The 71,758-nt window shown below is 47.2% G+C and overlaps 2 long non-coding RNA genes across 2 annotated transcripts; both read right to left on the reverse strand.

Moving 5' to 3' along the window:
- Window positions 1–15,593: 15,593 nt before the first annotated feature.
- Window positions 15,594–19,650, reverse strand: LOC139186624 (uncharacterized). The gene is made up of 2 exons (XR_011570301.1): window positions 17,278–19,650; window positions 15,594–16,912 (listed from the first exon to the last, which is right to left on the reverse strand). It is a non-coding gene; the product is annotated as an uncharacterized lncRNA (long non-coding RNA).
- A 4,976-nt stretch (window positions 19,651–24,626) lies between these two features.
- Window positions 24,627–38,474, reverse strand: LOC139186625 (uncharacterized). Its single transcript, XR_011570302.1, has 3 exons — window positions 36,562–38,474; window positions 34,964–35,101; window positions 24,627–30,096 (listed from the first exon to the last, which is right to left on the reverse strand). It is a non-coding gene; the product is annotated as an uncharacterized lncRNA (long non-coding RNA).
- Between the last annotated feature and the right edge of the window lie 33,284 nt (window positions 38,475–71,758).

Consider the following 71,758-nt stretch of genomic DNA (forward strand, 5'->3'; position numbering starts at 1 on the left):
ATAGCATTTTTAAAAAGAGCTGACTCATTGGAAAAGACCCTGATGCTGGGGAAGATTGAAGGCGAAAGTAGAAAGGGGCAGGAGAAGGTGAGATGGTTGGATGGCATCACTGACTCAGTGGACATGAATCTGAGCAAACTCTGGGAGAATGTGGAGGGCAGAGGAGCCTGGCGTGCTACAGTCCATGGGGTCGCAAAGAGTCAGACACAACTTAGAGTCGGAACAAAACAACCAATCCCTTGATATTTGGGCAACACCTCCTTCTTTCTGTTCCTCCTGTCAAGTCCAGTAAATAAAACACCCCTTGGGCGCCTTCTTTGGGCCAGATGCCCCAGAAGTAGGCCGCGCACGTTCACCTCAGGGCCGAGTGGACACTGGTCCTGCCGGAGTTCCTTTTGGTCCGGGGTGGGGGACGTCACACAGTCCCTACAGTGATGACACAGAGTGTCATTCGGGAGGCTCTGGAAAAAGACAGGGTTCAAATCCTGGTGCTGACACTACCAGGCATCTGGGCTTGAGCTGGTCACAGTACAGCTCTGTGCCTTAGTTTTCTCATCTGTAAAATGGCGCTGATAGAAGTATGTACCACATAGTGTTGTTGGGAGGATTCAGTTATGTACAGGCAGGTGGGATTGAGAGAAAAAAATGATCCACAGGCCTGCCTGAACATGCGCTCAGTCATGTCCAGCTCTTTGCGACCCTGTGGACTGTAGCTCACCAGGCTCCTCTGTCCGTGGGGTTTCCCGGGTAAGAATACTAGAGTGGGTTGCCATTCCCTACTCCAGGGGATCTTCCCGGCCCAGGGATCGAACCTGGGTCGCCCGAGACTCCGTGCATGGGAAGGTGGATTCTTTACCAGAACTGCCTGGGAAGCCCTGTGTACAGGCGTGCCGCGTTTTACTGTGCTTTGCTGTCTGTACTTTACAGATTTGCATGCTGTACAGATTGAGGCTTGAGGAAGGCCAGCGTCAGAGTGTGTTGCTGTTGCTTTTCCAGCAGCATCTGCTCACTTCACGTCTGTGTGTCATGTTTGGTAATCCTCACGCTATGTCAAACTTTCTCATCACCATATCTGACACAGTAACCAGTCATCTATGACATTCCTACTATGATTCGCCGATGGCTCAGATGATGGTTAGATTTCATAGCAATCAAATATTTTTTAAGTATTTCAAAATTAGGGTATATACATTGTGTTTTAGACATACGGTATTGCACACTTGTGTAAACATAACTTCTACATGCGCTCGGAAACCAAAGGATTCACGTGACTCACTTATTGCCATGTTTGCCTTGTTCCAGTGATCTGGAGCTGAATTCGCAGCATTTCTGAGGCCCTGTGTATGTCTTCGTTGCATGATTATACTCTTGTAAAGAGAGGACCTAGGATCATTGCCAACTGCGGTTAAGAGACAGGCAGAGCTGATTTACTAGACTTACTAGAAGGGTATCTGGCATTAGCACATTTCTAAGTGTTGGATAGTATTGTCGTTGCCAGCGCTGGAAGATGTCCCTTCGGGGCGGTGCAGGGAGCACAGCAGCACAGACGGCAGAGGGTCAGGGGTCGTTCCCGGGAGGATACGGCATCGAAGTGCGGCCTGGTGACGGATTAAGGGGGCGGGAGGGACCGCACTCGTGAAGACCTGGAAGTAAGCATTCTTACGGCAGTTTGAGGAACTGAAAAAGTTTGAAATGCCTACGCCGAAAGCCCAAAGGCCTCTGAGGGCCAGGTGGAACACGTTAGGGTGAGCCGTGAAACTGCTGGTGTCGGCTCTTGCCAAACTGAAAATGGCAGTTACTTAGGGTTTAGCAGAACAGTACGGCTGCGGTGAAAAACGAGTTGCTCAGTCGTGTCCAGCTCTCTGTGACCCCATGGACTCGACAGTCCGTGGAATTATCCAGGCCGGGGCAAGGTAGCCATCCCTTCTCCAGGGGACCTCCCCAACCCAGGGCTCGAACCCAGGTCTCCCACACTGCAGGGGGATTCTTTACCAGCTGAGCCACCAGGGAAGCCCAAGAATACTGGTGTGGGTAGCCTATCCCTTCTCCAGAGGATCTTCCCATCCCCGGAATTGAACCAGGGTCTCCTGTGTTGCAGGCAGATTCTTTACCAACTGAGCTGTGAGGGAAGCTGTGTATAAACAGCAGAAACAAACCAGGACTTGAGCGAGCTCCTGACACACGGCATGTCTTGGGACCCTGGGTCTCACCGGCACATGGTGCCCCTGGGCTGGGGGGCTCGTGGCGGGGCACCGGGGCCCGGGGCTGGGGCGTGGCTGCTGCAGCTGCCCTGCAGGGTGACCTGTGCTCCTCGGCCGCGCTAGAGTCCAAAGACGCAATTTTGACAGGTTGCCTTTCGACTTTGAAAATGGTAGCTCAGATTTTTTCTAAAGATTTTTTTGATGTGGACCAATTAAAAGTCTTTGTTGAATTTGTTAACAGTCTTGCGTCTGTTTTATGGTTTGGTTTTTTTGGCTGAAAGGCATATGCGATCTTGGCTCCCAGACCAGGAATTGAACCTGCGCCCCCTGCATTTAAAGGAGGTCATAACCATTGGCCCACCAGGGAAGCCCCATTAGCTCCAACTCTGGGGAGGGACACAAGGTAGGGACCAAAGCATTTGTTGACTGAATGTGGCTCTGTAACTACTGCTGCTGATCTGTTGCCTGAGTTTAGACAGGGTGGGGGTGGGGCAGGAACGAGGCAGGACTTTTGAGCCCAAGATTTTCTTTTCAGTTTAGTCGCTCAGTCATGTCCCACTCTTTGTAGCCCCCTGGACTGCAGCACGCCAGGCTTCCCTGTCCATCACCAGCTCCCAGAGTCTGCTCAAACCCATGTCCATCGAGTCGGTGACACCATCCAACCATCTCATCCTCTGTCGTCCCTTCTCCTCCCACCTTCAATCTTTCCCAGCATCGGGGTCTTTTCAAATGCGTCAGTTCTTCGCATCAGGTGGCCAAAGTATTGGAGCTTCAGCTTCGACATCAGTCCTTCCAACAAATATTCAGGACTGATCTTTAGGACAGACTGGTTGGATCTCCTTGCAGTCCAAGGGACTCTCAAGAGTCTTCTCCAACACCACAGTTCAAAAGCACCAGTTCTTTGGCGCTCTGCCTTCTTTCTGGTCCAACTCTGACATCTATACATGACCACTGGAAAAACCATAGCTTTGACTAGAAGGACTTTGTTGGCAAAGTGATGTCTCTGCTTTTCTTTTAAGAAGTGAATTATTGAATGTTTCCCCCACTTTCTCTGGCCCTGCCTGCTGCCATCTCTATTCAAAATCGTTTCCTCTGAAGCCGTCCAGTGGCTTCCCCACTCTGTACTGAAAGTAAGGCCAGGGGTGCCAGGGCCAGCCACCTGAGGAACTAAAAGTAACACCTTTTTCCAGCTAAGAAACTTGGGCGAGCACAGCCGCGTCCCGCCGCGCTCAGCCGGCCTGAGTCCGGAGCTCAGTTTCTCTGCTGAGGGTGGTGCTCCCCAGGCTGTGTGCTGACCAGCTGTGCGGCTCTGTCCTGTGTCTCCTGCTTCCTTCAGGGGCTGCTCTAGAATTTGCGGTGCACACCTGTACACACACATTTTTACACACGCGTTTACATTGATCCAAGTCCACTTGCCTTTCCTTTTTTTTGTGGACCGTTTTAACAGTCTACATTGAACTTATTACAGTGTTGCTTCTATTGTTTCTGTTCTGGATTTTTTTGGCCATGAGGCCCATGGGATCTTAGCCCCCTGACCAGGGGTCGAGCCAGCACCCCCTGCACTGGAAATCAAAGTCTTTCCTGGGAAGTCCCCAAGTGCACTTTCAAATAACAGTAGGCCACTTCACAGGGAGTGCGGTACCTTTGCAGACGTAATCCAGATTCCTCCCTCATCTCTTGCGTCCCCATCACTGGCATCCTGTTCGCTTATCCATAAGTATGCATACACACACACACATACACGCAGGCGTATATAACTGAATACACGGCTGCTGTATATGACTGAATACATGGCTGCTGTTATTAGTTTAAATAAGCAGTTATCAGATCAGTAAAGAGTAAGAACAATAACATTCTTCTACCTTCACTTACCCCTCCTCTTTTGCGCTTCCTTCTTTATGTAGATCTGAGTTTCTGACCTGTTCTCCTTCTCCCCAGAGAAGCCGATTTTAACAGGTCTCGCAAGTCTGGTCTGCTGGCGACAAATCTCAATTTTTGTTTGTCTGAGAAAGTCTTCATTTTTCCTTCACTTTTGAAGGATCATTTTGCCCAGAACAGAATTCTCAGTTGGTCTTTTTTTCCTCTCTCTCTCAAGCTTTTAAGTATTTCCCTCCACTCTTTTTGAGTGTTGGTTTCTGAGAAGTCATAGATCATTACAGTCTCTGCCCATGAGTAAAGTGATTTTCCTTCTAACCTCTTTCAGTATTTTTTCCTTTATTTTTGATATTCTACCATTTAAGTATGACATGCCTAGGGCTTCCCAGGTGGCTTAGTGGTGAAAGAATCTGCCTGCCAGTGCAAGAAGATTTAGGAGACCGGGGTTCGATCCCTGGGTTGGGAAGATCCTCAGGAGAAGGAAGTGGCCACCCACCCCAGTATTCTTTGGAAAATCCCATGGACAGAGGAGCCTGGTGGGCTCCATGGGGTCGCAAAGAGTTGGGCATGATTGAGCACGTACATAAAGATGTAGTTACACTAAGTGAAGAAATAAGGTGTAGCCTGGACATAGGCATTTATCCTGCCCAATGTCTCTGAGCCTCCTGGATCTCTGCTTTAGTGTCTGACATTAATTTGGGGGAAATTCCCAGTTGTTTGTGCCTCAGGTATTTCTTCTGTCGCTTTCACTCTTTCTTCTCCTTCTGGGATTCCCCTTACACCTTGTCACACTTTTTCTAGTTCTCCCACAGCCGTTGGGCATTCCACTCTGGTTTTTAAATTATTTTTTGTTTTCAGTAACTGCTTTTTGGTTTATGAGTGTTCTGTTGATATATCCTCAAGGTTGGAGATGACTTTTCTCAGCCATGTCCAGTCTACTAGGATACCAATTAAAGACAGTCTTCCTTTCTGTTGCAGCATTTTCTATCTCTAGCGTTTCCTTTAATTCTTAGATTTTCTCTCTCTCTGCTCATATTTCCCATCTGTTCCTACATGCTGTCTCCCCAGGAGACTTCTCAGCGTCTTAATCCTTGTTGTTTTAAATTCCCGGTCTAAGAATTCCAACATCCCTGCCACATCTGAGTCTAGTTCTCATGCTTGCTCTCTCTCTCCAAACTGTGGGTTGTTTTTTTTTAATTTAGTATGCCTTGCGATTTTTTCTGATGGCCTGACGTGATGTACGCGGGAGAAGGAACTGCTGCAGGTTTGGCAGTGTGAGGGGAGGGGAGAGGAGCGCTGTATTCAGCTCCGAGCCTCTGGTGCCCCTGTGCGGTGAACCCCACAGTGCTTCTCACCTCATCATCCTTAGCTGCAGCAGGTGGCTCGAGTGGGCAGGAGCTGGGTATTTCCCTTCCTCCACGTGGAGAGCCACGGGGGCCTGGAGTTAGGTATTCTCCTTCTCCTAAGTCAGTGCAGTTCTCATAAAACCGCAGCGATGAAGTCCTGGTTGAGCAATCTCTCCTGAGGGTGGCGCGTGCTCTGAGGGACGGACGCTGTAGCCTGTTGCAGACTGCCTCTTCTTCCCCTCCCCTGCTTGGAGCACGAGGGGACTTTTCCCTGATACTCACTGTGAGAACCTGGTCAGGAAATCTCACAAGGTGGGGGCCCCCTCCCTGCGACTGGGTGTCCCTGGAGCTTTTCAATCTCAGATCTGCCCACAGGAGCCTCCAGCCATCATTCAGTTTCAGTCCTGGTTTCTCTAGCCCATCTCTGACTCCCACCAAGGCTGATGGTCCCCTAAGCACGGATTGTCTGTAAATGCTTGTCTCCCCAGTTTGGGGGCAGTGGTTTGCCCTGTGACCTCACTTTTCCTGTTGTTGCTCTTACTCAGTCACTCAATTGTGTCTGATTCTTTGTGACCCCATGGACTGCAGCAGGTCAGGCTTCCCTGTCTTCACTGTCTTCTGGCGCTTGCTCAAACTCATGTCCATTGAGTCAGTGATGTGATCCAACCATCTCGTCCTCTGTCATCCCCTTCTCCTGTCTTCAGTCTTTCCCAACATCAGGGTCTTTTCCAATAAGTTGGCTCTCTGAATCAGGTGGCTGAAGTATTGGAGCTTCAGCTTCAGTGTCAGTCCTTCCAAATGAATATTCGGGGTTAATTTCCTTTAGGATAGACTGGTTTGATCTCTCTTCACTTCTCTTACTGATCTAAGAAGAGCTGTTCATTTTTTCAGTTTGTTCAGCTTTTCGCCTGTTGCTGAGATGGAGTGGTGACTTCTAAGCTTCTTACATGATGGACCAGAAACCGGGAGTCTGTCCATGTTTTAAGAACCAAAAAGTGACTGAAAATATCAAGAACTGGGTGAAGGGGATTTGTCGGGTTAGAAGTGGAAATTTTGGGCTTCGACTACCTGCAAGGGAGAGTTTTGACACATGTGACGGCCACACGGGAAGCGGTAGCGCTGCGCCAGTGCTGGGACCAGCGAAAGCGGAGCTTGAAATCTGCTGCTGTCAGAGATCCACTGTGTGTCCCAGGCCAGCCACTTCCCTTTTCTGAGACTCCTTTTTTAAAACTGGGTGCTGGAACATTTACTGGAAGTTGTGGAAGGGATTAGAGCTAATTTGTATAAAGTGCATATCAGATGGTATATTCCAGTTCTTTTATACCTGATAGAATACACATTACAGATCATTATAGACATGATGTTTTTTCTTCCTTTTACTCTGCGGGAAAAAAAAAGGAATGAATATTGACTTAGTTCTCCAAGAACACAGGAAACGGTTCAAAGTTAACACAGTTCAAACCATGCTAAAGAATGATAGTTGGAAAAGCAAATTTGAGCAACGTAAAAAACACAGTTCATTATTCAGATCTGTCTGAAGATTCTGGAACATCTGGCAAAGTGTACGAGGGTGAGCTTTCCCCTCAGAGCCCTGTCTTCATTGTGAAGTCTCTCCCTTGAGGAAGTTTATTATACAGTAATTGAGTAGGAAGAGAGAAATCTCTTGCTGAAAGCAGTAAATGGCTGGGTAGCAAGTCTTAATCAGTTACCAGAAGTAAGTAAGTGTTATTTGCACAGTCGTGTCTGACTCTTTGCAACCCTATGGACTGTGGCCCACCAGGCTCCTCTGCGCATGGAATTCTCCAGGCAAGAACACTGGAGTGAGTTGCCACTCCCTTCTCCAGGGGATTTTCCCAACCCAGGGATTAAACCCTGGTCTCCTGTATTGCAGGCAGATTCTTTACCATCTGAGCCACCAGGGAAGCTTCCCCAATTATCAGAAGCATGACTTTAAAAAAAAAAGAAAAAGTCTATATACTACTCAGCACCAGCATGTTCTTTTGTGGCTGGGCAAGTAAACTTATATAAAGCACAAAGGTAGCCCCTCCCCCTTTGAAAAGTCTCCAACTTCTGTTTCCTCCCCACTTTGAGGGAAGTGATACACTAAAATTAAGTGGTGGCTTCTCATCGTGGTTAGCAGCATGCACTTGGAGCCAGTCTGTCCTAGATTTGTAGCTGGGCTGGCCACTGCGTGTCCTCATGTGACCTGGGGTGAATTCACCGATTTCTCTGAGCCTCCATTCCCCACCTGTAAGATGGTGGTGGTTGCAAAAATGAAATTTTGATAATCCCTGAAAAGAACCTAGCTCCATGCTTGTGAAGATGAGGCATCATGATTTCCAGAAAAGGGCCAGTTTAGGACATTTTCAGTCTAAATCCTTGTCTGCAAACAGTGACTCAGACCTTTGAAATGAAAGGAACAATTCACAACAAGTTTGAGAAGCTGGGAAAACATGGAATTGGGGGTGATCAAGAGCAATCTAACCGGAAGAGACACCAGTGTCCCCCGTGGTTTTCTTTCCTAGAATCACTTCTGCTTCCCTCCTGGAAAGGACAGCGACTGAGAGAGACTGAGGAGGGGCAAAATGAAAGTAAAGAGTGCTGTTTTCAGGAGATTGGGCTTTCCTGGCAGCTCAGTCTCTTGCAGGATTCGTTGCAGGTGTAAAGAATCCACTTGCAATGCAGGAGACCCAGGTTCGATCCCAGGGTTGGGAAGATCCCCTGGAGAAGGAAATGGCAACCCACTCCAGTATTCTTGCCCAGAGAATCGCAGTGACAGAGGAGCCTGGCTGGTTACAGTCCATAGGGCTGCAATAGTCAGACACGACTGAGCAACTCAACCACACCACACCACTGTTTTCAAGAAGAGGCCGCTGGAGTTAACGCAGCTTCCCAGCTCTGGGTGGAGCCTGGAACCTAGCATCTGAGCAGAGGGCTGGATGAGACGATGTCCGGGAAGCCCTTAACAGTGGTCTCGGGCACCAGCCCTGCCCGCTCTGCATGTACTGTGCTGCTGGCTCGCCGCCGCCCCTGACCCCCGTGTTCTGAGGGGCACAGAGCTGCTTGCCAGGGGCCCACACTGTTTATGTTTCTCAGAGCTCACCTGTCTCTAGATGAAGCCCACAGAGATGCACAGCACACGAATAGACGTGCCGTCCATCTGCGGTATTAACGTGGGGCAATTAGGAAAAAAGAGTCTAAAAATCTTCCTTATGCACATGCGCTCCACTGCTCAGCCATGTCCGACTCTTTGAACTCATGGACTGTAGCCTGCTCGGATCCTCTGTCTGTGGGATTTCCCAGGCAAGGATTCTGGTTACCATTTCCTTCTCCAAAAAATATTCCTTATGGAAAGAAAGTGAAAGTCGCTCAGTCGTGTCCGACTCTTAGTGACCTCATGGACCATACAGTCCATGGAATTCTCCAGGCCAGAATATTGGAGTGGGGAGGCGTTCCCTTCTCCAGGGGATCCTCCCAAATTAGGGATCAAACGCAGGTCTCCTGCACTGCTGGTGGATTCTTTACCAGCTGAGCTACCAGGGAAGCCCATTATGGGGGGATGCAAATGAAAGCCATGTTGAATAACACTGGCTTACACTGATGAGATGCGGTGGGGGTCGTGGACGGGGCAGGTACCAACATAAACCTAAAAACGGAGGGCCCTCCGAAGGCAGGAAGGTGGTGGTGGAGGGTAGGGGAGGGACTCTGTGTGTGCAGGAGGCACGTTAAAGTGAGAAGTTCCCCCCTGAGGGAACGTCACCCACTTGGCTGCCATGTTCCTTCCCCAGTAGGGAAGGCTGTGTTGTGGAAGGATGAGAAAAGGAACATCTTGGGAATTCTGGCTCCGCTGTTTATTTGCTGTGTGGCCTAGGGGCAAACTGCTGGCCTCTCTGGGCTGTGCCTATAATCTGGGGCCAGCACCCGGAGAGCCCTGAGTGGAGTGCCTGAGGAACAGCAGAGATTTAGTGGGTGTGGCGGCGTTTTTGCATCTTTCCCCATCTTGTAAAATGGCAGGTGGCCCAGTAGTGAAGTTTTCAGGAAGAGACATCAGTCTTTGAGGTAAAGTCCTGTCCATCGACATTTCATTCAAAGTTTAGTCCCTCTCTCTTCTTCTTACCCTCTCTTCCAAAGCTCTGGTTCTTAATTTTCTTTGGAAATTTCCCATATGGTGTGTATTCAGTTCAGTTCAGTCACTCAGTCGTGTCCGACTCTTTGCGACCCCATGAATTGCAGCACGCCAGGCCTCCCTGTCCACCACCAACTCCTGGAGTTCACTCAGACTCACGTCCATCGAGTCAGGGATGCCATCCAGCCATCTCATCCTCTGTCGTCCCCTTTTCCTCCTGCTCCAAGTCCCTCCCAGCATCAGGGTCTTTTCCAATGAGTCGGCTCTTCGAATGTGGTGACCAAAGTACTGGAGTTTCAGCTTCCCCATCAGTCCTTCCAAAGAAATCTCAGGGCTGATGTCCTTCAGAATGGACTGGTTGGATCTCCTTGCAGTCCAAGGGACTCTCAAGAGTCTTCTCCAACACCACAGTTCAAAACCATCAATTCTTCGGCGCTCAGCCTTCTTCACAGTCCAACTCTCACATTCATACATGACCACAGGAAAAACCATAGCCTTGACAAGACGGACCTTTGTTGGCAAAGTAAGGTCTCTGCTTTTCAACATGCTATCTAGGTTGGTCATAACTTTTCCTTCCAAGGAGTAAGCATCTTTTAATTTCATGGCTGCAGTCACCATCTGTGGTGATTTTGGAGCCCCCAAAAATGAAATCTGACACTGTTTCGCCATCTATTTCCCATGAAGTGATGGGACCGGATGCCATGATCTTCGTTTTCTGAATGTTGAGCTTTAAGCCAACTTTTTCACTCTCCTCTTTCACTTTCATCAAGAGGCTTTTTAGTTCCTCTTCACTTTCTTCCATAAGGGTGGTATCATCTGCATATCTGAGGTTATTGGTATTTCTCCCGGCAATCTTGACTCCAGCTTGTGTTTCTTCCAGTCCAGCGTTTCTCATGATGTACTCTGCATATAAGTTAAGTAAGCAGGGTGACAATATACAGCCTTGATGTACTTTCCCAGTTTGGAACCAGTCCGTTGTTCCATGTCCAGTTCTATCTGTTGCTTCCTGACCTGCATACAGATTATTTGCCCAGGATCAAATACACAAAGTCCTATGAAGCTAGCACTTGATAGATCAGGGTTTTTAAAATTTAGCTCTTCTAATAGGTTCATCTTTTTTGGGGGTGGGGTGTTAGTTCTAGAAGGTCTTGTAGGTCTTCAGAGAACCGTTCAGCTTCTTCAGCATTACTGGTCAGGGCATAGACTTGGATTACTGTGATATTGAATGGTTTGCCTTGGAAATGAACAGAGATCATTCTGTCTTTTTTGAGCTTGCATCCAAGTACTGCATTTCAGATTCTCTTGTTGACTATGATGGCTACTCAATTTCTTCTAAGGGATTCTTGCCCACAGTAGTAGATATACTGGTCATCTGAGTTAAATTCACCCATTCCAGTCCATCTTAGTTCGCTGATTCCTAGAATGTCGATGTTCACTCTTGTCATCTCCTGTTTGACCACTTCCAATTTGCCTTGATTCATGGACCTGACGTTGCAGGTTCCTAGTGGTCTCTCATCACTGTGACTAAAGACACTGAGCATTTTCTCATTTGCTTATTTGTCATCAATATATCTTCAAATCTTTTGCCACTTTAAAATATTGAGTGGTTTGTTTTCTTCTTCTTTGAAAACTTTCAAACACATATTCTGGATACAAATCCTTTGTCAGATATATGATTGCCCAACATTTTGCAAGGACAAAAAGACCTTCTTTTCTACACTGCCCTGCTTCCCCCCCCGCCCCTGGCACCCTCACCAGATTGTTTTCATTTTGTTCCCTGCCAGGCGGCACTAGTGGTAAAGAACCTGCCTGCCAGTGCAGGAGATGTAAGAGACACGGTTCAGTCCCTGGGTCAGGAAGATTGCCTGGAGGAGGGCATGGCTACCTACTCCAGTGTTCTTACCTGGAGAATCCTATGGACAGAAGAAGCTCATGGGCTACAGTCCACGGGGTCGCACAGAGTCCAACATGACTGAAGCGACTTAGCATACATGGATGGGCATGGAAAACATTGTTTTTAGCAAAGTCAGGTCTTCCTTTTGCAGAGACCATTTGCTCTCAGATTATTGCATATTCCTTCTAGTTTTGAGAGTGCTCTGCTGCTGCTGCTGCTGCTGCTAAGTTGCTTCAGTTGTGTCCGACTCTGTGCGACCCCAGAGATGGCAGCCCACCAAGCTCCCCCGTCCCTGGGATTCTCCAGGCAAGAACACTGGAGTGGGTTGCCATTTCCTTTTCAGAGTTTGTCAAAGAGAAATATCCAGATCAGAACAGAACTGCCTCATTTGCATCCGTAGGGAGGACATGTGGGACAGTAGTTAAATAACCGTGAACACTTGTCAAGGGTTGTTGGACAGTCTGGCTGGAACCTGGCAGCTTTGCCCACCTTGAGCCCTCAGGACTCTTCTATGAGGCTGTCCTCTCCTTTTCACAGAGGAAGAAGTGGAAGCTGAGAGATTGCGAGATTCACCGAATGTTACAGCTAGATGGGGCTGAGCAGGAATTGACTGGTTTATTTCACTTCAGTATCCGCCACTAGACTCTTGCCCAAGCTTTATTCATTTATGGATGAACTGTCAGAGCTGCTGCCATACGGAAGATCAGCCATTCATTTGGATTGGCCAGAAAGTTCATTTAGGTTTTTCTGTAATATCTTATGGAAAAACCAAAAGGAAGTTTTTGGCCAGTCCAGTCCTAACACGCACGGGACACACTTTACTACTGTCCGTCTTAGTTGCAATGAAGCCAGCCCTGGGCTGTAGCAGAGCTGAGTTTAATCCTGCTCTTACCACCCTGCACAGGCCACCTGAACTCTCTGAGCTACGGTCTTCTCATCTGTAAAATGGGGAGCTCGGGCTCAGCTTGACTGACAGAGAAATAGATAATGGGAATAAATTAGAGGTACAAGGACTTCCTGGTGGTCTAGTGGTTAAGACTTCACTTTCAAATGCAGGGCATGTGGGTTCGATCCCTGCTGAGGGAGCTGAGATCGCACATGCCTTGTGGCCTAAAACCAAAACATAGAACAGAAATAATATTGTAACAAATTCAATAGGACTTTAAAAGCGGCCCACATCCCCAAAAAAATCTTAAAAAAAAAGTTAGGCACATTTGTAGCATATTTTCAACATTATCAATATTAAGGGATTCCTTGGCACTTTCCATATCCTCCTAGAAATTTACAGTTAAAATTGGAATGTAGACTTAGTGTCCTAGAGTTTGAGGCAATATGACATGGTCTTATTACTCTGTTTGGAGCAAACACATTTGCTATGTGTTTTTGCTTACTTGCAGAAATCATAATGACAGTGTAACGTCATACTTAAGGGTACAGATTTTAAGGTCAAAGAGATCTGGTTTTCTTTCTGATCACTCCATTCACTGCTGTTGTGAGCTTGGTCATCTGATCATGCTCCACCTTGACTGCATTAAACCAGTTCGGGATGCTTTCAGCTGTAAGTAGCAACCACCATAGCAAAAAGCCAGCAGAGACTTAGGTTTTTTTCCTCTCACGTAAAAGGAAGTCCAGAGCCAGGAAGTTATTGTTTCAGAGGCCCTAGAATGTCGAAGCTCTGTGATTCTTCTTTGTGCTTGCAGGATGCCTGACTGCTTTCCTCTCAAGTCAGGGAAAAGGAAGACAAGTAGAACCAGGACCTCTTTTCCTTTTCAACACAACAGACCTGTCCAGGACTCTCCCAGAAACCTCCTGTTGCTGCTTCACTGGCCTGAACTATGTCACGTGGCCAGGGTGGAGGTGGGTAATTAAGTCAGATAATGCATATAACTGGATTTTTTTTTATTAACTACCTGACTTTTCCTATGATATATGCTTCCTATATATTTTGTCTACATATTCTTTTGTGTTCATTCAACCATGTCCAACTATTTGTGACCCCATGGACTGCAGCCTGCCCGGCTCCTATGTTTGTGGAATTTCTCCAGTAAGAATACTGGAGTAGGTTGCCATTTCCTCCTCCAGGGGATCTTCCTGGCCCAGGGATCGAACCTAATTTTCTTAGGTCTCCTGCATTGGCAGGCAGATTCTTTACTGCTAGCATCACCTAGGAAGCCCTGCATACTCTTGGACTACCTGTTAATGTGATGATAATCTTGGATTATCATTTTCTAGAGAGAGACTTCTGAGAAGAAGACTTAATCCTTCTGCCATCAGGATTAATTAAAATTTATTTTTAAATAAATTATTGTCAATTTAGAAGAGTTTCTTTTGGCTTCACAACACATTATTGTGATACAAATCTTTAGGATTTTTGTGTCAAATTTGGGAAAATATCTGTCAAGTTTTTTATATATGATCTCTAATGTGTGTTTCCTAGGGCAGGGATGAATCTTCCCAAGTGGCTCAGTGCTAAAGAATCTGCCTTTCAATTCAGGGAGATGCAGAAGACTGCGGGTTCGCTCCCCGGGTTGGGAAGATCCCCTGGAGGAGGAAATGGCAACCCACCCCAGTGTCTTGCCTGGAGAGTCCCGTGGACAGAGGAGCAGGTGGCGAGGAGTCATGCACGACTGAGCGTGCAGGCACGCGTCCTGGTCACCATCCCTTTGCGGAGATGGAGCATTTCTTTTATGTTATCTCTGTCAGTGTCAGTATTTCTTTTTCCTGGGTGGTCACATCATCTATTCCTCTTCAGCAGGTTGTGATGATGAATTTTGTGTGTCAGCAAGATCGCGGGTTGCCCAGATACTGGTTCCATGCTGTTTCTGGGAATGGCTGTGAAGGTGTTTCCAGATGAGATTAGCGTTGCACTGGTAGACTCAGGGAAGCAGCATGCCCTCCTCAGTCTGGGTGCACCTCATCCAGTCCCTTGAGTGACTGAACAGAACAGAACAGCAGAGGAGGAAGAGTTTGGCTCTTCCTGACTCCTGGCTTAAGCTGGGACATTGATCTTCCTGCCCTGAGTCCTCCTGTTTCTCAGGCCTTTGGACTCAGCCTGGAACCATACCCCTGGCTCTCCTGGGCTGCCAGTTTCTAGACAGAATCACGCAACCTTTCAGTCTCCATAACTGCATGAGTCAATTTCCTCATAATAAATCTCTTCCTATACACCCATATCCTATTGATTCTATTTTTCTGGAGAACTGTGATTAATAGAATGATTAAAAAACCAATAGCCTAGTGAATACTTTTATTCAGAATTCTCTCTTGCTTTCTCTGGTACCCCACTTATAGTTGGACAGAGCGTGCACCAGAATTCCAAGGTCAGGTTGCATCAAGTATAATAAGAGGTGAACTGATGAGTGGGAGACGCACCAACCGTTGCCCTCCTGTGTGTCTTCACACACACGGTTGCTATTTGTCGAGTGTGGGGGTTTACTTCCTTCTCACGTGGTGCTGGTGGTACAGAATTCACTTGGCAATGCAGGAGACTTGAGACACAGGTTCGATCCCTGGGTCTGGAAGATGCCCTGGAGGAGGAAATGGCAACCAACTCCAGTATTCTTGCCTGGAGAATCCCCATGGACAGAGGAGCCTGGCGGGCTTCAGTCCTCGGGGTCGCAAAGCATTGGACACGACTGACGTGACTACATGCGTAGGACTGGTACCAGGGGGCCTGCTCTTCTGGTCCTGCAAGTGTGTGTGTGTGTCTAGCCTTTACGAGGGACCAGCCAGCGCTGACGAGCACTGTTTGTATCCCAGCGCCCAGTACATGAGTCGTTGGATTTGGTAAATGTACGGCAGTTGCATCAGGGCATAGTAGCTCTATTTGCTTTATAGAAATTCTGGAGCACTGTAGGTATTGCATATTTCTACACCAAAGCTCTCAAAGTAGTTAGGGGTGTGGAGGCGGACACAGCCTCTAACACCGCCGCGCGCACCTCGGAGGCCTCCGAGCAGGGCACTGCCTCTGGGCGTGCTGTGTGCTTGCCCCCCCTGCGGTGGGAATGGAAGAGCTTTCTCATCTGATGTTGCTCAAGGGAGACTGCACGCCTGGAAAGTGATCAGCAGAGAAGAGAGTGTAGACAAGTAAATGAACAGTTTAATGAATATAAGATAAAACGTGAACTCAAGCCAGCTTTCAGAACCTTACATTTTCCGTTCATCCTCTCTTTATTCAATAATTGCACAGTTACAACTTGCATAACTGATTTTATGTACCTCTTGGTCTATAAGTAGCTACAGTATATAATGTAGATAAGGAGGGCAGGGACAGTCATGGTTAAACAAACATGTTCTGACATATTAATAGAAGTAACTTTGTAAATACAACCCAAATTCGGATTCTGCCGATGCTGGTTTTTCCTGACCCAGGCGAACTCAGGGCTGTGAATTTTAACAGCAACTGCCTTTCACTGAGAGCCCAACACACCACACGTTGGGGTGAGGTGTCGCTGTGCTCCTTGTAACCCCCATGACAGCACTGTACCGAAGGGAACACGGAGACGCAGGCAGGAGCGCGAGCCTGTGTGTGAACTTAACATGCTTCACTAGAAGATCAAGCTGTTCTGAAAGTTGACTACCTACCTGTGTACACGGAGCGCCAGCCAAGGATGAGCAGGAGTGGCATACAGATATCCACGTGATGTCAAATCTTACTTCTTGCACCAGGATTAACATGCCAGAACACCAGTGTGGGAAGCCCCCCTGCAGATACTTGTGCGCTCCCTACCGTCCTGCCTCCCTTCGCTCACGCGGCGCGGAGCTTCTTTCATCAGTTGACTAGGACGGGTGGTGAGCGTTCGCCCGGGGCTGTCAGGTACCTCTGGTTTGGAAATGGCCTCTCTCAGAACCAGGAGTGAGACCCAGAGATGCCATCTTCCAAGCTGGTGATAAGGCCTTCAAGTAGCTTCCACGGCGAGAAGGCCTTCTTACGTGTGATTTTTTCAAGCAGTATCTGCAGATTCTGCAGATAAGTCGTCTCGTTTCTCTCTGCGGTGTGCCTTGTACGGGCACCTGATTGAATCATGACTGTTTGCTCCCCTTGGCTGTAAATCAGGGCACCAAGGGCCTCTAATCAAGTCCAGCCATTGTCCACACAGAGCTCATTAATGCTCTTTTGGTTGAAACTTGAAGGAAAGAACAACCATTAGGTAACTGCAATGTCAAGGGAGACATTTGTTTTGAAAAGTCTCGAAAACAGCCTTATTAAAAAAAAAGAAAAACCAAACCTTCTAGGGCAATTCTTTTTTGAAAAAAGTAAGTTGAGTGTCTTGGTTTAAAAAAAGAGAGTTTCTGCCTTTCCAGTTAAGAGCAATCTTTAAAAGTCATCCAAAAAAAAAAAAGTTGGCTCTGTTTTCTGAATCGCTGGTTGGGAGAACAAAAGCAGCAAGGGAAAGTTTGACTTGACTTCCTCTACAATTTGTTTATATCATCGGAGCAGAAAGACTCTCAGAGCTCAGCTCGCCACTTCCTGAATCAAGAGAAAAAAATGCCCTGAGAGTTGGATTCATTGAGAAGTACAAAGAGATCAACAGAAATCCTGCCCGACTGGAGGGGCCCGGGGGGCACAGGAAGAACCTCTCTTGGTTCAGCGCTGGCCTGACAGGATAACTGCAGAGTCCCAAGTCACCACGCACCCCCCAGTCCCTCCCAGTGGCCGCACGGAGGCAGCCTGGTGGAAGGTGCAGGCTTCCTTGGCTGGTTGCTCTGGAGCCGGCTTCCTCCCAGACAGAACTGTCAGTCGATCCAGTTCAGAGACAGCAGTTGGCAGCAGTGGAAGAGCATTGAAATTAGAAATATTTAGTTGGGGAAAAAAAAATGTCCAAGTCAGATTACCTGAGAATGATAAGGTTCTGTTTACTTCTCCAGGTAGTAGCTGGGAAACAGTCAAACCAGTTAGGTAGGAGATTTTCTTTTTTTGGTCAGGTATGTACTGAATCCCTGGCAGCAAACTTCAGACAGTGTCAGGAGAGAGGATTTCTTTCTCTCTAGGTTCTCCTGGGCAGAGTGCCTGTGTTTTACACACACACACACACACACACACTTTAAAAGAACCAGTCGATTATGGCTGCGAGTTTCCTGCCGCCTTGTAGGCTGGAGTGAGGACTAAGGATTTAGATGAAAAACGTCAGGCTGCTCTCCTCTGGAAGAACTCTCCCCAGTGTGGTTTTCCAGCTGGCCTCTTCGTAACTGATTCGGTTGAGGTCTGCCATCGTTGGCCTCTTGAAAGAGAAATGTGAAATCAGTGGGTGAAAGGGCTGAGAAAGAGAAAAACACAGTTGAGCAGTGGATGTGCTTGGCTGAGTACCCCAACGGGAGACGATTGCGCTGGCCTTTGGAACACTGGAGGGGGTTGCAACACACGCAGACTGAGAGAGAGACACAGATAGAAGGAAGAGGCAGAATGGGAGGATAAAGAAGGCTTCCTGTCCCCTGAAAGGCTGGCTCAGCCGTCCTGAAGTGCATTTCTACAGGCAGCTCAGAAGCAGGAGAATATGCCAGGTAATGAGGCTGGAAGCCGTCTGAATAATGAATAGTAAAACGCGCAGTGATTTCAAACCTCACAGTTCGTTATTGGTAGTTTTTCTTCCCATTTGGAGGGCGGGTTTCAGTCAGTTCTCTTGTCTAATTCCTGCTTCCCGCCAAGCTGCTGCTGTTTAAAAAAAAAAAAAACTTGGGTCATCGTTTGAGAGCTTCAAAGACCTTAGGGTGCAGTTAGCTTCTTGAATTCCTCTGACGGTTGGTGAGCTGTTCGTCCAAGGCCCTTTCTGTAAGTAGGGCTGAGGGAACTAAATCTTCTGAGTGTTAAGAAACAGAAACCATGTTTTAACAGCACTGTTACTAGAAAATTTGAGAGTTGCATTCTTCTAGTCTGTTCTGTTCAATTCTGTCTTATTGGCCTCTGAACATTTCAAAGTATAAAGGGCTATTATATAAAGAGGACACTTGGATAGTCTTCTTAAAGGTTCCCTTGTACTTTCATAGAATGTTTACAAGGTTACTAAGTATGCTTTCTCATCACTGAATTTTAAATGGCTTGACTATTACTCCCACATTCATTTGAGAATCATTGAAACTGCTTGAATGGAATGAGGATATCCTTTGTTCCCCATTGATTTGGAAACAAAGAGGCAGAAAGAAGTTTACTTTGCTGCTGAATGCCATATGCAGATGAATGTATCATCCATTAAATTAAACCAAGGATCTGAAGACTTTTTCAAGTCTTAGAAAGAATGCTCATACAGCTCTAGTACATGTTAGAATTTGCCCTCCAGTTTTCATTTATTCCATTGTGTTTGGGTCTAACATGGCGTTACTGAAGTCACACACCCAAGTCTTCAGGAATAAGAAAGCGTAATCAGAAGAAGAATAAGTAAGTGTGTTCAGTTGTGTCCAACTTTTTGTGACCCCATGGACTGTAACCTGCCAGGCTCCTGTGTCCATGGGATTTCCCAGGTAAGAATACTGGAGTGGGTGGCCATTTCCTGCTCCAGGGATTGGACTGGCATCTCTGGGTCTCCTGCTTTGGCTGGCGGATTCTGGACCACTAACACCAGCTGGGAAGCCCAATCAAGAGCGGAGAGTCAACATCAAAAAAAACAGAAGTTGCTGTGCTGTTTCTTAGGTGGGAAACACCAGACAGGCATAAGTAGGCAGTGACCTCTGCTCATTTTCTCCCGTCTCCCTCTTTCCCAGTCTCTCTAGACCCAAGGTTCCCGTCTTTGGCGCTGCTGATGTTTGGACTGGATCATTCTGTTTTGGGGGCCTGTCCTGTGCATTGTTGGGTATTTACCAGCTCCCCAGGTCTGGACCCACTAGATGCTGGCAGCACCCCCTCCACAGTCATGACAGGGAGCCCCGTCTCCTGTAACGGCCACATGCCCCCAAGAAGGACGGGGTGGGGGGTGGATTTGGATGCCTCTGGTTGAGAACCGCTGTTCTAGAGCAACCCGCCCACAGATCCTGTTTGGAAGAGGAAGAGAAGATTAACCTAGTGCTTAGCCAGGGAGAGTGAAAAATCACGGATGCCAAAGCGGTGATTTTCATCAGAATTCGTCGAATTAGAACTGAGAATGCGAGAGAAGGGGCAGGAGAAGGAATCACAGGGCTTAGAGACAGCTTCACAGCAGCCCCTCACTTTAAGGGAAGGACCGCAGCAGGAAGTGCGTGCCAGCACACGCAGTCAGAGGCTGTGCTGAGACTCGTGACTGCCAGTTGTTCTCCTTGTTATTTTAAGTAGCTCAAGCACCCGCTGTCATTGTGCCCCTCCGACCGCTGAGCATCTCGCAGTGGACAGAAGACAGTGTGTCTCAGGGTCCTTTCACTTATGATCTTGAAGTAATTAATATTCACTAATTTAATTTTCGGTGGCCAAAAATGGGCTTGTACTATTCCAGTCTGCTTTAGGTGCACACGAGTACTCTCTAACTGCACTGTACGAGATGCCTAGAACAGACAAATCCATAGAGTCAGAAAGCACACCGGTGGCGGCCAGGGGGCGGGCGTGGGGAGTTCGTGCTTAACAGGGACAGAGTTTCGTTTGGAAAGGTGGAGAATTCAAGAGATGGCTGACGGTAAGAGTTGTGCAGCGGTGAGAATATACTTGGTGCCCCAGAACTGTGCAGTTAAATACGACCAAGATGCTGCTGTTTCCACTCAGTCGTGTCTGACTCTTCTGCAGCCCCGTGGACTGTAGCCCTCCAGGCCCCTCTGTCCATGGGATTTCTCAAGGGAGAACACTGGAGAGGGGCGCCATTCCCTCCTCCAGGGGCTCTTCCTCACTCCGGGATCCAGCCTGCATCTCCGGCACTGGCGGCGGGTTCTTCACCACTGAGCCTCCAGGGAAGCCCCACGGGTAAAAACTGTTTGTGTACATGACGCGCTTTTTACCACAATACAAGTTTTTTAAATTGTGTGTACTATAGTAATAAAGTACACATTTTATGAGGTACTGTAAGAATAATACAAATGTATCATAATGACATGAATATGGCTGAAGAATCTTAAACCTTGTCTTAATAAAGATATATCTGTTTTTTCTAGGATGTGTAGTCCACACTGACTTTTTTTTGTTAACTATTGAAAAAAGAGAAGCAGTGTCCAGAACCACACAGTCTGAGTCCTGTGTACACAGTAATAAAGCTGTCAGTGTTCACCTTTAGCTTTTTTTAAATTGTGAAGTGTTTGGAACACTGTGACAAGTGCATGGAATAAACAGTACAATGGTCCTGTACTTACTGGTTTCCAGCTCTCCCATTTCAGACCCTTTACCGGTCCGTCCTTCTGGCAGAGAACACTCTTGCGTCATTTATCTGCACAGCTCATTCCTCCCTTCTCTCCATCCGGGCTGGAATGGCGTCTCCTCAGACAGGCTTCCCGACCTTTCTCTGCAGCGATGCAGCTACAGAATGGACTCTGAATGATGAGCGAAAAGCACCCTCGGTTTCCCCGGGACGCTTGCCAGCCAGCCCTGCTGCCATTTTTTTTCTAGCACTTATTGTATGTAAATATGTATTTGGTTTACTTGTCTGTTTCCTCCAACTAGAATCTCGGGTAACTCCCTGAGGGCTTTGTTTTATCTACTGGTCAGTGCTCAGAACTGTGGCTCGTGCCCAGTAAGCACTCAGTAAACAGCTGCTGAACCAAAGTGCCATCTGGGCAGACTGTGGGCACAAGCAGGCTGGTGATGATTTGGTGTGGGTTGATGAATTCTTGTACTCTGGTAAATGACCTTTGTCTTTTCAAGTGTAATATTTAATATTTAATTAGTTTGGCATGACAAGTATTTCAAGGCAGTTAATCATTTATTATTTAAAATAAAAGGTTGTTTTTAGATAGAAGTCTAAGGAAGAAAATAAAAATGGACTCTCAGCCTATTGACCAAAGAAGCCTACTGATAGGCTTAATAAAGATATATCTATTTTTTTTTCTAGGATAATAAATGATAAAAGTACATGCTTATAGTTAGAAACTTGAAGTTGTATAGAAAAGTAGAAGACATACAGAATAAAAAGTAGAAGACATTCCCCTCTGTACTTTGCTGGTTTCTGTCACAAAAAGAGACCCTTATAACCAATTTCTCATGAATTGTTTCAGAAAAATTTTCTGTGCCTATGAGTATACGTTTACTAGCAAAATATTCATTATCTTAAGTTGCTTTGGAGACACAGAAGGACACACCACAACAGCTTCTTCCCCAGCCCTTGCATGGTTTGTACTTAGGTATTTATTTGCTCAACTATACATTGGCTGTGTTTCTTCCACCCAGCTCTACCTGCCTAACCACCATTGACTCCCCAGGGCCTGGCACACAGCAAGCCTCATTATCAGTTTGCTGAGCCATTGGTTGAACAGGTGCACACTCTGCAACAGCAGGCAGTGTGCATTTTTTAATACACATTCGCCAAAATAGAGCTCTTATACCATTAGTGAAACCTTTTAAGATTTGTGTTCAGTGAACAGTAATAGATTTTTAAAAACTGGTAGCATTCTACATGTTTTCAAGTGAGTTATCTCACATGATCCTCAGGCAGATCTCCTAAAGTGATTATTGTCATTTCTGTTTCTCAAATAATAAAGACCCAGAGATGTCAAAACCCAAGGACAGATGAAGACTGTAATATTAGGGGAAAGTTCTAGGCCTCCATGCCCTACTTATACTTCTAGGCATCTTCCTTCTTCACCAGTCTCAACAGTCAGAATGCTGTGAACATTTGAGCAGAGCGCTGAATACTGACTGTGTCTGAATAGTCTGTCTTGTCACAAAGGTACATTTCACGTCTCTCTAATCAGCCCAGCGGATGAAGCAAAGATCTGAAGACTCACTAAACACTAACAGAACAAAAAAGCAAGCAGAAAATTCCTCTACCACAAGAGAAACTTCTTGACAGTGTAAAAAAAAAAACCAAATCCACCTGGCTTCTAAGAAGCAGGGCTGCAGCTCGGAGTCAAAACACAGGAAGTGAGTTGTAACTGGCACAATGAATAAAACAACTATTTTGGGGGGTGAAACAGAATCTGGCCTCTGATCTTTAGACGTCACCTCTCAAAGTGAGGAGGGACTGTGGAGTCGAAATGCTCACCCAGTGTCTGCTTTTTCAAAAAGCAGCCAGCGTACACCTCAGTAAATAAATGAAAAAAAAAAAAAAAAAGATTGAATTACACACTTAAACGGGTAAATTTTATGGCATGTAAATTATATCTCAATTAAGGTGTTACAAAAAAAATAGAGCCGAAGTAACAGTGGAAAGTTGTTTTCTTTTGCCAGCAGTCAGCTAGTACAGATTCAGGGTGTGTGTGTGTGTTTGTGTCTGTCTGTCTGAAAACTGGTCTGTGAGTCCAGAGCACACCAGGATGTGGAAGACTTAAAGGTTACTGTTTCATATTATGCAGAAAACATGTGCAGAGCCAAGGAGGCGAAAACAGTCCTTTAATAAAAAGACATGGGACTGGGGGTCTCCCGAAAAGTAAAAGCAGTTGGAAAGATGAACCTTTTGTCCCGGACGCGTTAACCTAGCCCTCCTACTGGGGCGAAACTGCAGAGGGTATAAGCTTGCTTCCCAGTTGCCTGTTGATTCTGTTCCCTTGTAATACAGGCTTGTTCCATGGGCCAGGATTCAGAGATTTATGGAGGCAGAGTGCACAGGGAATTATTTCCAAAAGAAATAATCCCAGGAATAGTGAGAGGGAAGGAGGAGGGGAGAGAGGGAGGGAAAGAGAAGCAGAAGAGAGATTAATCTCCAGGACAGAGGAAAATTGGCGGTAACGCCATTCAAGTATGAAACGCCGCAAGAACTAGGAACTGGCAAGGGTGCCTTAAGCAGAGCCTCTGTGGGGACTGGACGAGTGAAGTGAAACCCAGAGGGGAGGCTGGGCGGAGCAGGCCCACGACCCGCCAGCAGCAGCGCTCTGCAGCGGGACCTCGCGCTGGGAAAGGCCGCCGGCCACCAGCCCTCGCCGGCTCCGCGGCGCCCCCTAGGGGCAGGAGGGGAGACAGGCCCGCCTCCGAGTGAGAGAAGTGTGCTCGGCCTAAAAGACCGAGTGAGCCTGTTTTCGGAGAATTACATAAGCAAGTGCCCCACGCTTCCCTCGGATATCATCTGTGAATCATAGGTTTAAAGGCTGTCAATAAGACCTGTGTCAGGCGAGGACAGTGGTTGCCTTAGGGGAAGGATAGTGAGGAGTGAATGGAGCGGGCACAGAGGGGCTTTCGGAGCCTGATTGCCCGGATATGCTACTTTGGGGAAAGTCATCAGGCTCGATTATTTCTCATGTGTCTGCTACCCTGTATGTGGACTTGACTCACTTTAAAGACAGGTGCCAGTCTGCTCCCCTGCTCCCCGGCCCTCGGTCATGTCCCACGTCAGGTGAGCAGAGAGAACCCGCACCCTTGTTCTGCCGAGTTTCCCCCTGAGCTCCGGGGGCCCTCCAACAACCCATGCACCCCAAGACCTCAGCACCCCGGCCCTCTTCCTCTCATCCTGTCGTCTCCCCTCCAAGGCAGGTCCCGCGTCTGTCCGGTTCCCTCCGCCTCCACTGACCTGAGTCAGCGTCCTGTTTGGCTGGGTGATGCCTCAGTTCGGTTCAGTCGCTCAGTCGTGTCCGACTCTTTTCGACCCCATGAATCGCAGCACACCAGGTCTCCCTGTCCACTACCAACGCCCGGAGTTCACTCAGACTCACATCCAGCGAGTCAGTGACGCCATCCAGCCATCTCATCCTCTGTCCTCCCCTTCTCCTCCTGCCCCCAATCCCTCCCAGCATCAGGGTCTTTTCCAGTTAGTCAGCTCTTCATATGAGGTGGCCAAAGTACTGGAGTTTCAGCTTTAGCATCATTCCAGTGAACACCCAGGACTGATCTCCTTCAGAATGGACTGGTTGGATCTCCCTGCAGTCCAAGGGAGTCTCCAGAATCTTCTCCAACACCACAGTTCAAAAGCATCAGTTCTTCGGGGCTCAGCCTTCTTCACAGTCCAACTCTCATATCCATACATGACCACTGGAAAAACTATAGCCTTGAGTAGACGGACCTTTGTTGGCCAAGTAATGTCTCTGCTTTTGAATATGCTATCTAGGTTGGTCATAACTTTTCTTCCAAGGAGTAAGCGTCTTTTAATTTCATGGCTGCAATCACCATCTGCAGTGATTTTGGAGCCCAGAAAAATAAAGTCTGACACTGTTTCCACTGTTTCCCCATCTATTTGTTATGAAGTGATGGGACCGGATGCCATGATCTTAGTTTTCTGAAAGTTGAGCTTTAAGCCAACTTTCTCACTCTCCACTTTCACTTTCATCAAGAGGCTTTTGAGTTCCTCTTCACTTTCTGCCATAAGGGTGGTGTCATCTGCATATCTGAGGTTATCGATATTTGTCCTGGCAGTCTTGATTCCAGCTTGTGTGCGTGATGCCTAATGGGGCTTCCTGCTCCCTCTTATGCGAGTCCAGTCTCCAGCGTTAGCCTTGCTTTCACCTGGGGCTGTGCTGTGCAGGCTTTTTCCTCTAGTCGCAGTTTCCTGGCTTCTCACTACCGTAGCTTCTCTTGTTTTGGAGCACAGGCTCTAGGCACATGGACGCCAATAGCTGCAGCACGCGGACTCAGTAGTTACAGCCCCGGGCTCCAGAGCACAGGCTCGGTAGTTACGGCGCACGGAGCTTTGTGGCCTCGTGGCATGTGGGATCTTCCCGGACTAGGGATCAAACCGTGTCTCCTGCAGTGGCAGGTGGATTCTTTACCACTGAGCTACCAGGGAAGCCCTCCAAAGTTCTTTTAAAAAATGGGAATCAGGTGTGACCGCATCCTTCCTGGAAGTCTCCCACCAGCTTCCCATTGTGTTTATTTATAATAATCTTTATGATTTTAGGGTCTTCTTTTTAAAAAAAACAAACAAACAAAAAGCAAGTCACTTGTTTGCACAGGGTCTTAGTTGCAGCATATGAACTCTTAAGTTGTGGCCTGTGGGATGTAGTTCTGCAACTCGGAATCGAGCCCAGGCCCCCTGCATTGGGAGTGTACAGTCTTAGCCGCCGGACCACCAGGGACGCCCTTTCCATCACGTTTTAAAGACAGACCCAGCTGTGGATAAGCCTCCTGGAGTTGCCTTTTTTCTGCTTCTCAAACGCACCAAGCTCATTCCTTCCCCCGGGACTTGGCTGGCGGCCCCTGCCCGGGTCTCAGCTCTCCTGGCACCTTCTCACCAACGCCGCCCCCAGCACCTACGATGCCAGCGCCCCCATCCGTCACATCACGTGATTGCCGCCACCACGTCGCCGTCATGGCGCCCGGCGCTAGTTCATGCAGTGGATCACCTGTTGGTTGCGCTGTTGACCAGGTTTCTCCCTCACTGAGAGAAAGGTTCCCAGAGAGGCAAGGACGGGGTCTGTCCTGTAACTGCCTCCCCTGGGATGCTATAAACAGTCGGAAACAGCACATGCCGGAAACCCAGCTCCCCCAGTCCGCGTTCCCCACCGTCACCATCTCCCCACGACCTGCTTTCCTCACAGTCCGATAGAAGGAGCTCTGTCATTCAGTGGCTTAGGCTAGAGATATTGGAGTCACCCTGGCACCCCTTTATTCCTTCACATCCCACAGTCAATCCTTCAGCACTCCTGGTGCCCTTACCTTCACAGAGCCCGACTACTCACCACCACATCCTGCCCAGCCCCCGGCCAGGGAGAAAAGGCCCTCCCAACTCCACGGGCCCCCTTCCACCTAGTCTCCAGAGTCAGACTATTTCATGCATATATATGTATGTATTCAAATTTCGGTCAATTGTCAAATACATATCAAATATGTATATTCAGATATTCAAATATATATGCAGTCAATAATATATATTCATATATATATGAATTCATATATATATATACATATATATGTATGTATATATACACACATATATATTCATATATATATATTTTTTTATATTTACTTAGGCACTCCATATAGCCTGTAGGATTTTTAGTTCCCTGACCAGGGGTTGAACCCAGGCCCTCAGCAGTGACAGCATAGAGTCCTAACCACTGGATTGTCAAGGAACTCCATCCAAAATAATCTGAAATCCCACTTCTCTTTCCAGATGTATCTTCCCAGCAACTCCCCCTGTCAGAGCAAAATCTAAAGTCTTTCAGGGCCCTGCCTGCGTCTGCTCCCGGGTGCCCTGTCCTCCGCCCGGCCCCCTCCCCGTCTCCCTCCGGCCACGCTGACCCAGGACACGCCCCTCACTGCGGCTCCCTGTCGACCTCTCCCAGCGAAGCCCCACACTGTATTCCTCACGTGTTGGGGTTTCAGCATCTCTCTTCAGAATTGCCCCCATCCTGACCCTCTCTATTTCTCTTCTCTATTTTTCTCCAAAGCACTTAAGACTCCAGGGAGGTATGTCATCTTCGTGTGTTCACTGATGCTCTCCTCGCCCTAAATTCCACGAGGGTGCAGATCTTTGTCTCTTTGTCATGGCTGTGTCCTCACCGCTCACGTTTGTGTCTGGCAGATAGCAAACACTTTGGAGAAGACAGTGGCAGCCCACACCAGTACTCTTGCCTGGAGTATCCCATGGACGGAGGAGCTTCCTGGGCTGCAGTCCATGGAGTCGCAAAGAGTCAGACAGGACTGAGCGACTTCCCTTTCACTTTTCACTTTCATACATTGGAGAAGGAAATGGCAATCCACTCCAGTGTTCTTGCCTGGAGAATCTCAGGGACAGCAGGGCCTGGTTGGCTGTGGTCTATGGGGTCGCACAGAGTCAGACATGACAAGCGACTTAGCAGCAGCAGCATAGGTTATTAATAATTAATTGAATGAAAAGTACACGCTAAAGATGTAACTGCTCATCAGCTGAGTGAATGAATGATAATTAATAGAGCATTGCCAAGGTCATTAAATCAACAGAGACATACAGAGTTACTATTGTGGGTCTGAAACCAATCTAACCTGATCTACAGTAGTATATATACCAGATACCATCTCTGGTCACGTGGAACTTGCAGTCTACTTGGGAATAGCAGCTGATCCAACAATCACAAAAAGTATCTCATTACAAACTCTGGACTGCTAGGAAGAAAAGGAACACTCTGAGAGTGTAGCTCCCTTAGAGAGAAGTAGTAAGCCTTCTCGGAGGAGGTGGCATTTGCGCTGAGATGAGAAGCTTTGGGTGGACAGGGAAGGGGGAGCTTGGAGAAGCTTCCAAGGCAAAGCCCCACCCCCAAACTTCTAGTCCAGCGGGTGCGGATTAATCATTTATATCTAACTGCTCCAAGATCCTAGTGAACCTTGAACTTGATTTCTGATACTTACTGTTGAGCTCAGTTTTTGGCTGCCAGTTGCCGTGATGATTGACTCTTTTCCTGATGGTGATGGGAACCACCTCCAAACTCAGGAATCTGACTAAATATTGGAGACTTCGGAGTTTATGCAGTGTGTGGTTGGCTTTTACATCCTCATCCTTTTTTTTTTCTTCTTTCTGCAGTCTTTCAACGCTAGCCGGTCATTAAAATTTAGAGCTCACCCTGGGTTAAGTGGATGATTTCCTGGAAAACAGCTGGTTGAGCTTCCCCCTGCTTGCCTCTGAAATAAACATCCCTTTGGAGAAAGGCTTTCTTCAATGCCTTCCTGCTCAGCATCTTTTTTTTTTTTTTTTCTATTTACATTCCTGTTTTGCTTGACTTCTTAGAAGAAACCTAGAGGAATAATCACTAAAATAACAGCCAAAGGTTATTATGCACTTCATAGCATTCCCAGCCCTGGGAGCTAGGTGCTATTCTTATCTTATATTAAGAGATGAGGACCTGAAACTTGGAAAGCCATATGTCCCATATCAATTAATAACTACAAAATGGCAGAGGCGGGCTTTATGTCCAGACCAGTTGTCTCAAGAGCTTGTGCTTTTAATCATCAAGTCACAAGGCCTCCTTGACCCCTGATTTGAAAGTCTCCTCTTAACTTTAATTTCTCCAGCTGTTAGATGAGGGCGTGGAAACCAAGGTTCTAAATCTTTCAGTCCACGTTTAAACTGGAGGGGTTGGTATTTTCTCTTGCAAAGGCAAACAACTCTGACTCATTTGTGTTGAGCAGAGTTTAATGGGCTGATATTGAGTCACAAACAGGTGGGGAACTGAGAGCCAAGGGAGAAAGAAAGGAAAAGGGATGGAGAGCTGGAGAGGGAAGGGGACAGAGAGGCCGAGAGCCAGAGCTGTCCCGGGCACCTGGGGAGCAGGCAGGCACCTCGGAAATACTCTCCCAGAGTGGGGGGCTGCAGTGTGCTCTCCACCCTGCCTCACTCTGGTGGAGATGGACCGTCCCCGTGTCTGTCTTGGCTGTGGATTCATCCCTCGGCTAGGAAACGGCAGGGTGTCCTGACAGTCCCACTGACGTGACTACTCACGGTGGGCTGGGTAATTCCTCAAAGGACAATCAGGGCACTGTAACCCAAGCAGCGAGAAAGAGATGCTGGGCTCCTCCAAAACAGCTGACCCCCTTCTAACTTCTCAAAAGATTGGAAGTGAAAACTCTGTTTGGTCTCGATTAAGGCTTTTGCTAGGGCTTCCCTGATAGCTCAGTTGGCAAAGAATCTGCCTGCAACGCAGGAGACCCTGGTTTGAATCCTGGGTCGGGACGATCCCTTGGAGAAGAGATAGGCTACCCACTCCAGTGTTCTTGCTTGGAGAATTCCATGGAGGGAGGAGCCTGGTGAGCTACAGTCCATGGGGTCAAAAAGAGTCAGATACAAGTGAGTGACACTAATCCACTCGTGGGGGTCCTCCTTCATGACCTAATTACTTCCCAAAGGCCTGCATCTCCTAATACCGTGACAGTGGGGATCAGTTTTCAACACAGAAATTTGAGAAGGGGAGGAACACACAAACATCCGATCTATAGTGCAGGTGGGAGCCTAAACATCACCTCTATGGCTGATAAGTCTATGGTAGATTTATCACCTCTATGGCAGATATCTGGGGGCCACTGGGCTTCCCCACGTGGACCCCAGAATGAAATGAATCTTCCAATTCCAACACAGGAGCCGAGAACAACTCCCCCGTCCACGAGGAGACAGGGAGCAGAGGATGACTCGATTCTTCCCCAATTTACCTACTAGGTAATCCTCTCCTCCAGGAGAGGAGTCGGGGAAGGGCAGACAAGGCCAGGAGTTTTAGGCGATGGGCTCTGTCCCCATGGATGGAAGCACCAGTAAGGGGAGAAGCCCCTTTTCCTTCCTGACCAGCGCCAGGGGGCCTGGGTCAAGTGTGCGGGGGTGTAGACCCCACGCTGACACCGTCAGAGAAGCAAGACTTCATGTTCTTTGCAGCGATCTATTGATTACATTTTCACAGCTGTGACTAGAAACATTGCCATCACTCAGACAGGACACCAAAACACCTGGTTTTGAAGAGTGGAAACTGTTGCCAAAGGACTGTGAGAGTTCTCTTAAAATAGAAACGTTAAAAGCCCCAGAAACAAAAGTATAATACTTATCAACCTGATGACAAGCAAAGCCGGTTGCCTGACACCGACTGGACTGACAGAACAGTGGCTGAACTTTGAGTCTGAGACTCCGCGTCTGGTTTTCTGCTCTGCTCCTTATTTAACCGTGTGAACTGAGGCTTGCTGATGTCTCTGGGCCTCATTTCTGCAACTTCCATTCCGTAGGTTTTCTGGAGAAGATTCTGTAGAGAGAAAGAATTTCAAACTCACAGACCACTTCCTGGCACAGTTCAGTTCAGTCGCTCAGTTGTGTCCGACTCTTTGTGACCCGATGAATCGCAGCGCACCAGGCCTCCCTGTCCATCACCAACTCCCGGAGTCTACTCAAACTCATATTCATCAAGTTGGTGATGCCATCCAGCCATCTCATCCTCTGTCGTCCCCTTCTCCTCCTGCCCCCAATCCCTCCCAGCATCAGGGTCTTTTCCAATGAGTCAACTCTTCGCATGAGGTGGCCAAAGTATTGGAGTTTCAGCTTTAGCATCAGTCCTTCCAAAGAACACCCAGGACTGATCTCCTTCAGAATGGACTGGTTGGATCTCCTTGCAGTCCAAGGGACTCTCAAGAGTCTTCTCCAGCACAACAGTTTAAAAGCATCCATTCTTCGGCTCTCAGCTTTCTTCACAGTCCAACTTTCACATCCATACATGACCACTGGAAAAACCATAGCTCTTAATAAATCCTAGCTTGTGCTCCTATTATGACTTTTTGTCACTGGTGATGATGGTTAGGGTCCCCGTGTTGCCATTCTTTCTGTTCACTTGCATGGTCCTCTTGTTTGTGCAGCACAGAAACCCGGAGACCCAAGTTCAAATCCAGGTTTCGGTACTTTCCAGCGACGTGGTAGTCGGCAAAATCACTGGACCTCTTTGAACCTCGGTTTTCTCATCAGTCATGGGTAACATAATCGAAAGGCTTAATTTGAACTTGGAACAGGGATTTTTCTTCCCTTGGGACATTCTTTCCTTCATCCCTTTATTTGTTAACAAGTGTTCAGCCAGGATCTCAGCTCATTCTCCTGTCCTCAGGGATCCGCCCCGCCCTCCCGATGCACAAATTTTAACGAGCAGCCATCCGGCAAGCCGGGCTTTCCTGGTGGCTCAGTGGTAAACAATCCGCCTGCAACACAGGAGATGCGGATTTGATCCCTGAGTCGGGAAGATCCCCTGGAGAAGGGAATGGCAACCCACTCCAGTATTCTTGCCTGGGAAACCCATGGACAGAGAAGCCTGGTGGGCTGCAGTCCATGGGATTGCAGAGAGTCCGACACGACTTAACTGAGCAGGCGCACACACCCTGAGTGGCAGACACTGTTCTCGAGGCAGAGTGATGAATTAGCAAGATGTGGCTTCAGACTTTCAGAATCAGAGCAAAAGATCAAGGGACTCTTCTCTGTGTGGCGTCCCCCTGGGGTCAGCCCATTTCCCTAGCCAGGCTGGCTCTATGTTGTGGACACAGTCAACGTGATCGAGACCTAGGAACATACACACGCTCTCTGCCACCTTGTCCCCGGACCAGGGGCCTTGTGCATCTACTTGTCAGAGTCCAGCTGATGCTGTTCGTACATTGAACTTCCCCAAGACAGTTCTCCCAGCGTCAGGCCTGCTCTCCACCCCAGAGTGAGATTATTCAGATTGACCGACAAACCTCCTTGGCGCAGCGCTGAGCCACGGAGCACCCACGTCCTGACTCAGACAAGACGCCTTGCCATAGGCGGATGCATACAGAAGACAAGACAAAACCAGCCACGCTCCTTCTCACTGTTCCTGCTGGGACGCCCTTGACCGACTTCGCTGGGCAGGCAGGCTGCGGGCTGAGCTTGGCCAGCCGCATGTTGCCTCTCAGTAACAGTGCGGCCCTGGGCAAGCAGCTCACTCCCTTCAGGCCTCAGTTGCCTCATCTGTGAAATGGGGGTGTGGCATTTACATGCTAAGATCACTGTGAAGGTGAATGGAGACAAAGTATGAGAAGCCTGTAGGGTCATGCTTGGGGCACTGTTGCTTAGTAAACACGAGGTATGCTTTTTCCTGTTGAGGACTCATGTCATCATCCTCACATAGGAAAAAGACCAGAGTGGTTTGATAAAGACCCACGACTCAGACAGCAGATGGCCTGGGGTGAAATCTTCTCCCCTGCCCCGCCTGCCTGAGCCCTGCTCCTGTCTGAGGTCAAGGCTGTAATGCCATCTCAGTTATCTTCACCTTGGCTACACATTGGCAGGGCCTGCGGTGCTTGTACAGTTCGTGATGCCTGGTCCAGCCTCCACAGGTTGATTCAAACAGGGGCTCCCTGGCCACGGGGACTTTTAAATGCATCCCAGGAAACGAGTTCAGCCAAAACCCAGAGAATCACTGCTTTTAGAGGCAGTGGAGTGCGGTAGCTGAAAGCACAAACCTAGAGGCGGGCTGCTGGGGTTTGAACCCTGGTTCTGAGAGTCACTAGAGGTGCGGCTTTTTGTTGAGACTAACGCCTCAGTTTCCTCACCTATCACTTCAGTTCAGCTCAGTTGCTCAGTCGTGTCCGACTTTTTGTGACCCCACCAACTGCAGCACGCCAGGCCTCCCTGTCCAATAAAATGGGTTTAATAATAATAGCAACACCTACCTACCACATAGTGTTGAGATCAAATGAATTAATATGTGACACTATTAGGTTTGATCCCTGGGTCAGGAAGATCCCCTGGAGAAGGAAATGGCAACTCACTCCAGTATTCTTGCCTGGAAAATCCTATGGACAGAGGTCGGCCATAGTCCATGCTGTTGCAAAAGAGTCAGACAGGACCGAGCGACTGGACTGAACCGAACGCTTAGTACAGGGCACTGTAGTAAGACTTTTAGTCACAATTCCTTTAACTTTTCAACCTATGAGTATTTTGCCACAATACAAGATGACAGAATTTACCATTTAACAATGCTAGTGTACAATCCAGGGGCATTCGGTGTATTTTCACCGATGGATGTTATACAGCCATCACCACTGACAATTTTTGAAGCTCTTTTATCATCGCAAGTAGGAACTCTGTACTAATATAAATGACTCCCGCTTCCTCCCAGCTCCTGGTGATCTCACCTACACCTTCCTTCTCTCTGAATCCACCTGTTCTGTATCACTTCAGGTTAGTGGCATCGTGCAACGTCTGTTCTTTCGTGTCTGGCTTATTTCACTTAGCATAATGCTTTCGAGTTTCATCCACGTTGCAGCACGTAGTAGAACCTCCCTGTCTTTATAGCTGAATAATATTCCATTGCAGTCTGTTCCTCTGTACTCACTCAGCTGTTATGAACGCGAGTCGTTTCCGGCTCTCGGTCACTGTGAGCAGTGTTGCTGTGGGCGCTGGTGGACAGGGATCTGAGTCTCTGCTTCCCATTCTTTGGGTATTTACCTGGGAGGGGAATTGCTGAATCATATGGTAATTCTATTTAACTTTTACGGACTTTCCACACGGGCTGCACCATTTTACATTCCCACCAGCAAGGCACCAACGTTCTAATTTTTCCACATCTTCACCAACACTTAAAAAAAACAAAGTAATAGCCATCCTACTGGGTGTGAAGTGGTATCTCATTGTGGTTTAGTTATAATTCCTTTTGATCTTGTCCGAAGTAGATTACCCGGGTCTGTTACGCCCCCGCCCGCAGCACGCAGCTCTCCGCTCTCTCGCTGCTGTCACAGCATGTCCTCCTCTGTGCTGAACATCTGCCCTGCCGGTCGCCCAGGGCTTGGCCAGCTGCGGCCAGAGGCTGCAGGTCAAATCCTGCTGCTGTTTGTGGATAGTCCATAAGCTAAAAATGATTTAAAAAATTTTCTAACTGGTTAAAAAATAAAATAATATTTCATGAAATATAAGAATTATATGATATTCAAATTTCATTATCAATTGCCCATAAAGTTGCATTGGAACACAGCTGTGCCCTTGTGTTGACATGTTGTTTATAGCTGCTTTTGCACTACAAAGGCAGCGTTGAGAAATTGCAACGGGGACCATGCGGCCTGTAAAGCCAAAAATATTCACTATCTGGCTTGTTTCTGTATAAAGAAAAGGATTTGCTGAATGCGGCCCTAGACTCTGAACTTAGAACCGTCACCCTGATGTCTCCACAGCACTGGCCATGGAATTTGTTGATTTCATCTTTCACACTAACTGCAGACACAAAAATAAATTTGAGATGAATCAGAACTAAATGTAAATGCTAGGACTAGAAATCTTCTAGAAGATTAGAAAAGCTTCTTTGTAACTTGGGTTAGGCAAAGATTTCTTTGGACACAGAATCATAAAATAAATTGAACAATAAAACGTTTCTGCTTGTCCAAAGATTCTAGGAAGAAAATAGACAAGCTACAGACGGGGAGAAAATGTTTCTACCTGTATGGGATAAAGAACTTTCACCTAGAATACACAAAGAATTCCTACAACTGATACAAGACAAATGTACATATTAAATGAGCAGAAAACCTCAGACACTTCACAAAAGGTCTAGGCAGGCTTCTTTGTCAGCATATTTTTTGTAAAATAAATGATGACCCCCCCCCCCATAACTTTTGTGAGTCTGTGAAGTTCCATATACTAAGGTACACTTGACAACACTTGGAGGAAATGTAAAAACTAAAGAATGAGACACATTTTATCCCTGGAAAATCAGCTGAGACAGTTTTTGAAGTTGAAATAAATGTTTAGGAATTTAGTAATTTTTGGAGTTAAAAGAGATGTTTCGGAATTTAGCATCCTCGTGGTCTGACTTGTAATGTGCTCAGCACTCTGCACGTGTGCAAAAGTGAGTACAAAAAAAGTGCAAAATTCATGAATAAATTCATACTGATGTTTATGGACTTTAACCTCCTATAGGACTTAACTCTAGTTTTCATGCCTATTTTTGCCTAAATCCAAATACACTTAATTATTTGAAGATCTTAGAAAAAGATATAAGCGTGGCCAATCAGCCCCTGAAAAAGTACTTACCATTAGTCATCAGGGAAATGCAATTTAAACCCACAAGGAGATACAATCAATTCACACATGTTAGAAAAGCAAAAAAGAAGAAGAAAACAAACCCTTTACAAAGAACAGTCAGTGTTGGTGAAGGAGCAGCGCCTCAAACATTTGCTTTGGTTCTCTTGTTTAATTCCTGACAGAAGTGCAGCAGTTCTGGAGAGCTGTCGGGCAGGTTCTTGCGATTCTGCTCCTCGGAACTACGCGAGAGAAATAAAAACAAGTGTCCACATGGCGGACTTATACGTGGAAGTCTACAACACTTGTATTCATCACAGCCACAAACCGGAAACAACCCAAATGGCATGAACAACAGAACAGGTTTTTAGAACTAAGGTGCATTCACTGGATGTACCTACTCAGTATTAAAATGAAAACAACTACTGATCACGGAATGACACAGATGAATCTCCCAATATGCAAAGTGAAAAGACAGACCCACGGTGTATGCTGCTGTTTATGTGAAAGTCAAGAAAAACTAATCTAATTTATGGCAACCAAAGCGGATCAGCAGTTGCCTCTTGGGGGGTGGGGGTGGTAGTTGGTGTTGCCCAGAAAAGGACAGGAGGCAATGAATACAGTCTGTGACTTGTTTTGGGTGGATGTTAGTTATATACACCCAGCGGTGTGTATCATTGTCAAAACTCAGAACAGTTAAGATCTGTGCTCCGTGTGCAGATCTTACAGGCACTCGGACAATGAGAGGGAACAACTGAACTTCAAACAGACCATCTCCCGTTACAGGTGGGCCAGTCTCTGAGGGCCAGCCTCTCCTGCCCGCAGTTAAGCTGGTCAGGTTTGCAAAGGAACAGGGGAAGCCACGGTGCCCTGATGTCTGTCAGCTGCCAATGGCCGGGCAACTCATTTCCTGTTCTAACCAAAGCTCTGGCGTGAAGGAAAATTACGTGATCACTCCTCCTCCGTGAGCCCCGGAGCTCGGACACTGCTGCTGCTGCTGCTGCTAAGTCGCTTCAGTCATGTACAACTCTGTGCGACCCCATAGACGGCAGCCCACCAGGCTCCCCCGTCCCCGGGATTCTCCAGGCAAGAACACTGGAGTGGGTTGCCATTTCCTTCTCCAATGCATGAAAGTGAAAAGTGAAAGTGAAGTCGCTCAGTCGTGTCCGACCCCCAGCGACCCCATGAACTGCAGCCCACCAGGCTCCTCCGTCCATGGGATTTTCCAGGCAAGAGTACTGGAGTGGGGTGCCATTGCCTTCTCCGGAGTTCGGACACTAGAAAGCCTATTTCCTGGTCTTGCAAAAAAAAAAAAAAAACCCAAAACAAGACAGTTTCCTCCACTCAGCTAGAAACGCCTTCCACCTGCTCCCAGGTGGAAACTGCTGGTGGCTGCCCACCCCCCACCCCGCCCACATCCCGGGGTGCCCCTCCTCTGGCTGTCAAGCCGGAAGCCCACCTCCCCCATTAGTCTGCATAGACCCCCGGGTGAGCCCTGGGGTTCCAGCATGCAGGCGGGCGGGAGACGCACAATCAGTGGCTGTCTCTGCTTTTATTTTTAGATGGCGAGTGAAACCAAGCTGCCTCCCTGAGACGAACTGCCCAGACTTCTCGATTCCTGTAAAGCTGAGGCCAGAGTCGGATCTTTCCTTCTGGATGCGTTTCCCAGGGCTGCTGTCACAGCAGCACCTCCAGCACGAACCTTAGAACAGTATGAGCCTGGGGCCTCCCTGGCGCTCCTGTAGGTAGCCTTCCCCTTCCAGCGCAGGGGTTGTGGGTTCAACGCCTGCTTGGTGAGCTAGGATCCCATGTGCCTTGTGGCCGAGAAACCAAAATGTAGAAAACAAAACAACACTGTTACAAGTTCAATTAAGACTTTAAAAAATGACCCACATCAAAAAAAAAAAAAAAAACCACTTTAAAAAGTATACACTTATCTTACAGTTCTGGAGGTCAGATGTCCAACCTAGCCCTCTTTGGGCTAATGATCAAAGTGTGGGTGGAGCGCGCCCCTTCTGGAAGCCCCAGGGGAGAATCGGACTCCGGCCTCTCCCTGGAGCCTTCCTGCATCTTCAAAGCCGGAAACATGGATCCCGTCTTGACTTGCTTTGTAGGGCCGTGCTCTCCCGCTTTTAACACTTTCCAGGGCTGTGTGATTACACCGGCACCACCTGGAAAATTCAGACTTCCCCGCTGCCTTCCCTGTAGGCCGACTCCCTACCGTAGTCTACTGAGGAGCAAGCGTGGCTCCAGCTGCAAACTCTATTCCCTGTTGCCAGTGAAGGTGACGTATTTCCAAGTTCTGGGGGGTTAGGATATGCCCCTTTCTGGGGTGCCATCAGTCTGCCAACTATTAATACACTCCCTCCATTCAAGTTCGACTTCAACTCCCAACTTCCTCACGCTCTTCAAATGGACCTGGGTTGATAGCTCAGTTCTGAGGTTTGCAAGTATGATCACTCCAACAGAGGAAACCATGACAAGGAACACACCCTGGAACAAGATGCAAAAACGGGCCCCCGGGACACACGGTGTCATCTGCTGCTCCCAGGACCCCTGTGGAGCGGATGGGCTTCCCTGGTGGCTCAGTCATAAAGAACCTGCCTGCAGTGTGGGAGCCCTGGGTTCAAAAGACCCCTGGAGGAGGGCATGGCAGCCCACTCCAGTACTCTTGCCTGGAGAATCTTGACAGAGAGGCCTGGTGGGCTGCAGTCCATGGGGTCGCGAAGAGTCAGACACGACTGAGTGACTAGACACGTGTCGCTATCATCACCCCATCACGGGTGGGGAAACTGAGGCCCAGGCAGGAGAAACAGCCAGCCCAAGTTTGCTTAGCTTTTAAGGGGCCGATCCAGGATTGGCCCCCAGTTTGTCTGACTTCAGGGTCTTTGGTCTCAGCAGCAGATGTCTTAATAGCAAACCTCTATGGCGTCTCCATGTTACCCTTTATCTGAGCAGACATGTTATATGAGGATTAAACGTAATGTCTGCTGGGTGCTTAGCACGTATGTAGTAGAACCCATGACATGGATTCAGGGTTATTCCAAGATAGTCCTGTTGCCTCTTTATGCCTCTCCTGTTCCTTCCTTTCATCCATCCGTCCGAGGCAACTTTTAAAGTGTATTCAATGTTCTATAACACTTAGGATCTAGGTTCCAAGTTCAGACGACCACTCAGGCTCAACTTCTGGTTCTAGCTGCTTTACCTTGGGCCCACAGCACCTCTTTAAGCCTCAAATTCTTCCCCAGTTATAAAAACTGGCATGTAATTATTTCTACCTCATCAAGTTATTGGGGGAATTAGGAACAGCCGTGCATCCACATAACTCATGGTTAAGTCACCCGTGTGTCTACTACTGAAGTAGGTAATGTAAGGAAGAAAGTATGACCTGTGTTCACATGGATCCGCTCTCTAACACACACACACCAGCTAATGACATAAAATGGGAAATTAGGCAGGACTTAAAATGGGAGACCAAGACAGTTGATAACATGGTTCTAATTTGTGGTTAGGAAGTCTGTCAAGAATTTGATGTTCTCAAGGTCGACGTGTTCTCAGAGAAAGGAGGGATTCAGTGAGAAGGAATGTGGAGTGTGGGGTGAATCACACAGGCTGTCGTTGCCTGCAGCCCTCTGGAGGCCCTTTGACCATCCTGCTGGGCTATTTTAATCACCAGATGTGGTCAACCACAGCCTCTCACACACAGCCATTCACACACAAACGTCATGATTTTTCGCCATATCTGTCTCTGCCTTGTCTAATATTCACTTAATCTTTTTCTTTAAATCTACTACTTACTATTACATTGCTAATATTAATATCAAGAAAATGATATTAATACATAGTATTTCTGACTACTTACCTACGTTTATGGGCTTCCCTGGTGGCCCAGTGGTAAAGAATTCGCCTGCCAGTGCAGGAGACGCAGGTTTCATCCCTGGTCCAGGAAGATCCACTGGAGAATGAAATGGTGACCCACTCCAGTATTTTTGCCTGGGAAATCCCATGGACAAAGCAGCCTGGTGGGCTACAGTCCTTGGGGTCACAAAGAGTTGGACACAGCTACTAAACAACAAACAAAAGCCAACAGTTACATTCATAGAAGGAAACTTTGCCACCTTAGTAAATGGGAGACTGATTCGCTGGCACAGGCAGAAACCAAGAGAATAACCCCACGACTGGGAAACGCAGCGCATGACTGTGTATCCCCGTCATCTGTATCCCAGCAGCAGTCAGTGTGACACCCCGGGGAGGTCTCGTGCTTATGGAAAGGACTGAGGAGGATCCTGCATCTTTAGGGGTTTGTTTCCTGAACTTTCTGCTTCCCGGTTTCTTATCAGTAGGACAGGATGTCAATAGACACAGCCACCGCTACTGAGAAATGACTGAGCTGAGCGGGGCTCACCCCACAGCCCGTTCGTGTCTCTCAACGACTCCACAACGATGGTTGTTACTGAGATTGATCTATGAGGAAGCCGAGAGGCAGAGAACGAAAGCGGCTTTGCCCTGTCACACAGCGCGAGGCTGGATGTGCAGGAACGTGCCACCAAGCCCGTCCGCATACAGACTCTGGATTCTCATGCCTCTCTGCACTGGCTCACCGGGGCAGAGAGCAATCGGATCAGCCAGCACTTAGGAGGATGCCCTGGGGGGCGAGGACAGAGACTCTCTGGGCCCTTAGCACGGGACCCCTTTCTCAACACTCTCCCTGTGTGAGCACTCCCATCCTCACAGTGGACCTGTGACGGAGGTCCGCGTGTGGTTCGCATTTACAAATGAGGACATTTACAAATGAGGTTCTGTGCAGCCACAGAACCTTTAATGGACTTGCAAGTAGCCGATGATGAAGCCGGTTGGAACCCAAGCACTCTTTCTCCAGAACCTCTGTCCCCACGATTTCATCAGTGCATCCTACAGACGGCAGAGTGTTATGTCACCGCCCGTGATGGTTTCTGCGTGGCAGCTGAACATCTATCAGTCAGCCGCGGATCTTATCTAGCTGCTGCTAAGCCCCACCTTGCTTAATGTCCTTTTAAAGGTAGAATTCTGATGACTTTGGTCTTTTAAGAGATTAATTTCATACTAGGAAGAGGCTGACCCTGCCCGGCGCTGTGCTGTGTCTCAGAATCAAGAGAGGGCTCAGAGAGGAGCCGATCACACAGACCACATCCTCACGCGCACCAGCATTTCCAGCTTCGGGCGTGCGTGTCTCCTCACCTGTACAGGAGGCTGACTACAACGCCCACCACTTCATGGGAAATTGATGCGGAAACAGTGGAAACAGTGTCAGACTTTATCTTCGGGGGCTCCAAAATCACTGCAGATGATGATTGCAGCCATGAAATTAAAAGACGCTTACTCCTTGGAAGGAAAGTTATGACCAACCTAGATAGCATATTCAAAAGCAGGGACATTACTTTGCCAACAAAGGTTCGTCTAGTCAAGGCTATGGTTTTTCCTGTGGTCATGTATGGATGTGAGAGTTGGACTGTGAAGAAGGCTGAGTGCTGAAGAACTGATGCTTTTGAACTGTGGTGTTGGAGAAGACTCTTGAGAGTCCCTTGGACTGCAAGGAGATCCAACCAGTCCATTCTGAAGATCAGCCCTGGGATTTCTTTGGAAGGAATGATGCTAAAGCTGAAGCTCCAGTACTTTGGCCACCTCATGCGAAGAGCTGACTCATTGGAAAAGACTCTGATGGTGGGAGGGATTGGGGGCAGGAGGAGAAGGGGAGGACAGAGGATGAGATGGCTGGATGGCATCACCAACTCGATGGATGTGAGTCTGAGTGAACTCCGGGAGTTGGTGATGGACAGGGAGGCCCGGCGTGCTGTGGTTCATGGGGTTGCAAAGAGTCGGACACGACTGAGCAACTGAAATGGACTGAATTCGCTTTTTGGAGAGAAGTTTTTGGCTGAGTGTTTACATAATAATTCCTCTTCAATTTGCTCTACTCTGTTGAGTCGATGAGTATCACGATGCTTTTCATGCTTTCGTTTGTTTGTTTTGCTGATTGTAGAAGTAATACAGCCCCACACCTGGGAGCTGGGTGTGCTGTGTACACCAGGTCTTTCCAGATTTTTAGATATGTTTTGTTTACACTGAATATGAAATAACACATGAACACTTCTTTGAAGAAATGTATGAATATTCATGCCACCTGGGTTCATGAAAGCCCTCAGGTAAATTCAGAGGAATCCAGATTTGCTGTCAAACAAGTTTTGTGGGTTTTGGATTTTGGAATTGTGATTGAGGGGTTATGAGTAGGACCTGGTATGGTGGAAAATTTGGGAAAACATAATGATGGATTAAAATGAAATAATCATATTGATAAGAGGTCACTACTGACATTTCTACGCATCTTTTCTAATTCATCCAATTATTAAACAGCATTATTATTATTTTTATATAATTTTTACTTCTTTATTTCAACTGCACCAGGTCTTCACCGCTTTGCTCAGGCGGTCTCTAGCTGCAGCGAGCAGGGGCTATGCTTGGTCTCCTTGCGTGGCCTTTTCACTGCGTGGCTTCTCTCGTTGCGGAGCACAGGCTCGCGGTGTGTGAGCTTCAGCAGGTGCGGTGCATGGGCCCAGTAGCTGTGGCTCTCCAGCTCCAGGGCTGAGCTCAGTAACTGTGGTGCATGGGCTTCGTTGCTCCGTGGCATGTGGACTCTTCCCGAACCAGGATCGAACTCATGTTCCCTGCACTGGCCGGCGGAGTCTTATCCCCTGCGCCATCAGGGAAGTCCTGTCAGTGTTACTTGATATGTCCAGTGGTTCTCCACCGGGGCTGATTTTTGTCTGCAAAGGACATTCGACAGCATTTGGAGGCTTGTTGGTTATTGCAGCTGCGTGGGTGGAGGGGCAACACTGACCCCTAGAGGGTAGAGGCCAAGGTGCTACTGACCCCACCATGCACAGGGTGGCCCCGCGACAGAGGACGGGCCAGCCCGAGTGTCAGAGGTGCCGCGCCTGAGAGGCCTCATCTACTGGCCACCCTCCAATGCACAGGTGGCCCCGCGACAGAGGACGGGCCAGCCCGAGTGTCGGAGGTGCCGTGCCTGAGAGGCCTCATCTAGGTTCTGGGCCTACACGACAAACAAAACAGCAAAAACACTCCTCTGTTTACTGTGTGTTTGCAAAGTATATACATACGGCCCAGACGAGTGTGCGTGTTTTACAGATTTGGTATTCTTCACTATATGCTGTTGTTGTTTAATTGGTAAGTTGGTCTGACTCTTTGAGACACTGGACTGCAGCCCGCCAGGCTCCTCTGTCCATGGGATTTCCCAGGCAAGAATGCTGGAGTGGGTGGGCATTTGCTTCTCCTGGGGATCTTCTCAGCCCAAGGATGGAACCTGCATCTGCTGCCTTGGCAGGCAGGTTCTTTACTGCTAAGACACCAGGGAAGCCCCTCTACAATACATAGGTTTTTGTTTTTTTGGCCACTCTGGGCCACTTGTAGGATCTTAGTTCCCTGGCCAGGGATCAAACCTTCATCCTCTGTAGTAATAGTGCAGAGTTGTAGCTGCTGGGCTTCCAGGGAAGTCCTCAGTGTGTCGTTTTTAACTTACTATTTCATGAACATGTTACAATATTATCAAAACTTCTTTAAACATATGATCTTCATGCCTGTAAAATGTTCCTTCACAAAGATGTGAAATTGATTTTTTTGGCCATTCCTTTATATTAAAATTGGTGTTTTCATTGTTCCTATTATTTAAAATAGCACCATGATGAGTATCTCTACGTCTACGTCATTGGTGTCATCTGTGATTATTTCATTAGATTCTGAGGCTTGGGATGGATTCTAGAAGGGAGGTGATTGAGTTGAAGGGTATAAACTTAAAATATCCCTGATGTACATGATGAAATTGCTTTGTAGAAAGCTTGTCCCACAATTTACTTTGCATAGGAGCTTACAGAGTGAACTAACTCAGGACGAGAAAAACAAATATTGTGCATTAGTGCATGCATATGGCATCTAGAAAAATGGTATTGATGAGCCTATTTGCAGGGCGGGAATAGAGATGCAGGCATAGGCATTTGTGGACACGGGGCGGGGGCACAGACCGAGAGACTAGCATCGACATATACACCACGTGTGTGACACAGACGCTAGCAGAAGGCGGCTGTGCAGCACAGGGAGCTCAGCTCAGCGCTCCGCGTCGACCTAGAGGGGTGGGGTGGGGGGTGGGAGGGAGGCTCGAGAGGAGGGGACAGACGTGTCCACAGAGCTGACTCACACTGTTGTACAGCAGAAACCAACACAACAGTGGAAAGCAATCATACTCTAAATTAAAAAAAAATTTTAAGTAAAAAATGTTAGAAGTCTTAGGTGTTAAATAACAAAGCTAATTCAAGCTCCCAACAGCAAAACTAGAAAATTCTGGTGACTGGAAAAGGCCTTCAGAGAGAGGGAAGCAGTATGCTGGGTTCAAGTGCAACTTCCCATTTGAACCTGAGTGAATTAGGTTTGTTTCCTCTCAGTCAGTTCCGGGCACTGGTTGTATTTTGATCATCCCAGCATGTGGGCCAGTTGGTTACAGTTCAAAGACTGGGCAGCACAACATAATTAAGAAGCGACTGACTTCTGGGAAAAGATGGAAAGAGCTCAGAGTCTGAGAGCTGTGTGGCAGAAAACCCTGGAAGGAGGTGATCACCATTTCCAAGAATTGAAATTCAGTAACTAAAAGGCTAGAAGAGGACCTTCTTGGGGAGCTGGGAGTGGTTCAAAAGGTATGGGATATATTTGAACAGTGAGAATTCCAGAGTGAGATCTCAAGAGGAAACTTCCTTGTGGGTGTCTGCAGGCTTAATCTATGGAGGAAATGATAGAATTCCTTCCCAAGAGTTAGTAGGTGAAACAGGAGGAGAAATGCAAGCCAAACAGATGATGTGATTTTGTTCTTCAGTGAGTGTTGCATGAGAACTTAATAGAGTGGGTCAGCTTCTCCCTGCCCTGGGGTGAGAAAGTGTCTGCTCTAAACCACACTGTAGGGGGGACCTTGATTTGAAGGGAAGGGAATTCACATTGTATCTGAGGCTAACCAACAACACCGACATCATGTAGAGTAAGGGTTGGCAAATTTTCCACAAAGAGACCGATTGTAAATATTCTGGGGCGTGTTGGTCTGTGTCAACTGCTGAACTCTGCCTTGGTAGGTTGGAGGCAGTCACAGACAATATGTAAATAATGTGCATGGCTGTGTTTCAATAAAACTTTATTTATATAAACAGAGCCCAGGAAGCCTGGGAGAGTCTGAGAGGTCTGAGCTGGCTGTGTGACCCCAGACCAGTTAATTAACCCTTCTGAACATCACTTTTCTTGACTCTGAAAGAGGAGTACTGGAGTGCCCACCATGTGAGTCTGCTCTCTGAATCAAATAGAACCATGCCTGAGTAGCGTTCAGCGTAGGACTCGGCACATGTAAGTACTGTAATAGAAGAAAGGCGGTAAAAAGGAAGGCAGGTGTTGTTACAATCCTTATCTCATTGTGTGTGGGTTTATGTAACTCCAGTTTCCTCCAGTTTCTTTCTCCTCAAGTTCAAGGACCTGCTGCTTTGGCACATAGTGGGTCTCTAGAAGCAGAAGTAGGGAGGTAGATTTGGATGCCCGGGATTTAGCCGGGCGAGGTGGGGCAGGGCAGCCGGACAGGACAGGGAGGGGTTTAAGCCGAGGTTGTCTTAGCTGCGGTCCACCTTCCTCCCTATCCCGCTGGAACCTCGGAGCCACCCATGGCACCACAGTGTCACCTGGAGGCAGAGGGGCTGTCCCTTCACACCCTGAGCTGCTCAGTTGGTTACTGGCTGTGAGCGGTCCCATGGTGGGGGGACAGTCCCCCAGGTGAGCTAGCACCTTTCGCGCTGATGGCAGCTCCAAGGAGGAGCAGCTGAAGCTGCCATGAGCAACACAGCGGCTGGGCAGGTGCTCTGCCTGTTGGGAGCTGGGAGGCGACAGCTCCAGCCTTGTACACCGTGCCTGGCGATGCTCTGAGGTTGTGCCCTAACCACCCACGAGACTAGGCTGCTTACAGGAACAGGGAGAGGCGCAGAGCCGAGGTGACTAACTCGTCATCTGTCAGTTCAAGGATAAGTCATTTAGCTTAGAGGCTGGACCCAGGGATGGCGAGGACCTTGACGGGGCTGTTTTCGTTCTGCAGGGACAGGAAGTGGCTTCTTTCCCAGTGACTCGTGGCATTTCCTTTGCCCAGAGGAGTGACTGGCATCACCCCGACGACCTAATCCTGAGCGTGGCACAAGCGCCGATGACACCACCGTTAGCATCTGCCCGGGCTTCTGGGGTCTAGTGGGTCCTAGCCTGGTCCCTGGGGCCAGGCCACCGTGAGCCGGTCGCTTGGTGTTCCTAAGCCTCAGTTTCCTCATCTGTAAATTGGGGATAAAAAATATTTCTTAATTCATAGGGTTTTTGTGAGTATTAGAGTTAATGCTCGTAAGATATTTTACAAACATCAAGTGTCTGGCTCCCTTTAAGGAAAGTTGAATGTATGGTAAATTTTTTTTCTTTTTTACTTTCTTCATGGTGGTGGTATGTTCTGTTTTGTTTTCATTTTGAGAAGTGGTGTTGTCCAGTTCACCGTTTCTCCATTGTCATTTGCATATTACTTTGGATTTTTGTCATACCTCTCACCACCTAATATTCGTTAACTGACTCTTTAAAAACAGCCTTAAACACTGTAGACTCGCAGGTCAGACCAGTACGAGAACGGTACAGATGAACCAGTGCCTGGCACAGGGCGAGTCTGCCATGGTGAGAGTCATGGTCATCATCAACATTGACATTAAATGGCGTGTTTTGCCCCATCTCAGACCTTTCTTTTAGAATCAGCTCTCTTGCATTCCTTCCACTGAATGAGGTCACATCTTTGCTCCTGCATGAGCTCACGGATACGTTCTTATAGTGACTGGCCGAGCTAGGAATTCTGTGCATAGTATCAGGGGATTTTCTCTTCCTGTTAAATGACTTGGACTCTGACAGATTCTAAGGAAGTGGTTACTCAGGGCAGAGTGCTCATGGCTGATTAGAGGGAGGAGTGGAAATTCCCCTTCTTTGCCTAAAATAACTGGAACTGGACCATGACAATATGAGCTTTGTCCAGGCTTGAGATGGTATCCTTTCCAAGTGAACTTAGTACGGAACTACTTACCAATATATGCTGATGGTTCTCACTGGCAGGCTAGAAAAAGGTTAGTCCTTCTGTGTTTGCAGTTAAAAAGGGCCATTGTTAGGAGCAACGAGTCCCAGAGGAGAGAACTAGAAGTAGGTGGACCTGGTAATATTGGATTCACCTGACTTCTCTCTGCTCCTTATCCCCTTGGGTTTCTTTCCTAGCATACAAAAATTCAAATTCCGGAAATGGACCTGCTCTCCATTTATTTGATTATTTTTAGGACAAGTTTGTTTGTGACAACCTTCTCCCGGACACTCCCAAGCAGATTCTGAGGAAATGAGAGAAGGAAATGCCCAGATTGTTCGAGTGGAGCAGAGTTCAGACTCCAAAGCAGCTTTAATCCTATGTCTGGAGCTGGGTCAGAAAGTTCATAATTAGAACAAGGGCGGGGGTTCAGCCTGGGTCTGACCTAGGATGAAAAGAGCTTAGATTTGGTTTGGATGAATATCCTAACCCTCAACTGTGATTCTGACTACTGTAAACTTAAAAAAAAAAAAAAAAAAAAAAAAGGACTGGGCAGGATCTCCAGGAGGGCTTCACTCTCTGTTTTTTAAAAAATTTTATCATCATTTACAAAAATGTATTAAAGGCTAAGAGGAGGGGGGGGTGCAGGAATGAAAGTGGGAATTCATACATCAAAGTTTTTTGGGGGCTCCAAGAAATTCTGTTATTGCTGATCAAGTTAGCCAGTGCTAAGATTTTCTCAAGGCCTGAAGTCTACTGCATATGACTTATTAAGATGAAGCACCCACGTCAGGGACAGTTTCCTTCTAAAGGAAGGAGGCAGAGTAGAAACGTCATTTTGACTCTTTTTCCTGGCCTAGTGCTGGACCTGTTGGCTCCCTGGACTCAGGACTGCCAGCAGGATCCCCTGGCCTCCAGCTTCAGGAACCAAGTGCTCAGGGCAAGGATTGGTTTTACCCACAAAAGGAGGCTCTGTGTTGCTGGCATGGAGCAGAGTTGTTGCTGCTGCTGCTAAGTCTTGTCAGTCATGTCCGACTCTGTGCGACCCCATAGATGGCAGCCCACCAGGCTCCTCTGTCGCTGGGTTTCTCCAGGCAAGAACACTGGAGTGGGTTGCCATTTCCTTCTCCAATGCATGAAAGTGAAAAGTGAAAGTGAAGTCACTCAGTCGTGTCTGACTCCTAGTGACCCCATGGACTGCAGCCCAGCAGGCTCCATGGGATTTTCCAGGCAAGAGTACTGGAGTGGGGTGCCATTGCCTTCTCCTGGAGCAGAGTGGCAGGTAGAAATTCAGAGTTCACTCAAGCCTTTTCCCCTCTCTTACTTCTCTCACAGTCTTCTCCTCAATGTAGAGGCGTTGCATCATTCTGACCCCAGCTTGGCCAGGGATAGTCACAGGGGGAGCAAATGACAGTGTGTGTGATGCTGGAGATGGTGGTTCCAGCTCAAGGGAACTTGCGCTGGGAGGACATGCCTGTTCTTCCCAGAGGAAGGGAGAGCCCCCTGGCTCCTTGGGGTATAAACACGGTCTACAGATTCATAGTGTTTTCTTAGACGGTGGCTCCTAGAGATAAGCCAACTATAGTGCATCTGGTGTTCAAAGACATAGTCACCTCTCTACTCCAGAGTAACCTTACATGAATGTCTAAGGAGACCTAGAAAAGAACTGACTTGTCAGTCTGCTTTAAAAAGGGCTTCCCTGGTGACTCAGTCATAAAGAATCTGCCTGCAGTGCAGGAGACCTGGGTTCGCTCTCTGGGTGGGGAAGATCCCCTGGAGAAGGGAATGGCTACCCACTCCGGTACTCTAGCCTGGAGAATCCCATGAACAGAGGAGCCTGGTGGGCTACAGTCCATGGGGTCATAAAGAGTTGGACACTACTGAGCAGCTAACACTCACATTTTTTTTCCTGGTTTGTAGTGCTAAACAACTGGATATGCATGGAATGGCCAGCTAAGAAAGCATGCGTTCTGGATTGTGTATGTGCCTCAAGCATGTGGTCAGTCAGATTCGCACCTGGGACTTTTGTTAGAGGTCTTAGGACAGGTGTGTGTTCACACGTGTTTACTTTGGACTCGCCAGCCATGAGGATCGTTTAGGCCTGAAGCTAGAGATGACCACTGTCCAGTCCAATGGAAGGAGTCTACCTGAAGATGACAACAACATAGAGGAAAAGAGAGCCGAGAAATGCAGAATGGCGTGCGCCTGCTGACTACACCGGATGCCTGGACCCAGCTGTGCCCGAAGTCAGAAGTCAATCTGGATGTGTCAGTGACGACAACAATGAATTCCTTTTTATTCCTAAAGCAGATTGACAGATGCTGCTGTTGCTTGCGGCTGCAGTGGTCTTGCTATTACACCCTCCTCCATCTGATCTGAACTCCAAATGGAGAGGTAAATGCTTATCTTGGTTAGTAACCAAATTCTGCAACAGAGGAAATCCACAAGAATTAAGTGCTAAGGACAGACTTTCATTCTAAGAAATTGGGCTGCTTCAGCCATAGTTTGTTCAAGGGGAAACGGAATGGTATTCTGACTGCTACTGACAGTCATTTTTGGCGTAAGTTGGGACCAGTCAGTGCTGTCAAACACTGATATCTGTGATGACTACAAAGAATTTCTTAAACAATCAGTTTTCATCCCAGAAATACACACTCACCCTTTGAGTCACTGGTTGGCTAATCATTCTTTCTGCCACTTTGGGCTGGCTCTTCACCCAGATTTTGAGTTTATGACACACACACACTCCCAAATATCTATCCCCAGTGGGCCTCTACGTAATGCTCTGACATGTGGGATGTTGCCTTGTAATCTCGAGGCCTGAGCATAACCGGCACCCACTTCCCACAGCTGCCCACTGAGGGAGTGCTGGTTTCGTCACCAGGGGAACAGGCCTTGTTTTTCTTGTAAAGATAATGCTTCACGCCAAGTCATCCACAGCGCACAACCAGGGACGAGGCTGAGATGTCTAGAGATGCAAAAGGGAAATTGTGTAAGCCAGTTGCATAACCATCACCTCCTGTTAGAGCTTGTGCCTGAGAAGACTGTCTGTCTTTTGAAGCCTTCCAGAGAGCTGTGTGCCCCCCAGGAGTGAGTTTGATGGGAATCTATCTTGAAGAATGTGGACACTAAAGAGGTATGGGACTTGGGACCACAGAGAGTCTGGGAGAGGCCCAGCCTGTGCCTGTTTGATGAGACTTCCAGCATCTCAAGAAATAAAAATGAAGAACTGACAAAGGCCACCAAAAATTAGGGAATATTTTCAATGTCTACAGTGAATGAAATAAGAACTTGAATACTAATTATGTATTAGTATTAGTAACAAACACACTAATTACTGTCCACCACAGTGACGTTGCGTTGTGTACAGCATTGCAGGGTTTGTAAGACACCATATCTCAGAATGAACTACAGCCAGCATGGTCTCTGGATGGGGCACAGGTGGTGGTGTTCAAATGTCCCTTAGACACCTCGCTCCAGCCCTCCATCTCACTCTCATAGTTTTCAAATTATTAAAATAATTTTAAAAACTAAGATTAAGAATGACTCAGTTGTGTCTTGTGCCTCTTGCCTTCTTAGGCCTGGAGGTGAGAGCAGGGAGGAGCAGCAGAACCGCCACTCGATGGGAGCCCAGAGGAACCCAACGCTTGCTCTGTGGCTTTGTTCCAACCAGCTGTGTGGTCTTGGGGAAGTCATTTAACCTCTCTGGATTTCCCCATCTATGAAAAAGCACTGGATGAGGGCCTTACAAGTTCCTTCTAAAGTTTTATGATTACACCAGTTTCTTGTGAAGAATCTAAGTACTAGGGGCAGGAGAAAAAAAAAAAACAACATTCCACATAGATTCAGCCTTTGCCAGCGGGGTGGGTGATAAGGATCAGGAAGTGTGTGTGTGTGTGTGTGTGTGTGTGTGTGTGTGTGTGTTGACAGCCTGCAAAAAAGATACTATGCAAAACTGACACTATACTGAGAGGGTAAATGCGATGACGAAACACAGCAGTGAAAGGACATGGAGAGAGGTCCGGGAAGGCTCTTTGAATGACCACTGCTTCCCAGCTAATTTGATGTTCTTTTAGCAAGACACTAAGAAAGGATGTGCCACAGAGGTGGGCAGAGGACTCAGTGGCCAGAGGGGTCATTGGAGGATCTAATGATACAGGACTCCTTGGTGAGTCAAGAACAGAAGCTAAAGAAGAGAAGGAGAGCAGCGATGATCAGAACTGGATTCCTGCAGCACTTCTGAGCGTGCCGTCAGGCAGGTCTGGATTTGAATCCCAACTCTGATCACTTATCAGCTGTGTAAACTTTTATCCCCTCTCTGCTCTGATCTTCCGTCTGATCTGTAAGAGGAAACTCAGAAGAAGCCCTGCCCTGTGAGGGTGAAATGGAATCATGTCTCCAAAGAGCTTAAGTCCAGGACCGGGCACATTAATATTAATATGTGCCCAGCCTATAATTTGTATGGTGCTTGCTAATATTTGCTGAGCATCAACCAAGTCATACTTAATACGATGACTTCCTCTCACCTTCCTCCAAACAAGCCGATGGGGCAGGCACTGCAACGATCCCATTTTATGGATGAGGAGGCCAGCCTCAGCGCCTGGCTCACCACGGGAACATTAGTCATCGTTATTATCTGTCCTCTGGCAACACCAGAGGAGGTTATGGTGACCCAGCAGCTCCACAAGAATGTGGACGCAGACAAGCAGTGGCTGCTGAGGCTGGCACTTTCTGGAGGTGGAAAGTGAAGAAATATCACACTTGATAGTAATACGTTGCTTTCTTCATCCAGCATGCTTGTGTTTTACTGGGGCATCATACACAGAATGCAATGCACCTGTGTTAATCATTGATTTGAATTCTGACCAAGACATACGACCCTCCAATCACCACTACAGCCTTTAGCCAGCACTGATCTGCTTTCTGTTTCCAAAGCTTTGCCTGCCCTAGAATTTCACATAAACGAATTACATACTTTCACTGAACACGTTTTTGAGATTCACCCTTGTTCTTGAGTGTATTAGTAATCCCTCCCCTTACTCTGCTGTGTAATATTCCATTATAGGGAGGTACGACGATTTGTTTATTCACTCATCAGTAAATGGACACTGGGTTATTTCCACTTCGGGGCTATTATAAAGAGAACGGCTATGAAAGATTGAGCACACGTTTTTGTATAGACGCATGATTTTATTTCTCCTTGGTAACACCTTGGAGTGGGATTGCTGGGTCCCAAGCTAAGAGTACGTTTCACTTTAAAGAATCAGTAAACCATTAGACGATGTGGCCGCACCATTTTGCATTCCTATCGGCCCTGTAGGGAACGTCCAACTGCTCTGCATCTTTGCCGGCCACTGGATTATCAATCTTTAACTTTTGGTCCCAAGCTAAGAGTACGTTTCACTTTAAAGAATCAGTAAACCATTAGACGATGTGGCCGCACCATTTTGCATTCCTATCGGCCCTGTAGGGAACGTCCAACTGCTCTGCATCTTTGCCGGCCACTGGATTATCAATCTTTAACTTTTGGTCCCAAGCTAAGAGTACGTTTCACTTTAAAGAATCAGTAAACCATTAGACGATGTGGCCGCACCATTTTGCATTCCTATCGGCCCTGTAGGGAATGTCCAACTGCTCTGCATCTTTGCCGGCCACTGGATTATCAATCTTTAACTTTTAACCATTATAGCAGGTGTGTGGTAATGTGCATTGTGGTTTCAATGTGTATTTCCCAATGACGAATGATGCTTAGTATCTGTACATGTGTTTCTTTGATGTTGTTATTCCTTCTTTGGTGAAGCGTCTGCTTAAACATTTTTCCCATTGGGGAAAAAATGTCTTCTTACTACTCCTATATCTAGAATACAGGCATTCTTTATGTGTTCTAGATTCAAGTCTTTCCTCAGATATATGTTTTGCAAATATTTTCCCCACGTGTGGCTTGTTTTTCATTTTCTTAATAGGGTCTTTTTCTGCTTTATGCCAAAGCCTTTGTGTGCATCACAATAAACTGTGGAAAATTCTGAAAGAGATGGGCATACCACACCACCTAACCTGCCTCTTGACAAACCTGTATGCAGGTCAGGAAGCAACAGTTAGAACTGGACATGGAACAACACACTGGTTCCAAACAGGAAAAGGAGTTCGTCAAGGCTGTATATTGTCACCCTGCTTATTTAACTTATATGCAGAGTACATCATGAGAAACACTGGGCTGGAGGAAGCACAAGCTGGAATCGAGATTGCTGGGAAAAATATCAATAACCTCAGATATGCAGATGATACCACCCTTATGGCAGAAAGTGAAGAAGAACTTAAGAGCCTGTTTATGAAAGTGAAAGAGGAGAGTGAAAAAGTTGGCTTAAAGCTCAACATTCAGAAAACGAAGATCATGGCATCTGGTGCCATCACTTCATGGCAGATAGATGGGGAAACAGTGGAAACAGTGTCAGACTTTATTTTTCTGGGCTCCAAAATCACTGTGGATGGTGATTGCAGCCATGAAATTAAAAGACGCTTACTCCTTGGAAGGAAAGTTATGACCAACCTAGACAGCATATTCAAAAGCAGAGACATTACTTTGCCAACAAAGGTCCGACTGGTCAAGGCTGTGGTTTTTCCGGTGGTCATATATGGATGTGAGAGTTGGACTATAAAGAAAGCTGAGTGCCAAAGAATTGATGCTTTTGAACTGTGGTGTTGGAGAAGACTCTTGAGAGTCCCTTGGACTGCAAGGAGATCCAACCAGTCCATTCTGAAGGAGATCAGCCCTGGGATTTCTTTGGAAGGAATGATGCTGAAGCTGAAACTCCAATACTTTGGCTACCTGATGCAGAGAGCTGACTCATTGGAAAAGACCCTGATTCTGGGAAAGATTGAGGGCAGGAGAAGGGGACGACAGAGGATGAAATGGCTGGATGGCATCACTGACTCAATGGACATGGGTTTGGGTGGACTCTGGGAGTTGGTGATGGACAGGGAGGCCTGGCGTGCTGTGGTTCATGGGGTCACAAAGAGTAGGACACGACTGAGTGACTGAACTGAACTGAATAGGGTCTTTTGAAGATCAAGTTTTTAATTTTTATGATGATTAATTTATCAATTTTTTTCTTTTATATGAAAGATTTTGTACCTCAAGGAATATTTGCCAAATTAAAAGACGCTTACTCCTTGGAAGGAAAGTTATGACCAATCTACATAGCATATTCAAAAGCAGAGACATTACTTTGGCAACAAAGGTTCGTCTAGTCAAGGCTATGGTTTTTCCTGTGATCATGTATGGATGTGAGAGTTGGACTGTGAAGAAGGCTGAGCACCGAAGAATTGATGCTTTTGAACTGTGGTGTTGGAGAAGACTCTTGAGAGTCCCTTGGACTGCAAGGAGATCCAACCAGTCCATTCTGAAGGAGATCAGCCCTGGGATTTCTTTGGAAGGAAGGATGCTAAAGCTGAAACTCCAGTACTTTGGCCACCTCATGCGAAGAGTTGACCGATTGGAAAAGACTCTGATGCTGGGAGGGATTGGGGGCAAGAGGAGAAGGGGAGGACAGAAGATGAGATGGCTGGATGGCATCACCGACTCGATGGACGTGAGTCTGGGTAAACTCCGGGAGTTGGTGATGGATAGGGAGGCCTGGCGTGCTGCGATTCATGGGGTCGCAAAGAGTCGGACATGACTGAGCGACTGAACTGAACTGAACTGAAGGTTGTAAAGACTTTTCTCCTAAAAGTTTTATAAATTTCTCTCTCATGTTTAGGTCCATTAGCTCTTTGGTCCATTTTAAACTAATTTTTCATGTATACTCTGAGGAAAGGTCAAGGTTCATTGTTATTTTCATGTGGATATCCAATAGCATTGTTCGTCAAAAAGCCTATCACCTCTCCATTAAATTAAGTTGATGCCTTTTTATAAATCAACTGACCATATTTTTGTGGGCATTTCTCTGGATGTTCCATTAACCTACAAATCTCTTCTTACATCAATAAAAATCTTGTCTTGGTTACTGTAGCTTTAATATTAAGTCTTGAATTCAGGCACTTGGACTCTTCCACTTTTCTTCTTCTTTTCTACATTCACTTATTTTTTTTCCTACTTTTTTTTTTTCTACATTCACTTATGGAGTGCCAGCTCTGTATCCAGTCCTGCTCGTTTGTTCACCGATTTATTCAAGAAAAATTTTAGAGTGACCATTATACCAGGCTTGCTTTAGCTCCTGGGATTTAGTGGTGATAAAAAACACACAAACTTTCTGCCCTCGTGGAGTTTACAGTCCATTGGAGGCTTGGGGTTGGCAAGTTGTACTGATAAGCAGAAAAATATGTAGATTATATTTGTCAGATATATACGCTGTGTGTGTGGTCAGACAGTAATAAATGCTATGAAGAAAAATAAAGCAGGATTAACTTGTGCACATGGTGGGCGAGGGGAGAAGAGGGCGGGAGGAATTGAAAGAGCAGGACTGACATGAACACTATCATAATCCGTCTGCAGCGCAGGAGGCCCAGGTTCGATCCCTGGGTCGGGAAGATCCCCTGGAGAAGGGAAAGGCTGCCCACTCCAAGATTCTGGCCTGGAGAAGTCCACGGACTGAGTCGGACAGGACTGAGCAGCTTTCACTTTCACTTCAGTTCATGATAACTAGACAGCTAGTGGGACGCTGCTCTATAACACAGGGAGCTCGGCTCTGTGCTCTGTGATGACGCGGAGGGGTGGGATCGGCGGAATAACGGAAGGGAGGCTCAAGAGGGAGCAGATATGTGTACCTAGAGCTGATTCATGTTGTTGCCCAGCAGAAATTAACACAACACTGTAAAGCAATTATACTCCAATTAAATAAATCATAAATATTTCAAATAGAGAAAAACATAAAGCAAAGGAAAGAACAGTGATGGAAGAACTCTCTGAGGAGGTGATAACCCCAAAGAAGTGAGGGGTTGAGTCATTTAACACGGTCTCTTTGGGGCAGAAGAGAAAAGAAGTGCCCAGAGACTGAGCAGAGTGGGGAATGTTTGGGTGAGTTTTCTCTAGTATGTTTGTAAGGATTTTAAAGTCAACCCACTTAGTGGTCATTTCCATGGTAAATAGAGAGAGCTGGGCGACAGCTGAGTTGAGACTGAAATGGTCTTAGAAGATGGATGCTGTTCTGTGAAGAACTGGATATGAGTTTTCTAGGAACAGGAACAGCGGATGCAATGGCCCTGAGGTCAGAAAGCCCTCAGCACGTTCTAGAAATCAGGTTAATATGGGGGAGTCTTTGAGATGAAGCCTGACAAATAAAAGAGACCAGGGATTCAGACCCGGGTGATTCAGTGGTTAAGACTCCACATTTCCACTGGTGGGGGCCTGTGTTTCATCCCTGGTTGGGGAACTAAGATTCTGGAAGCTGAGTGGTACCACCAAAAAAATAAAGACAAGATACCTATAGGTGTAGGTGTAGGTGCCTGTGTGTGTGCACTAAGCTGCTGCAGTCGTGTCCGACTTTTTGCTTCCCTGTGGGCTGTAGCCCACCAGGCTCCTCTGTCCATGGGATTCTCCAGGCAAGAACACTGGGGTCAGGTGCCGTTCCCTCTTCCCAGGATCAAATCCACGTCTCTCTCGTCTCCTGCATTGGGAGGAGGATTCTTTCTGCTAGCGCCACCTGGGAAGCCCGTAGGGCTTCATGAGCCAGAGGTTAAGAGTTTGGATTTTACTCTGTAGGGCAGTGAATACCATTGGGGAGCTTTAAATAGAAGGAGTATTTCTGTATGTCATTCAGTGTAACTTCAGTTCAGTTCAGTCGCTCAGTCGTGTCTGACTCTTTGCAACCCCATGAATCGCAGCACACCAGGCCTCCCTGTCCATCACCAACTCCCGGAGTTCACTCAGACTCACGTCCATTGAGTCAGTGATGCCATCCAGCCATCTCATCCTCTGTTGTCCCCTTCTCCTCCTGCCCCCAATCCTTCCCAGCATCAGAGTCTTTTCCAATGAGTCAACTCTTCACATGAGATGACCAAAGTACTGGAGTTTCAGCTTTAGCATCATTCCTTCCAAAGAACACCCAGGGCTGATCTTTAGAATGGACTGGTTGGATCTCCTTGCAGTCCAAGGGACTTTCAAGAGTCTGTATTTCAGAAATTTCAAGTCCTGAGAAACCGTTGGGGTGTGGCTGTACCATCTGGCAGCTTCCGGTAAACCCCATAATCTAGGAGTTTATGAAAATGTTTAGGAAGGAACCTCACATTTTGACTATCGAATTATCATGGGTGCACGCAGGGACGCTTCATTTTATTAGTACGAGGTGTGAGCTTTGATATATGGGGTGTGCGTGTGTGTGTTCGTGTGTGCGTGTGTTTGGAATTCTTAATCTTCATGAGTCATGAAGTGTATTTCCACATTTCAACTAAATGAATGCTGTTTATTTTTATAGTTTTTCTCTGTCTCCAGCTTTTAAACTACCTTTAATTTGAAAATAATTTAAATTTATTCACCAAGTTGCAAATAGAGAAATAATGTAGATTACCTTTTTCCCTTTATGTATTTACCTATTCACATTATTAACATTTTACTCTATTTGCTTGTTTGGTCTCTCTCCACACACACATACACACACAATTTCTTCCTAAGCCATTCGTGACTGTTACACTCATCATGGCCCTTGACTCTCAAATACTCCATGTATACATTTGCTAAGAATGGGGATTCTCTCTTACGTAGCCACAATAGATTTCAAAACTCAATACATTTATCCTGATGTAACAGTCTAACTTACCATCCAGATTCCAGTTTTGATCAGTCAGCCTTATCCTGTTCCTTTTGACATCCCCCTCCAGCACAGGCTCCTGTCTAGGGCCAGGGTGTGCACTTAATTGTCATGTTTGTTTAGCTTCCTTGGACCTGGAACATTTCCACAGCTTCTCTTTGTCTTTTGTGAGATTAGCATTTTTGAAGACCGCAGTCCTTCCCCTGCCCTCTGCCCCACTGTAACAGAATGTTCCTCTGATTGTGATTGTCCAATTAGGTGTAAGTTGTGCATTCTTGGCTGCAGTGAGGCACGGAGAGGACACTGTATCCTTCTCAGGATACTGTCCCTGGAGACAGAGGACGTCCACCCATCTGTCTTGGTGATGTCAAATACCCACAACTTTTCATCCGGTGTTTACATGAGGTAGGGGAGAGGGGAAGCAAGTTGAAATAACAAAGAGGCGGATGACTCAGCATTTGTTAAGTTCCTATCTGTGTTGCTGATTTAACCACCCAAAGCAAGGCTTTGTAAAATCACAAAGGACACACACACACACTCACACATTCACACACTCACACACACACTCACACACCCAAGTCGTGATCCACTTTGCATTTTTTTAGCTGCCACCAAAGTCCTGTTTCAGCAGATGGGGCATTGGAAGAAATAATGTGAAGGTATTTTCAAATTCTGCATTGAAGAGTCACATATAATCATTACTTATATATATAAAATTATATAACAATTCCTTGGGTCTTAAACCAAGGAGGTGGTGCCATGGTTATGAGCTTTGTGGGCACCAGCCAAGCATATGGATTAGCTTAAAGCAGCAGTTTTCAGCCCCATACATTAAGTTCTCCTGGGTGCGTTTAACACCCAGTGCTGGGCACACCCCCACTCCAATCAACTGAATCAGCAGTTCTAAAAGTGTGGTTCATGGATGGAAGAATTTTAAGATAAAGAACCACCAGCTTAACGGTATGATTCTGGAGCTTCAATAATCCCCAAAGGTCTCTAACTTTTGGTCAAGGGCTCCCTTTAATAGCTGAAGTATATTGAGCACCTACTGTGTGTCACAGCAGCCACAGATTTTGTTTACAGAGCATCCACCTTCCTTCTATGGGAAAAAGCCCCCTGGTTCTCCTTTGGCCAATACCGCCACCACTGGCAGCTCACGTCGTTTCGGGGTTATCGTTGTTTAGTCGCTCGGTCACGTCTGACTCTTTGAGACTTCATGGACTGCAGCATGCCAGGCTTCCTTCCCCGTCTTTCACCATCTCCTGGAGTTTGCTCAAACTCATGTCTGTTGGTTGGTGATGGCATCCAACCACCTCATCCTCTGTCATCCCCTTCTCCGCCTGCCCTCAATCTTTCCCAGCAACAAGGTCTTTTCCAATGAGGCAGTTCTACACATCAGGTGGCCAAAGTATTGGAGTTTCAGCTTCAGCATCAGTCCTTCCAATGAACACCCAGGACTGATCTCCTTTAGGATGGACTGGTTGGATCTCCTTGCAGTCCAAGGGACTCTCAAGAGTCTTCTCCAACACCACAATTCAAAAGCATCAATTCTTTGGCACTCAGCTTTCTTTATAGTCCAACTCTCACATCCATACATGACCACTGGGAAAACCATAGCCTTGACTAGACGGACCTTTATAGGCAAAGTAATGTCTCTGCTTTTCAATATGCTATCTAGGTTGGTCATAACTTTTCTTTCAGGGAGCAAGCATCTTTTAATTTCATGGCTTCAGTCACTATTCACAGTGATCTTGGAGCCCCCAAAAATAGTGTCTCACTATTTCCACTGTTTCCCCATCTATTTGCCATGAAGTGATGGGATCAGATGCTATGATCTTAGTTTTTTGAATGAATTTTAAGCCCGCTTTTTCACTCTCCTCTTTCACTTTCATCAAGAGGCTCTTTAATTCCTCTTCACTTTCTGCCATAAGGTTGGTGTCATCTGCGTATTTGAGGTTATAGCTATTTCTCTTGGTAATCTTGATTCCAGCTTGTGCTTCATTCAGCCCGACATTTCACATGATGTACTCTGCACAGAAATTAAATAAGCAGGGTGACAATATACAGCCTTGACATACTCCTTTCCCAATTTGGAATCAGTCCATTGTTCCATGTCCAGTTCTAACTGTTGCTTCCTGACCTGCATACAGATTTCTCAGGAGGCAGGTCAGGTAGTCTGGTATTCCTGTCTCTTGAAGAATTTTCCACAGTTTATTGTGATCCACACAGTCAAAGGTTTTTGCATAGTCAATAAAGCAGTAGATGTTTTTCTGGAACTCTCTTACTTTTTCTGTGATCCAATAGATGTTGGCAACTTGATCTCTGGTTCCTCTGCCTTTTCTAAATCCAGCTTGAAAGTCTGGAAGTTCTTGGTTCACATAGTGTTGAAGCCTGGCTTGGAGAATTTTGAGCATTACTTTACTAGCATGTGGGATGAGTGCAATTGTGCAGTAATTTGAACATTATTTAGCACTGCCCTTCTTTGGGTTTGGAGTAAAATCCGACCTTTTTCAGTCCTGTGGCCACTGCTGTTTTCCAAATTTGCTGGCATATTGAGTGCAGCACTTTCACAGCATCATCTTTTAGGACTTGAAATAGCTTACCTGGAATTCCATCACCTCCACTAGTTTTGTTCATAGTGATGCTTCCTGAGGCCCACTTGACTTCAGTCTCTAGGATGTCTGGCTCTAGGTAAGCGATCACAGCATCGTGGTTATCTGGGTCATGGAGATCTTTTTTGCATAGTTCTTTTGTGTATTCTTGCCACCTCTTCTTAATATCTTTTGCTTCTGTTAGGTCCATTCCATTTCTGTCCTTTATTGAGCCCATCCTTGCATGAAATGTTCCCTTGGTATCTCTCATTTTCTTGAAAAGATCTCTAGTTTTTCCATCCTATTGTTTTGGGGGGCTGACCCTGAATCCTGACTTAATGGATGGACATTATTTCCTAGGTTTGGCCACTTGATCTGTTCATGAATGGTCTAAGTTGGTCAGATAAGACCTGAGTTAAGACTTTCGTTGGAATCATTGGCAAAAAGGTGCTTTAACTCCACTAGGGCTTAAAACTAAGAGAATGTTACTGTGAAGTTACCAGGGACTACTACAGAAAGGGGACCTGTCTAAGAGTGAAGCCAACATAAAGTAAAGCAGAGAAAGAGATGAACTTGGTGGATAATAGTTTGAGCCCCGGTCCTGGATCCAGCCATGCGTGAACTCCTAGATTTTTTTAACTATCGGTTCAGTTGCTCAGTCATGTCCGACTCTTCGAGACCCCATGAATCACAGCACGCCAGGCCTCCCTGTCCATCACCAACTCCCGGAGTTCACTCAGACTCACGTCCATCAAGTCAGTGATGCCATCCAGCCATCTCATCCTCTGTCGTCCCCTTCTCCTCCTGCCCCCAATCCCTCCCAGCATCAGAGTCTTTTCCAATGAGTCAACTCTTCGCATGAGGTGGCCAAAGTACTGGAGTTTCAGCTTTAGCATCAGTCCTTCCAAAGAAATCCCAGGGCTGATCTCCTTCAGAATGGACTGGTTGGATCTCCTTGCAGTCCAAGGGACTCTCAAGAGTCTTCTCCAACACCACAGTTTATGAGCCAATAAATTCCTACTTTGCTTAAGTCAGTTTGAGTTCAGGTTCAAGAAGCAGGCAAGACAAATCTCAGCCATAAGGACCTGATAATTTGACCTAAGGTGAAAAGTAATCAGATGTAGAAAGGCCTTAGAGGAGGGACGTTCAAACGCTGGTCCTCTGGCCTGTGGCTGTGGATGTCACGATCACCCAGCCTCCCTGGACTCCAGCTTCCTCTCCAGTGTAGCAGGGGTGGGCTAATAAAATTCAAGAATGCATTTGTGGAGTTGGTAGAGCCAAACCCTCCTGCACAACTGCTTGGTTCAGATAATGCAAAGCTTCCTCCATCAAGCATGTATGCTCAGAAGCCAAGCTCCTGAGTCCTGGAGGGAGCTCGTGGCAAAGAAAGGATAAACCAGTACTCGCTAGTATTTACTGAATCCATGCCACGTGCCTTCTGAAGCCCTTTACCTGCACTGTCTTGCTTATTCCTTACAGAAGGGGCAGATACTATAGAGAAGGAAACTGAGGATACAGCCGACCAATCACTGGCTGTTACAAGAGCCCAGGAGTCCAGCCGCAGGCTTGTCTTTTTCCCAATAGATGCAACAAACTGGTCCTAGGGGTTTGCCACCAAGAAACCCCTTCCAAAATGTTTCCGGGAATTTTACAAAGAGTAGTGGACATCCATTTGGACAGGAGTTTTTTAACCTCATAAATATGTTCAGGGCACCAGAAGAGGCAAAAATAAGCCAAACACAAACTTTCCTCAGCATCTTTCTCTTAGATACAGAAAAACAAATCATAAACTATGCTCAGTAATGAATTGGTAGCCTTGAGGGGTCCCAGAGCAGACCTCGAATCAGCTGGGATTTCAGTCCCCGTCCGTGGTGGGGAGGGGAAGACTCCTGCAGAGAATGTGCCGGAAGAATGAGGAAGAGAGAGATGGGGGGCGAGGCGAGAGATGAGGGGGCAAGGGGAGAGATGGGGGAGAGGTGGGGGGTAGAGAAAGGCTGAGAGATGCTGGACGGACAGGTAGATGCTGCGCTGTAGGCGGGCGGTCTGGGAGGGCCGCTAAGCACTGCCCGGCCCTGGTCCCTGCAGCCGCCCCTGGCGTCCCCACCATTTTGGTCCCCGGCAGGTGTGTGAGACCAAGGCTGGGCTCAGGGCGCCTCCAAAGAGCGGACCCGGCGTTGGGGGAGAGCTCCCGGGGGCGGCCCGTTGGTCCCAGGCCGGCTCGCTCGGCGGCGCGGACGCAGGGAGCAGGGCTCGGGCCTCCCTCCTCAGTTCTGCAAAATGGTGTCCGCTCGCGGGCCCCGGAGGCTGAGGCGCTGCGCGCCGCGGGGGTGCGGCTCCCCGCACGCCCCCCGCGCCCCGCGGCTCTCGTCTCCACGCTCGGACGCCGTGTCCTCAGAGCGACCTGTGCTATCTGGGGCCTCGGACTGCTGCTCACAAAGAAGTCGCACTGAAAGGAAGAGTGTCCCTCACGCTTGTGTAGCCTTTACGGAGAAGAGGAAACGCAGGTGCCCTCTGCTGGGCGGGACTGGCGGGGCCGAGGCGGGGAGTGGAGGGGGCTGAGGGCGGGGCCTGGGCGGGATGGGCGGGGAGTGGGGGAGGCTGGGGGCGGGGCCCGGGCGCCGGTCCCGAGATGGAGGCGGGGCCTGGACGCGACGGGCGGGGCCTGGGCGCCTCTCTCCCCGAGATAGAGGCGGAGCCTGAGCGCTGAAGTCCCGGAAATAGAGGCGGGGCCTGGGCCCAGTGGGCGGGGCCTTGGCGTCAGTCCCCGAGTTAAAGGCGGGACATGGGCCTCGGTCCCCGAGATAGAGGCGGGGCCTGTGCGCGATGAGCGGGGCCTCCCCACCCCTCACCTTCTTGTGTGACCGGTCCCACCCTTCAGGGCAAAGGGAGTCAAGCTGAGTTCTTTCTGCAAGGGGAACTAAAAACCAAAACTGAAACTGCTTTACAAGTAAATCATTCACTTTGAGAGAACTGAAATTTCTTTACTGGGATTTTTTTTTCTTCCTGTCAATAAATGTTGAATTTCACAGGTGCCAGAGAAACTGGGAGAAGGCAGGGGTCTTGCGGGACACTGCCAACTTGTTCATCAAAGAGAAGGGTTTGGGGTCTCAGGGACGGCCTGGCAAAGACTGTGGCTGCGCCAGGCTGGCGGGGGCGGGGGCTTCAAGGAGATGGTGGCCAATTTCCTGTCCATTCATAAATTAGTATTGACACTTTGAGAGTAAAAGAGGTGCTGTTAATGATTACAACACATCAGTACAAGTAATTCTGGAGTGTGCCAGGCAAGGCAGACTCTTTAGCTCAGCAGTGTCCAAAAACAACTTTCCACGATGATAAAAATGTTCTAGATCTGTGCTGTCCAATAGGGTAACACCAGCCCTACGTGGCTATTGACCATTTGAAGTGTGGCAGATGTAACCTAGGAGATTACTTTGTCCTTCAGTTTTTGTTAATTTAAATTTATTTATTTACTTTTTAGCCCCACTTCAGGGCATACAGGACCTTAGTTCCCCCACCAGGGATCCTACCAGGGGCCCCCGGTAGTAGAAGGGGGAGTCTTAACCACTGGACTGCCAGGGAAAGTTATTTAAACTTAAACATGGTTGCACGTGCCTAGTGGTGGTGCTATGGTAAAGAACCCATCTCCCAATGCAGGAGACATGGGAGACACAAGTTCAATCCCTAGGTTGGGAAGATCTCCTGGAGGAAGGCATGGCAACCCACTCCAATATTCTTGCCTGGAGAATCTCTTGGACAGAGGAGCCTGGAAGGCTACAGTCCATAGGGTCGAAAAGAGTTGGACATGACTAAAGTGACTTAGCACACACTCACAGTGCCTAATGGTTTTCCTGGGAGCTCAGCCGGTGAAGAATCCGCCTGCCAATGCAGGAGGCCCAGGTTCTGTCCCTGGGTCATTAAGATCCCCTGGATGAAGGAAATGGCAATCCACTCCAGTATTCTTGCCTGGGAAATCCATGGACAGAGGAGCCTGGTGGGCTACAGTCCATGGAGCCATAAGAGTCAGACATGACTTGGCAGCTACACCACCCCCACCAGTGGCTACCATACTAGACAGCAGAGCTCTGGTCATGCTACTCGTAGCCAAAGACCAGACCCTGGTGACAGCAGCCAAGTCCTCGGCACAAGACTTGTAAGACAGGCTCTCTGTAAGAACTGGTTGAATTAATAGGTGGCGCTGCCTCCCAATGCAGGAGGCATAAGCGATGCAGGTTCGATCCCTGGGTTGGGAAGATCCCCTGGAGGAGAGCATGGCAACCCACTCCAGTATTCTTGCCTGGATAAATCCCATGGACAGAGGAGCCTGGTGGGCTACAGTTCATGGGATCACAAAGAGTCAGACATGACTGAAGTGACTTAGCATAATAAGAATTGGCTGAACAAATAAAAGCTCAGTAATCAAGTCACTGTGCCCCATGTCTGCAGTGGCATAAACTCAGAACACTTCTCAGAGACTTCCAGGAACTTGGAGAAACAGCTTCGCCTGGGAGAGCCGAGATCTCAGTGACATTTCCTGTGCAGTGTCCAAGGCTAACCCCAGGTCTTGAGAGTCCGCCTTGGCATATGGCACTACCATCAGCACTTGGAAGGGTTGCTGCCTGTTCCAACACTTTCCTGGTAGTGTCCTAAAAGCTGGCAGAGTGTCCATGTGATCAGAAAAGACCTTTTACCTTTGAGGTTTCACCAACAGCTTTTAAAATCTCTCCAGTTGTCTCCTGGTGTTACAGATTTGGAAAGCAACATTGTTGTTTCTAATTATAAATTCCTAGGTGATGTCATTCAGTCCCCAAACACCCACTGGGGCAAGGCTCGATAGAAAAAGACAGTATGCTAACAAGTTATCTGGAGGTGTCAGAAAGAAATGAGGAAAAACAGTACAGTTTAGGGAAATGTTTTCCAGGCTGCTTTCTGGTTTTAGCAACTGCATTGGAAGAGATAAGATACACATGGCCTTTATAAGGAGGCAGCGGGATCCCCAGGGGACATGAGGCAGGAAAAAAGAATCAGGCTGAAAGCATCCGATCATCACATATTCACTGAGAAACAGATTACAATATAGCAAAAGAAGCTTTTCAAGGAAGGGCTCCTATGGGGACCTCTGGGGCCAAGATTCAGTGCGCTCTGGGACAACTTGACTTCAACTCGATGGTATTTAAATAATCTGCCAGGGAGAAAGCAGATATAGCGCACACAGTCACACTGAGCATTGAAACTCTCAGTTTGACAATGAGTAATGATCAGCCATGCCCAGAGGCCAGGCTGATACTCTCTCAGAAACAAGCAGGGAATTGAAGCAATTATTCAGTTATCCATGGACATAGCTACTGGCCAGGGCTGCATCCCTGATTTAGTCCAGAAACAGTAACACTATTATAAGCTGTTTGCAATGTGTGGGTCTATCTTGAATTTATTAAGGAAAGGAGATTACAGAAAAATCCAGAATGTCATTGGGAGTGCAGTAAAACTGAGTCACACAGCCGGTGAAGTGGGAGGTGGACAGCCTCTTACCACTGAAAGGAACATCTTGCTTTCGGCCAAAATGGAAATAAAGATTTGGGTTTAGATATTTCAGATGGTCATTTCTTCATGTCACCATTTATTATATGCGTGGTTGCTAAATTTCACATTGGATTGCATTTGTGGCCAAAAAGACAAAATGTTGAAACAGGACATTGTTCAGTTGTTTAATCACTAAGTTGTGTCCAGCTCTTTGCGACCCCATGGACTGCAGCAAGCCAGGCTTCCCTATCCTTCATTGTCTCCCAGTTTGCTCAAAGTCCTGTTCTTTGAGTTAGTGATGCCATCCAGCCATCTCATCCTCTGTCATCCCCTTCTCCTCCTGCCCTCAATCGTTCCCAGTTTCAGGGTCTTTTCCAATGAGTCAGTTCTTTGCATTAGGTGGCCAAAGTATTGGAGTTTCAGCTTCAGCATCAGTCCTTCCAATGAATATTCAGGGTTCATTTCCTTTAAGATTGACTGGTTTGATCTCCCTGCTGTCCAAGGGACTCTCAAGAGTCTTCTCCAGCACCATAGTTCAAAGGCATCAATTGTTCGGCTCTCAGCTTTCTTTATGGTCCAACTCTCACATCCGTACATGACTACTGGAAAAAACCATAGCTTTGACTATCTATACCGACTTTTATTGGCAAAGGGATGTCTCTGCTTTTTAATTCACTGTCTAGGAGAAGGCAATGGCACCCCACTCCAGTACTCTAGCCTGGAAAATCCCATGGACGGAAGGGCCTGGTGGGCTGCAGTCCATGGGGTCGAGAAGAGTCGGACACGACTGAGTGACTTCCCTTTCACTTTCCACTTTCCTGCATTGGAGAAGGAAATGGCGACCCACTCCAGTGTTCTTGCCTGGAGAATCCCGGGGACGGGGAGCCTGGTGGGCTGCCGTCTGTGGGGTCGCACAGAGTCGGACACGACTGAAGCGACTCAGCAGCAGCAGCAGCAGCAGGTTTGTCATAGCTTTCCTTCCAAGGAGCAGCACCTTTTAATTTCATGGCTGCAGTCACCATCTGCAGTGATTTGGGGGCCCAAGAAAATAAAATCTGTCACTGTGTCCACTTTCCCATCTATTTGCCATAAAGTGATGGGATCTGGGGCTTCCCAGGTGGTGCTAGTGGTAAAGAACCCTCCTGCCAATGCAGGAGACAAAAGAGACGTGATTTCAGTCCCTGGGTTGGAAAGATTCCTCAGGAGGAGAGCATGACACCCCACTCCAGTACTCTTGCATGGAGAATTCCATGGACAGAGGAGCCTGGTGGGCTACAGTCCATAGGGTTGCAAAGCGTCAGACACGACTGAAGTGACTTAACACTCATGCACACATGATGGGACCAGACGATCTTAAGTTTTTTAATTTTGAGTTTTAAGCCAACTTGTTTTCTCTCCTCTTTCACCCTCATCAAGAAGCTCTCTAGTTTCTCTTTGCTTTCTGCCACTTAGAAATCATCTGCATGTCTGAGGTTGTTGATATTTCTCCCAGCAATCTTGATTCCAGCTTGTGATTCATCCAGCCAGGTATTTCTCATGATGTCCTCTGCATATAAGTTAATGGGAAGCCTGGCGTGCTGCAGTCCATGGGGTCACAGAGTCAGACCCAACTTAGCACCTGAACAACAGCAAAGCGGGGTGACAATGTACAGCCTCAATGGACTTCTCTCCCAATTTTGAACCAGTCCCTTGTTCCATGTCCGGTTCTGCCTGTTGCTTCTTGACCTGCATACAGGTTTCTCAGGATATAGGTAAGGTGGTGTGGTATTGCCACATCTACGAATTTTCCGGTTTGTTGTGATCCACATAGTCAAGGCTTCAGTGTAGTCAATAAATCAGAAGTAGATGTTTTTCTGGAATTCTCTTGCATTTTCTGTCATCCAATGAATGTTGGCAGTTTGATTTCTGATTCCTCTGTCTTTTCTAAATTTTTAAAATACTATGAATACAGTAATATTATTTCAGCTATTCCTTTATTAGCCCCTTCTGGTGACTTTTGGTGGACTAGAAAGAGGGAGAAATGTTTTACTCCTCCCTTTATTTCCTCCCTTCAAAGTATCTTTGCATGTCACTCAGTTGTGTTTGACATTTTGAAACCCCATGGACTGTAGCCCACCAGGCTCCTCTCTCCATGGAATTCTCCAGGCAAGAATATTGGAGTGGGTTGCCATTCCCTTCTCCAGGGGATCTTCCTGACCCAGGGATCGAACCCAGGTCTCCCACATTGCAGGCAGATTCTTTACCGTCTAAGCCACCAGGGAAGCCCCAGAATATAGTTTACCTACCTATCGAAGAAAACCCAAATATCAACAGCTTAAATAAGGTTTATTTTTTCCATTTAGTAAGAAATTCAGAGGCAAAATTTGGGTCTTATTCTCCTAGTCACATAGTTTTTCAGGTGGCAGAAAAGGAGAATGGAAAAGAGATCAGCTGAGACTTGACCGCTCCTCCCTATCCCATCCCCCAACTTTAAGGAACTTGTTAGGAAGTATACCCAATGACTTCTGACATTTCATTGCAAGTGAAAAGTGAAAGTGAAAGTGGCTCAATTGTGTCCGATTCTTTGTGATCCCATGGAGGAATTCTCCAGGCCAGAATACTGCAGTGGGTCAGATCAGATCAGATCAGATCAGTCGCTCAGTCGTGTCTGACTCTTTGAGACCCCATGAACCACAGCACGCCAGGCCTCCCTGTCCATAACCAACTCCCAGAGTTCACTCAGACTCACGTCCATCGAGTCAGCGATGCCATCCAGCCATCTCATCCTCTGTCGTCCCCTTCTCCTCCTGCCCCCAATCCCTCCCAGCATTAGAGTCTTTTCCAATGAGTCAACTCTTCGCATGAGGTGGCCAAAGTACTGGAGTTTCAGCTTTAGCATCATTCCTTCCAAAGAAATCCCAGGGCTGATGTCCTTCAGAATGGACTGGTTGGATCTCCTTGCAGTCCAAGGGACTCTCAAGAGTCTTCTCCAACACCACAGTTCAAAAGCATCAATTCTTCGGTGCTCAGCCTTCTTCACAGTCCAACTCTCACATCCATACATGACCACAGGAAAAACCATAGCCTGGACTAGACGGACCTTTGTTGGCAAAGTAATGTCTCTGCTTTTGAATATGCTATCTAGGTTGGTCATAACTTTCCTTCCAAGGAGTAAGCGTCTTTTAATTTCATGGCTGCAGTCACCATTTGCAGTGATTTTGGAGCCCAGAAAAATAAAGTCTGACACTGTTTCCACTGTTTCCCTATCTGTTTCCCATGAAGTGGTGGGACCGGATGCCATGATCTTAGTTTTCTGAATGTTGAGTTTTAAGCCAACTTTTTCACTCTCCTCTTTCACTTTCATCAAGAGGCTTTTGAGTTCCTCTTCACTTTCTGCCATAAGGGTGGTGTCATCTGCATATCTGAGGTTATTGATATTTGTCCTGGCAATCTTGATTCCAGCTTGTGTTTCTTCCAGTCCAGCGTTTCTCATGATGGACTCTGCATAGAAGTTAAATAAGCAGGGTGACAATATACAGCCTTGATGTACTCCTTTTCCTATTTGGAACCAGTCTGTTGTTCCATGTCCAGTTCTAACTGTTGCTTCCTGACCTGCATACAAATTTCTCAAGAGGCAGATCAGGTGGTCTGGTATTCCCGTCTCTTGAAGAATTGTCCACAGTTTACTGTGATGCACACAGTCAAAGGCTTTGGCATAGTCAATAAAGCAGAAATAGATGTTTTTCTGGAACTCTCTTGCTTTTTCCATGATCCAGTGGATGTTGGCAATTTGATCTCTGGTTCCTCTGCCTTTTCTAAAACCAGCCTGAAGGCTACTGCAGTGGGTAGCCTTCCCTTTCTCCAGGGGATCTTCCCAACCCAGGGATCGAACCCAGGTTTCCTGCATTGCAGGTGGATTCTTTACCAGCTGAGCTACAGGGGAAGCCCAAGTGGGTAGCCTATCCCTTCTCCAGCAGATCTTCCCGGCCTAGGAATCAAACTCAGGTCTCCTGCATAGCAGGCGGATTCTTTACCAATTGAGCTTTCATTGGCCAGCACAAATGAAGTGTTAAAAGGCCAGGTCTACTTGATAAGGAAGCTGGGAAATGTAGTTTTTAAAGCTGAAGTTTTTAAAGCCTCCCTTCCCATTAAAGTTGATATTCTGTTAATAAGAATATTATTAACAGAATAATATGGATAGGCATTGAGTAGGCTTCACCACTTCAAAGCATCTTAAAACAAATTAAAAAAACCTTTTTATCTAGTTTTGCAAAAGTAATACTGATTGTCTTTATGAATGGCATTTATAAGTCCCACATATCAAGACAAGGCTCATGCCTACTGTTAATACTTAAATCAAGGAAGAAAAGCAGTTAGTTAAGACGAGCGTGTGTGTGTGTCTCCCTGAAGGTGGCTGCATTCTTGCCCTGTGACGGGCTTCAGGACGTGCTCCTGGGGCTCTACGTGAAGTCGCTGTGGCTTGTCTGTCAGCCCCTCTGTCTCCTTCCGTTAGGACCTGACCTGAATGGGGTCCTCCTGAGAACTAGCTTCCGTAGGAGTTTCTTAAGCCTGAAGCACACCGTCTAGAGGAAGTTCAACTTCATTAGTGATTTGAGGAGAGATTTATTGAGCCAGAGGGAAGACGTCTGTGAATAGAGTGTGTCTACGCTGGTTAAGTAACTAAAACAGTCACAGTGTGTGAGTGGTTTTTAGGTTCTGGTCTTCAAAAGCATCAATTCTTCGGGGCTCAGCCTTCTTCACAGTCCAACTCTCACATCCATACATGACCACTGGAAAAACCATAGCCTGGACTAGACGGACCTTTGTTGGCAAAGTAATGTCTCTGCTTTTGAATATCTATCTAGGTTGGACATAACTTTCCTTCCAAGAAGTAAGCATCTTTTAATTTCATGGCTGCAGTCGCCATCTGCAGTGATTTTGGAGCCCCAAAAAATAAAGTCTGACACTGTTTCCACTGTTTCCCCATCTGTTTCCCATGAAGTGGTGGGACCGGATGCCATGATCTTCGTTTTCTAAATGTTGAGCTTTAAGCCAACTTTTTCACTCTCCACTTTCACTTTCATCAAGAGGCTTTTGAGTTCCTCTTCACTTTCTGCCATAAGGGTATTGTCATCTGCATATCTGAGGTTATTGATATTTCTCCCGGCAATCTTGATTCCAGCTTGTGTTTCTTCCAGTCCAGCGTTTCTCATGATTAGGTGGACCTAAAGAATATCATACTAAGTGAAGGAAGTCAGACAGAGAAAGACAAATACTATATGATATCACTGATATGTGGAATCTAAAACATAATACAAATGAATCTGCATTCAAAGCAGACTCACAGACATAGAAAACAAACTTACGGTTACCAGAGGGAAAGGCAGGGGTGGAGGGGTAAATTAGGAGTATGGGGTTAACAGACACAAACTACTGTACGTAAGAGAGACAAGTGACTGTTTCCTTAACTAGTTATTTTTATGGAAGTAAAAATACATAAGGATTTACTGTATAGTTCAGGGAACTATATTCAGTATCTGGCGATAACTGTAATAGGAAATCATCTGAAAAAATATATAACTGAATCACTTAGCTATAAACCTGAAACTAACACAATACTGTAAATCAACTATATTTCAGGTTTTGAAACAGCAGTAGAAGGGGTGGTATTGCCGCACGATGTTACTGAAGAACTCCGTGTAGAAGGACTGATGTAGACACATGCTCGTGTTGGTTGCTGCTGCCACCTTGGGAGAGGTGTTAGTCAACGTGTGTGAACATAAACGGGAAGAAGGACTCACCCAGTGGTCTGGATCGACTGGTTTTAACCAGTCCATCCTAAAGGAAATCAACCCTGAATATTCATTGGAAGGACTGATGCTGAAGCTGAAGCTCCAGTACTTTGGCCACCTGATGCGAAGAGTCAACTTATGGAAAAAGACCCTGATGCTGGGAAAGACTGAAGGAAAAAGGAGAAGGGGCAACAGAGGATGGGATAGTTAGACAGCATCACTGACTCAGTGGACAGGAATTCGAGCAACTCCGGGAGTTAGTGGAGGACAGAGGAGCCTGGCGTGCTGCCATTCTCGGGGTCGCAAAGAGCTGGACGCCTGTTAGCAACTGAACAGCCACGACAACCAAGTGGCCTGGAGGCCGCGTTCTCGGTATTTCCCCTAGAGGGGCAAAGTCGCGCTCTAGTGCCCAGACGGATAGACTCAGGAGTGTTCTCTGTCACCTCCTTGTTTGTGATGATAAGGAACCAGAAGCCAGCTAATAATGTCCATCAGCAGAGTTACAGGTAAATAAACTCTGGTCCATGGTGTATCTGAGCTGTGGAGACACAAGAAACACTCAGAAAGATAAGACACACTAAAACACTTCCACACAAAGCCACACCCGGCCTCTTCTCTCTTCCTCTCGCACATTCTCTCAGTCTCTGCGGGCGCAGGTGGAGGACCCAAAGGTGCCCCTACCCTTCCCTCAGCATTCGCAACACTGGATACCTTTGTTGAAGGAGAAAGTTTCCAAGATGAGGGATAAGTGGTCACCAGGGGATCTATATTTAAATTGTTAATTATTTTAACTGGGAAAATGCCTTTCTGGATCTCTTGTGTAGTGAGAAATTAAATGAAAGTGGAGGAAGATGCATCTGGCATTTTGCAAGGACTGTTGTATCGGGGAGTCGCAAAGAGATGACAGGATCTTGAGGGGTAAATGTTTAAGGGGCAGAAATCAAAGCAAAGGGAAAGAGCTGTGTTAAGGCTACCCAAAGGCCTGGTGGGGGCGGTGGGTGGGGGAGATGAAAGTTCTTTGTTGGTTGGCTTTTAACGGGGGTGACTGAAAACCTCAATAAAATGGTATTTTGATTTCCTTTCACATGGGGTTTGCTTCTCATTCAACATCACTCCTATGACA

Source organism: Bos indicus, chromosome 13 (genome assembly GCF_029378745.1).
Source record: "Bos indicus isolate NIAB-ARS_2022 breed Sahiwal x Tharparkar chromosome 13, NIAB-ARS_B.indTharparkar_mat_pri_1.0, whole genome shotgun sequence".
In the NCBI taxonomy this organism is placed as follows: Eukaryota; Metazoa; Chordata; class Mammalia; order Artiodactyla; family Bovidae; genus Bos; species Bos indicus.